Consider the following 72,089-nt stretch of genomic DNA (forward strand, 5'->3'; position numbering starts at 1 on the left):
ATATATCGATGTGGATGTGTTTATAATTTGGAGTCTGGAGTCAACAGAGACCCATCCATGAATTCTAGAAGTAAAAAAGCAGGTTATATGATGGGTTGTTTACATTTTCGATTTAGTTTGGAATCTTGTTATCTCGCATGGGGTTGTATTGGAACTCTCTGGCACGGATTTTAATATATATCGTATTCATGGATGTATGTGTTTATTGGTTGTCTTATTCAATATGTTTAATGGTCATTAAGAACCATGGTTCCTTGGGTAAGGTACATGTCATTTTAACTTTGTTTTTGGTCTTAAGAGGGCCCTGGGAGCCTTGGTTTGATGCTCCCAACCTCCTGCATTTGCCCCAAATCATTCTTAGGCTAATTTTTGGGTTTAGGCCTAATGCTCAATTTTATATGGCTTTATTATGTGATACCCTTATAGGTTTTTATTTCCAGTGTGAACTTTAGGACCTTAAGCTTATGATCTGCATCGAACCCCAAGTCTGGGCTTCTTGTCACAGGGTTTTATATTATTATGGGGGTTTTTTGAGTAGAAATGTGGTACATCCTTCTTCTGGAAAAGGTTCCTTAGCCTATGGAGGTCATGTGTGTGTTAGAAATGCAGGATAACATTGTGATAGCATCCAGGCCCAACCTCTTCAAGTAAGGGGTAGAGGTTGCAAATCCACCTCAAAACTTATCTGCGATTTGACCTAGTCATACCAAACATGCACTTTGATGTAGGTCTATCAGCTTATATCTAACTGGGAGGTAGAATTAAACTAACAGGAAGTTAAGGCAGAGTTAGATATGGAATAATGGTGAAACTTGGTGCCAGACCTCAGCCACTCAAGTGTTCGGATCTCTAAATATAAGAAAACTATATACCTCTACTGGTTAATGAAGAATGTCGTGGACAAAACTTTGATGAACCGTCTAGCTAGCTCCTCCAAGTCTGATCCCTGTCTTCAGGAAATTCATAATAAATTTAAACTTATTCAGTTTCAAATCCAACAATAGAATTCCCACCTCAGCTGCATTAAGAAACATATTCCTTGTCTCCCTCATACATAATTACTTGGTTCAAGTGAAAAATCTGATGATTAGAAGTTTGCTCATATGATGATTAGAAGTATTCCCTCGTGGACTCATTTGATGATTAGAAGTATGCTTAGAGTAGTATTTTCTTTAAATTTTGTTATATTTAGATGAAGAATCTGCAGACTATGAAATTTTGTTTAAGTTATCTAGATTTTATAAGGCTTCAAGATACTCAAACATATATAACTCTCCTAGACAATATTAAACTTTTCTTTTCTTGGATGGCATATAATGTTGTTAGGTTTCTAGCAGACCTGGCTTCCCTATGGGAAGGTTGAGGCCACCTAACCATTTGAATCATGGATGTAACCTACCTTTTGAAGAAAAATGAATGAAAATTTCATTCCAAGCTTATAAAAAAATGGAGAAATATTGACAAGTCTTGGATTCATGGGCGAAGACCCTAAATGAGATTCAGGTACTCGACAGTTACACATTCTATCTCCTTATATATAAAACATCTCAGTGGGAAAATAATGTCAAGGATTGTAATAAGAAAAGATGGAGACATCTAGAAAGAGAGAATGAAATCAAAATTTGAGGTAGGATGTTGGCATTAAGGTACTCTTGAGTTGCATTATGAGTTAATGGAGACCTTAAATTAGACTTGAGTCTATAATTTCCTGGCTGGACAGGGAGCGTGATGCCAAAGAAAATAGCTTTTAGGTCACTATATATCTACCATTTTGTAGGCTGAAAGGCTCGGGGGAGATTTTGGCGTAATCACCATTCTCATGGTTGGGAGGAGAGGTTTTCTCCCGGGTGAATTCCTTGGCTATCTGAATTTAATCAGATGGGTATATTCTACTCCCTCTATGTAATATTAAGAGCTAAACGTTTTTAATGCTTGGTATCTTGAATGAACAATGAACATAATGAGATTCTACAGTAATGATAAAGACATTTTTTCTAAACAGTTGGTTACAATTTTGTTTTCATATTAGCAGTTTGTATTTAGTTCTGTATAGAAAAACCTTAATACTGAAATAATTTTTTTCTTGGAAAGGAAATTTTTTCATAACCCTAATGGAACTATTACTATATTGAGATGGGACAAGGGTCTTTGTAAGTCTACTACCATAGAGGAACCAACCTTGAGATTTGAGAGTACAGATGGAATTAGCCCTATCTATGCTCAGGTGGTACGTGGAAGTCCCTAACTTGGTTGGCTTTTTCATATGGTTAATAAGAGATAAATATCTCTTCTCTTTGATGAGTAAGTGTATTGTGGCTTAATGGTTATTCTATTGTTGTTATCTACAAGGTTATATGTTGGCTATAAGCATGGTTATATGACATATTTTAGTATGGATCAAATTTTAACTAATGAATGTCTGGTTAATGAATACATGACCTAATTGGTGTTATGACAACTATTTTTTGAAGGCATCGGTCCTTCTTGTTAAACCTCAAAAAAGTTTTAGATCCCTATGTTCAGATACGGATTCATGACCTATAGGTTGCATGTTTATCATGTGTTTGACGAAATGCATGTCTTGGTTGGGAGGGGTCAAGTCAAGTCCTTTATCAAGTTGTGGTTTAGAAACTTTGTTTCTATTTTATTCATCATATCTAGAGGTTTCATTGAGTTATTGGCAGAGGCTTGAGTCCTAGCCTTGAAAAAGTGGCTCATAATTCAGATATTTGGCACAGAATTGACTAGAAAATTCCATGGTCGTTGGGAAGGAGGCCTATTGGAGTGATGGAAGGGTTACAGTCACTTGGAGGGCTTTACAAGGGAGTGAGTGAGATCTTAAGTTAGTGAAAAAAGAGTTAGCTCAGGGGTTGGAGACTTGGAGGGGTTGGGTAGCTCCTGGAGGTCCAGTAGCACATGAGGGAAGTCATATAAGTATTAATTTGTCGAATATATTTCCTTAAGGTCATATAGGAGGTTGAGCATTATCATAGTGATCCTCAGCTCATGTTTACCCCGGGAAAACCAGTTAAAGTTGGTAAATGTGGGAGCAGGCAGTTACAGGGTGGTATCAGAGCAGGTTGCACTCTCTTTGGATAAAATATGATGTTTTTAAGGTTATGGTTTTCATGGATGGGGCCATGGTTAGAGTGTATGGTCAAGAATGATGTTGTTATATTGATATGATTATGATTATACAGATATCATGCTAATGTGAACTGATTTTGCAGATGAGATAAGCCTCCCTTGAACGCCAATGAGGTATAGTTTTGATTTTGGTATCTATTTGGTTTATTTGAAATGGCCTACTTGCAGGAATAAGATAGTTAGAGATGACAAGCAAAATGGTAGACTACAATTCCCATGACTCTCCCTGCAGATCAATTGGGAAGCAAGGGGATGGGTATTCCCATGGTATAGAATATACATTAAGGAGTTTGAGGGCGGAGATCAGAAGTTGAAAAGAAAACATTGGCAGGTGGGATGTCTTAGGAAAGACTTGTAAGGGCTCAGGAAAAGCAGAAAGAATTCAATGCAGTGATTCTTCAGAGCTTGTTAGGTTTGCAAAGACATGGAAATTTGAATATTAGTCAAGAGTAGAAAGAGAAAACTAATGGAGCCTATGGTAGTAGGTCTTAGACCGAGTATAGGTTGGATAAAGGGGATACAACCATAGGCGGAAGATCATTGAATACACTTGACAGGAGGAATGGTATGTATGGGTATCATTCTAGTTCCTCATCTAGGAGACATTATCAATATCATCACCATCATCATCCTTAAAGTAGGAGTGAGTACTTTCCTGAGGATTTCAAGAAAGCCAATCCTCCTACATTCAATGGAGAGATGAAGAAGTTAGAAGATGCAGAGGCATGGTTTCTTGGGCTGAAGAAATTATTCAGATTGCATAACTACTCAGAGAAGAAGAAAGCCAAAATAGCTACCTTAAGTCTTAAATGGAAATCATACATTTGGTGGGAAGATGTGAAGAATTGTTCAGTCAATTTAGTGTCCTAAATTTCTACATAAATTATCAATCCGGGTATCGTAAACTGATGAAGTGTAGTGCACTATATGTGCTAGATGACCCTTTCTTACCTCACTATTTTTGAGTTTATGTTTGTTTTGGGGTTTTGTTCTTTTGATTCCTAATGTTCTAAAATGTAATCAAAATCTTAATCTACTGCTGCTAAGAACCTAGAGAAATGAAGTGAAAGCTTAAAAGTGCTTTTAGGCCAAATTTGGAAGTAAAGTTTTTAAACAAGAAAGTGAAAACAGAGCTTCTCTTCTTGCTATTATGATTGTTTCCAAAATATGAACTGAAAGGACTTTAAAACTACTATCTACTCAATTACAAAACAAAATCTTAAATTAGAAAATGAGATTGCAGCTATCTATGATAAACCAAAAATGAAATACTGGAAATAAGATTACTTTTACTGTCTAATCTACTTGCAAAATTAAAGCTTAATGAACAATTGAAGATAGAACTGTAGCTAAACTAAGTGAAGAACTAAAAATGAAATTGCAGATATTCTATTATGAAAGCAAGGCTAAATGAAGTATTGTTGTCAATCTGCTACATAACTTAGGGAGAACTACCTCCTTATGATAGCAATCTTGAGAGATTTCATTCTTCATCATTCTAAGAAAAGTAAACATGAATATGCAAAGCAAATCTCATTCATAAATAAAACATTTCACCACTTAGTTTTACGATTAACCTTCAACTGAAAGGGTTCTTGGAAATATCCATTTATATCATGAGTTACTAAACTGATAAGAAAATGGCATTGAGCTGCTTAACTCAAAAACTAATGAACAACAATTGTAATGAAAGACTCATTCATAAATGCAACATTTCACCATTTAGTTTGAGCATTAACCATCAACGAAAGGCTTTTGGAAACATTCATTTATATCATGAGTAACTACACTAATAAGAAAAAGGCATTGAATAGCTTTAATTTAAAATCTAGAAACTAAGGAACAAGAGATGAAATAAATCAAATTATGCTACTGACATCTACTTAAAACTACAGTTAAGAGACTAGAAAGCAATGAAAATCAAAGGACTATAACTACCTTGAGTTAGTGAAAAATGACATAAGCTGCATGATACACAGAGTTAGAAAACGATTATGAACATGATGTAAAACACACAGTGAATGTACAGCTAAACTAAGAAAAAGGCAAACAGAAATAAAGACATGCTACTAACATCAACTTAAAACTACAATTAAGAGACTAGAAAGCAATGAAAATCAAAGGACTATAACTATCCTGAGTTAGTGAAAAATGACATAAGTTGCATGATACACAAAGTTAGAAAACGATTATGAACATGATGAAAAACACACAGTGAATGTACAGCTAAACTAAGAAAAAGGAAAACAGAAATAAAAACATCTACCCTTGACCACACAGGGGCCCTCTGCAAGGTCTCAAATTATCAACATGGAATCAACACTTCACACGCTTTAGGTATCCATTGAAAATAGGGTTGTTATATTAAAACAGAGCATTGAGTTTCTCACACTACAAAGCGGAAATTGCACTATTACATAAGCAAAAACTTGAACTTGTTCTATGTTATAAACGTTGGTATTTATAGGAAAAAATACAACTGCTTTGAAGAGAGAAGTCATCTACAACAAGACACGTAGACAGGTAATGTACGCGGAATTATTGTCTTCGATTGCCTTGAAACATAAATCTTCTAATAGAGGCTGTTGGATTCTCTTTGTGCAGGTGGCAGATGAGGTCCTCGGCTTCAGGAGACTGCCTCAGATCCATTACTGAGAATCGTGCAAAAGCAAAGTTCTACTAGCCATAGGTTTCTTTCGTTGACTTCCCTTTGACCTAGGTCCTCCTCATTAATCTTGGCCAAATGGATAGGATACCATCCATGCTCTGACGTTTCCCAGCTACCCATGTGGTCCGTTTCCTCTCTTGACACCTGTAACCTACAAAAGCGTGGAGATGGCTGTGGAATAGCCGGTTAGCTGCAGAATGTGGCTGCGTTCCGTAGCTGAAAAACAAAAACCTATTCAAATAACAAACATAACAATATAACTTGTAAATCACTGAAATATACTCCTTGAGGCAATGTGTAATGGATTTTGATGATTGAGGATGCATTTTTCATGGAAAATCAAAGGAAGAAGGATGAGAAAGTTGCTTAAGAGAGAGGCAGTTTTGGAACTCAACATACCCCCACTGCAAGACTATTGCATGTCCCTATGCAATCAAAATTGTAAACACCCTCCTTCTAGTACATCTGCTCTGGGACTTCAGCCAAAACATCCAACCTTTTCTTGCTTCTCTTTGCTGCAACTGCCATCCTAGGATTCCACATGAGGAATTTATATTTGAGGTTAATGAGAGCCTGATTTAGCTTCTTGTTTTTCCTCTTTAATTTTCTGTTCTTCTTATGCCATAGACCCAAATGAAGCATGGTGTTATCATGAATGATCTTATCTAACTTGTTTTGTTCTTTTAAAGCTTCATTTTCCTTCTGAATATGCCTATTTAAGACCTCTAGCTCATAGATTTCCTACTTAAGTGAGCTAATCAAAGTCTCTTGTGATGTAGCTGGCTGCTCAGGGTTGGATGAAGTCCCTTGATCTACTAATGTATTCTTTTGCTCCAGTGACTCAATATAATCATAAATCTGTTGTTGGATTGGGTCAATCCCTAGAGAGACTCTCTTTGGGCTGCTTTCAAAGTTTTGTTGAGGAGAGCGTTGTGGTCTCTGCTCAAATGAGATGTTATCTTTGGACTGAGTTGGAGTTTCTTCTCCCAAGTCTATGAACTGAGCCTCTGTTGATTTTTCTTTATTCATTCTACCCTTGAGTCTAGAACTTCTCCTCACACTTTGTGAGCCTATGATTTCTTCCTCTACAACCTGTCTTCTTTTCCCCTTATCCTTCTCTTTCTTGAACTATTCCTCGATGTTGACTAATCTCTCAGAAAGTAATTGCTCATCTTTTGATGAAGGTTCAGGAGTATTTTTATGGATTTCTTCAATTTTTCTTTTCATATTTCTCCTCTGTTTTGTATGCTTTATGATCTCTGTTAATCTTTCAGAGAGAGGCTCTTCTTCACTATTTTCTTTTTCTGATGTTGTAAGAGTGTTTTGAATTGTAAGGCTGGTTTTCCTTCTCCTACTCTTTTTCACTGAACTTCCTTCAGGTAATTCTGGTGGATCTTGGAAAACTTTTCTGATCAAAAAGTTCTCCCATGTGTCTCCTGCACTCTTTAAGTGATATTCAACTAGAATTTTTATGAGACCATGGTGATAAAGATGAGGTTCTATGTCTTCCATTTTCTTCTGAACAGTAGTGGCCATTCTCCTTAGACTATTCAACAGAAAGAATGAGAGATTGATGGTTACGTTTTCAAGAAAATTCATCAACAATCTTATGTGATATACATACATGGAACCAAATCTTCCCTCACATGTGATAAATTTTTGCAAAATCAATAACATGCTACTCCATTTACCCTTAAGTGCAAAGATTGGAATTGCTCTCTTAAAAATTGAAGTGTCCATACCTGGGTTTTTGAGAATGACTTTCCAACTTTCATCATGGAATTTTTTATTCTTGAACCACCTCTCTCCAACCTTTGGTAGCTCGGTTGCTGCAGCAATGAAAGACTCGGTCACTGTAAACTTTATGTCACCAATATCCACATCCATCCCATCAAACGATCTAGCAAATGACTTGGTGATTTCTTTATGATGACCATCGAATTTCTCAATGAAACTTAGCCAACCAGCTTTCTTCAACATCCCTTTCAACTGAGCATAACCTTGCATATATTTCACTCCTATAGGTTATGTTCTTACGATGAGACCCATCACTCATTTTCTTTGCTTTTCTTCAAATTTCCTTCACTGTCTGCGTGTAGAAGACTGTGTAACAACAGTGGTATATGGAAACAAAAATCGTTATAGATACGGGAATGGAATAATAGAGTATGTGGAAGGAAAAGGATAGATGTGGGGATGAAACATATAGGGTATATGAAACAGGGAAACCGTATGCGTGAAATAGTGTAGAGGATGTATGGAATGGAGTGGCTACACACGTAGACTATATGGAAAACGGAGTAGTTGCTTATGCACAGAGAGGATCGAAAACAGAATGGATGATTGTGTGCTCAACGTATCCGAGTGCTTGTATACATAAGAAGGTTGTGGAAGTAAAATCAAGGAACTCGGTGTATTAAAGGAACAGTAGGGTTGTGAAGAGCCGTATCCAATTGGGTTACGTTATGTAATTATCCATTAAACAGGTGTGATGGAGAAGTACAGTGAAGTTCGAGTTAAAATCGGAGATCAAATCATGAGACCGTTAGGCATTAAAGTCGAAAGGAATGGTGGAATAATCACGGAAATAAAATCGCATGATGACAAGTCAAGGAGTAGTGTGATTATACAAATTATACAACTTGTGTTTTATATTGCTATTTTAAATAGGTTTTTATTCTTACCTCTAGAACCATACCTTTCTGCTTGCTAACCTTTTGTTGTTTGCTTTTTCAGGTGCTTAGATGTTGATGTGTCTTCAAAAATTGTTTTTCCTCCTCCAATACCTGCATATAAAATTTATTATGAACTAGCCTTTTCATTTTTTTTTGGAGCTAATGATCAAAATGTTACTACGGAGTCAAATTGGCTACAAAACACGATCAGTTGTGGAACTAGGACAACTGCGGAACGAGAACATCTGTGGAATGTAAAACGGGGAATGTGACTTTATGTATGAATGAAATGGAGATGACTGTGTAGATGAAAATATGACAAAATGGAAATGAAAAATGGAGGTGGAAGAAATGCTGAAGAAGAAAAATTTATTGGTGGAATATGGTGGTGGAGTGGAGTGAAACTTGCAGAAGTAAAACAGAATGAAATGAAGTAAAACAATGAATTTTCAAAATGCACAATGAGTCACCATTTTTTTTGGAAAATATAGGATGTCAGAACCTTCTGATTTTCACCCTATATTTTCTGTATAAGCATGCCAATCAGTGATTGGTTTTCAACCTTATACAATTATTATTATTATTATTATTTAAGATATGATGAAAATAACAAAGACTAAGTTGGTGGAGAAGAAGGATTCTTCTTCACCAACTTCATTTCAGAATTATTTTGAAAGATCTTGATGAACTCCTCCTTTGAGATTGGCTTTTGATAAATTTTCAAACTATGACCATTCACAGGGAGAGGATTTTGATGCTCATCTATTGTTCTGATTCTTACTACTCCATTACTGAAAACTTTTTCAATCTCATATGGCCCAAGCCAATGAGTTTGAAACTTTCCTTGAAAATCCTTAAACTTTGAATGAAATAATAGTGCCCAATCTCCCTCTTGAAACCTTTTATCCTTGATGTACTTTTCATGCCACTTAGCTCTCTATTGTTGAACTAGGCTAGTCCTTTGAACAACTTCTTGTCTGATTTCATCAAGTTCATTTAACTGCTCCAGTCTATGCTTTTGAGCTTCTAATAAATCCATCCCCAACTGGACTGCCATCTTGAAAGTTTTAACTTGGAACTCTATGGGGAACAGGACTTGCTTTCCATAAACAAGTTCATAATATGTATATGTTGTTGTGTTCCTCCATGTAGTTCTATAGGCCACAAGGCTTCAGGAAGCCTTTCTGCCTAATCTCTTCTATGTAGATGCACAATCTTGGTGAGGATTCCTTCAATCACTTTATTTGTAGACTCCACTTGACCATTTTCTTGTGGATGATAGGGAGTGGATTTCCTATGCTTGATCTTGTACTCTTCCATAAGCGTCTCCATCATGTTGGATGTGAATGTAGTTCCCTGATCTATCACAATTTCTCTTGGAACACCAAAGCGAATAAAAATATCATCAAAAAGAAAACTAACTACATATTTTTCGTTAGCAAAAAGTAATGCTTTGGCTTCTACCCATTTGGTGACATAATTAGTGCATACTAATATATACTTTTTCTGCTTGGATGGAGGATTAATAGGTCCAATAAAGTCTAAAGCCCATTTTTCAAAGGGTTCAATAAGTACCTAAGGTTGTAATGGCATTTCATTTGAGGGAGCAAGTTTCCCTACCCTTTGGCAGTTGTCGCACCTTCTGACATATTCTTTAGCATCTCTGAAGATGGATGGCCAATAATATCCTAAAGAAAGGATTTTATAGGCTATCCTCTTGTCAACAAAGTGTCCACCACATGGCTCGTCATGACATGCTTTGAGAATATCAGGCATTTCATCTTCCCTGACACACCTTCTGATCATAAGATCTGGCCCTGTTTTATACAATTCGTTAGTGATCCATGAATATCTTGCACTATTTTGAATAATCTTTCTTTTCTCTCTAGGAAATAAATGTGAAGGTAACTTCCTTGTAACCAAGTAGTTAGCAACATCTGCAAACCAAGGAGTTTGAGTAGTTACTGTAAATAGATATTCATCAGGAAACTTATCCTCAATCGGAGAGTCTTCTTTGATATTCTGAATCCTGGACAAGAAATCAGAAACTATCTTTTGTTTTCCAGGTCTATCTAGCACAGTAATGTTGAATTCTTGCAAAAGTAAAAGCCATCTTGTAACTCTGCCATTAGAAATAGGTTTATTCATCAAATATCTAATTGTAGAGTGATCTGTATAAACAAAAGTTTCATAGCATGTTATATAGTGTCTAAACTTGTTAATTGCATGAACAATAGCTAAGAACTCTTTTTCAGTCACAATATAATTCAACTCAGTGGGAGTCAAATTTTTACTTGTGTAGTAAATGGCATAAGGAATCAAATATTTTTATCCCCGTACAACTCCTAGAGTTGTATCTGAAGCATCTGCAGAAATATGGAAAGGAAGTTTCCAATTTGGTCCTCTTAAGATAGGTGCTTCAAATATTTTTTCTTTCAAGGTTTCAAATGCTAGTTGGCAATCGGGATTCCACTTGAATTCACAATATTTTGTAAGCAATTTGAAGAGTGGAGATGCTACTTTGGTAAAGTTTTCTATAAACCTTCTATAATATCCTGTAAATCCTAGAAAACTTCTAACATCTTTTTGGCAATTTGGAATAGGTAACTTAGAGACGACTTCAACTTTTGATTTCTCTACTTTAATCCCATCTCTTGAAGTGTGAAGTCCTAAAACAATACCTTTTGTAAACATCATAAAGCATTTTTCATGGCTTAGTGAAAGGTTTGTTTCTTTACATCTTTTAAGGAATTTTTCCAAATTTTCCAAAGCTTCTTCAAATGTGTTACCATAGACTGTAAAATCATCCATATATACCTCTACACAATCATGTATTAGATTAGAAAAAATTCCTAGTACTTCTCTTTGGAATGTTGTTGGTGCATTACATAATCCAAAAGGAAGCACTCGGTAGGAAAAATTTCCCCATGGACAAGTAAATGTGGTTTTATCCTGATCCTGAGGTGCTACTTGAATTTGATTATAACCACTAAAACCATCCAAGAATGAGAAATAATTTTTACCTGCTAATGTATTTAATACCTTATCTATAAAAGGCAAAGGAAAGTTATCTTTCAAGGTTGATTTATTCAATTATTTGTAATCAATGCACACCCTCCATTTCCCATTATTTTTAGGCACAATGACCAAAGGAGAAACCCATTGGCTACCTGAGATTGAGTAAATGAAGTTTACATTGAGTAGTTTTTGGAGCTCTTCTTTCACAATCTCCCTAAGCTTTGGATTCATTCTTCTTTGAAGTTGTCTAATTGGTCTACTATTTTCCTCAATATAGATATGATGGATACAAGTCTTAGGATCAATACCTTTCATGTCAGTATACTCCCATGCAAATGCAACAAAATGTTTTTATAATATCTTGGTTAGCTCTTCTTGTTGTAGTTTCTCCAAGTTTTTGTTTATGTTCAATGTTCTATCTGGAAAGATTTCAATTGTAGAGCTACCAAACTCTTCCATAGAGTAGAGAGACATCTACCTAGATAACAAGTATTCAACATTAGATTTTTCCTGGAATTGTGCATGATCATATTCTGAAGATGTTTCAAAATTTTCCAATGTGTTCAAAATTTGACTATCTTCACTAATTTCTGATATAGTAAAGATAGGTTGAATAACATCTTCATCATCGATCCATTCCTTGTCATCTATTTTTGTGATTGCTTTTGCTAGAGGATACAAAGTAAATTTCTTTGTTGAATTACCATCAGAAATGTACATGTCACCAGATCTATAACTAATAAAAGCATCAGCTGTGGCCAGCCAAGGTCTCCCTAATATGAGTGGGTGTCCTCCTAGATTATTCTTGTGAGTTAGAATCATGAAGTCAACAAGATATTCCCAAGAATCTAAGGAGACTAAAATGTCTTCTAGCACACCATCTGGTTTGATTACTAATCTATCTGCAAGTTGCAATAAGGTAGGTGTGTAAAGAAGGTTAGGAAGTTTAAGCTGCTCCATAGTCTGTCTACTCATAATGTTTATCGCTACCCCTAAGTCAATCAATGTGTTTGGAATTTCAATCCCATTTATGTGTATCTTGACAATTCGATTTCTTGGATCCACATATTTCTGCATGGCAATCTTTCCCATCATGATATCTGCTATTTTTCCTACTAGGTGAATTCTTTTTGTTTCTCTTGGTTTTCTTCCTGGTCTTTTGATGCTCAACCCCTTTATTGTCTTTGCTAGAATTGGAATTTCTCTAATGGCTTGTAACAAAGGAATATTGATACAAACATTCTTCAATTCATTTAGGAAGTCATAATTAGGCAGCAAGATCTGTTTTTCTACTCCTATATCAATTTGTAATCTCTCAGGAAAAGGAGGTGTAGAAGTAGATGTTGGTTGCTCAATTATAGGAGTTGTGTTTATTGACTCTTTTTGTTTTTCTTTTTGAATGTCTTGGTTTTGGAGGGATGTTCCCTCAAAGCTTTTATTGACCTTTAGAGAGTCCTCCTCAGAAGCATCTTGTTCTTGAATATCTATAGAAGGTTTTTCCTTTTCTAATATCCTACCAGATCTAAGTTGAACATCATTAAGATCTAGAGGAGCAATCATGTAAGTAGGAAATTTTTGTCCTTCTACCATGTAAGCATTCTGAGGGTTTTTATTATTGGGGTTTGGCAATGGTTGGGCTGGTAGTTGATTTGGTTTTTGTTGAAATGGAAGTAAGAGTTGAGGATTTTGACTTTGTTGTGGAAATGGCAATGAAAGGTGAGGGCTTTGATTTGGAAGTTGTGGTTGCTGATTTTGCTGTTGATTTTGTGGGGGAGGATAGCTCTGATAAGATGGAGGATATTGATAATATTGAGCAAATCTCCCATAAGGATTGTGTACCTATTCTGCCCATGGTTGAGATTGATACTGAGTTTGAGGTTGAGGCCAAGGTTGCTGCCAAGAATTCCAATTTGGTGGGGGCTGAAAATACATTGGATTGTTAAATCCTTGATTTTTTTTCCCCTGCCAAGTTCTTCTTCCAACAAAACAAAGAGCTTCTACAGAATTTGGGATTGTTTAATCTTGAAAGATGACCTTAATACCTGGGATTGAAGGACAACCTTTGGTCTCATGACTTTCTGAACAAATCATAAAAGTTTATACAATTTTTGCATCTAGAGGGCATTCCCTTAGAGCATGTTTCTTTTTGCATTTTGGACAAAAGATGGCTAAAGCATCAACCTTTGTTTTCTGCTTGTTTTAGATTTTGAGGGTGTTTAGTTGCTCACTAAGGCTCCCTAAAATATCAGTTTTAAACTCATCAAGCATATTGCCAATTTCTACCCTACTTACAGATCCGGTTGCAGATTTGTTTGCTCTAATAAGAGAAGGATCTCTTTGTCCTTTCCAAGTTTTAGATTTCCCTCTTTAGAGATGGACACATAGTTCTGCTATGTCACTCAATGGAAGTTGAGAGATGTCTCCCTTCCCCATCATGTTAAGAATATCTATCCATTCATTTCTAATGGCCTTTAACAAAAGAGCTTTCAAAGTTTCTTCTTCTAAATTGTTCATTTTTTCTCTTTTCAAATTGTAGTTGAATCTCTCAAGCAAATCCTCTAAGTTTTCATCTTCCTTTTGTATCATTTTGAACACTTCATCTTTATGATTGGTAGGCATACAATAATCCAAATATCTATCCAAAAATGCTTGTTTCATGTCATTCCAAGTTCTAATGGATTGAGTGACTAACCCCATAAACCATTTTGAAGCAGCCCCTTTTAGTGTTGAAGGGAACAATTTGAGTTTTTGAGAGTCTTCTAGATAGACATAGGTTTTGCACAAGACTTCAAACTCAAACAAAAATGTTTCAGGGTCCTCACTTCTCAACCCATAAAATTTTGGGAGGACAGATGGTGAGATGTTTTTCATTGTTGTAAGTGTTTCCTCATCTACTATAGGGAATCCAAATGAGTTATCTATTTCCTATTTCCTCTGCCTCCTCCATTGTTTCCTCTACCTCCTCCATTGTTTCCTCTACCTCTCGCTCTACCCCCTCCTCCAAACAGTGAGAACTCTCCATCTTGTTCTTCTTCTGCCATTATAGCTTCTTCAGAGTCCTCTAGTTCTTCTATTAATGGATTATAGAAGAGAGTTTATACTTCTTCCTCTTCACTAGGTATTCCTATTTCCTTAATTACACTAGGCTCCCCTGTAGAGGTGAAAATGGTCTTCTCTCCTAAGTCTGTTTTAGTATATGAAGTGGGAGAATCTTCTAATTGAGTTGCTTCCCCTTGAATTTAGGAATCCTAAGGCTGGGAGTATGAGTCTGGGATGGAGATGTGTCCTTTCTAACTCTTGGTGGAGTAGGTGGAGTTGTGAAAATCGAACTTCTGCCCCTAGCTATAAATCTACCCCTAGAATCTCTTTCTCTATGCATGTCATTGTTTTGTTTTGTTGTTTTTTATTTTTATTTTTTGAATGTAAGAGATAGGCTACCTAGTTACACTTCCCCAACAATGGCGCCAAAATGTTCAGTCAATTTAGTGTCCTAAATTGCTACATAAATTATCAATCCGGGTATCGTAAACTGATGAAGTGTAGTGCACTATATGTACTAGATGACCCTTTCTTACCACATTATTTTTAAGTTTATGTTTTTTTTGGGGTTTTGTTTTTTTGATTCCTAATGTTCTGCAATGTAATCAAAATCTTAATTTACTGCTGCTAAGAACCTAGAGAAATGAAGTGAAAGGTTAAAAGTGATTTTAGGCCATATTTGGAAGTAAAGTTTTTAAACAAGAAAGTGAAAATAGAGCTTCTCTTATTGCTATTATGATTGTTTCCAAAATATGAACTGAAAGGAATTTAAAACTACTATATACTCAATTACAAAACCAAAGCTTAAATGAGAAAATGAGATTGCAGCTATCTATGATAAACCAAAAATGAAATACTGGAAATAAGATTACTTTTACTATCTAATCTACTTGCAAAATTAAAGCTTAATGAACAACTGAAGATAGAACTGTAGCTAAACTAAGTGAAGAACTAAAAATGAAATTGCAATTATTCTATTATGAAAGCAAAGCTAAATGAAGTATTGATATCACTCTGCTACATAACCTAGGGAGAACTACCTCCTTATGATAGCAATCTTGAGAGATTTCATTCTTCATCATTCTAAGAAAAGTAAACATGAAAATGCAAAGCAAGTCTTAGTCATAAATAAAACATTTCATCACTTAGTTTTAGGATTAACCTTCAACTAAAAGGGTTCTTGGAAATATCCATTTATATCATGAGTTACTAAACTGATAAGAAAAGGGCATTGAGCTGCTTAACTCAAAAACTAATGAACAACAATTGTAATGAAAGACTCATTCATAAATGCAACATTTCACCATTTAGTTTGAGGATTAACCATCAACGAAAGGCTTTTGGAAACATTCATTTATATCGTGAGTAACTAAACTAATAAGCAAAAGGCATTGAACAAATTTAATTTAAAATCTAGAAACTAAGGAACAACAGATGAAATAAATCAAATTATGCTACTAACATCAACTTAAAACTACAATTAAGAGACTAGAAAGAAATGAAAATCAAAGGACTATAACTACTCTGAGTTAGTGAAAAATGACATAAGTTGCATGATACACAGAGTTAGAAAACGATTATGAACATGATGAAAAACACACAGTGAATGTACAGCTAAACTAAGAAAAAGGCAAACAGAAATAAAAACATGTACCCTTGACCATGCAGGGGCCCTCTGCAAAGTCTCGGATTATCAACATGGAATCAACACTTCACACACTTCAGGTATCCATTGAAAATATGGTTGTTATATTAAAACAGAGCACTAAGTTTCTCACATTACAAAGTGGACATTGCACTATTACATAAGCAAAAACTTGAACTTGTTCTGTGTTCTAAACGCTGGTATTTATAGGAAAAAATACAACTGCTTTGAAGAGAGAATTCATCTACAGCAAAACACGTAGACAGGTAATGTATGCAAAATTCTTGTCTTCGGTTGCCTTGAAACATAAATCTTCTAATAGTGGCTGTTGGATTCTGTTTGTGCAGGTGGAAGATGAGGTCCTCGGCTTCAGGAGACTGCCTCGGATCCATTACTGAGAATTGTGCAAAAACAGAGTTCTACTAGCCATAGGTTTCTTTCGTTGACTTCCCTTTGACCGGGGTCCTCTTCATCGATCTTGGCCAAATGGATAGGATACCATCCATGCTCTGACATTTTCCCAGCTACCCATGTGGTCCGTTTCCTCTCTTGACACCTATAACCTAGAAATGCATGGAGATGGTTGTGGGATAGTCGATTAGCTGCGAAATGTGGCTGCGTTCCGTAGCTGAAAAACAAAAACCTATTCAAATAACAAACGTAACAATATAACATGTAAATCATTGAAATATACTCCTTTGAGGCAATGTGTAATGGATTTTGATGATTGAGGATGCATTTTTCATGGAAAAGCAAAGGAAGAAGGATGAGAAAGTTGCTTAAGAGAGAGGCAGTTTTGAAACTCAACAAGAATGTTAGAGGAATTCATGAAGGAGTGTTGATTTGGGATGAGTATGAGAGACTCTTAAAGAAGAAGTACCTATTTGAGATATATTATGATGATAGAGCTAAGGAGTTTTATAAGTTGAAAATGGGTCCTATGATAGATTATGAGTACACTGGGCTTAGGTTCTTGGAGTTGTTGAGGTATGTGCCTTATCTCAAGGATGAGAAGGCTAAGATCCAAAGGTTCGTTAGTGGGTTCCCAGCAACGTTCAGAGACCAGATTCGATTTGATGAGCCTAGAACATTGGAGGAGGATATCTAGAAGTTGGAGCATTGTTATGAGAAGTCAAAGCGCAAAGTTGAGCCTAACTATGATTTAAGGGGAATGAGAAAGTTAAAGGGAAGTGGCCATCGAAGTGGGGAAGACCTCAAGATGCAGGTGAGAAGGAAAATGTTTCTCCTTATAATAAGTTCAATGCAATTGATAAGGGACATGTGTCGCAGCCTAGAGTGCAGCAGAACATAGGTGATGGTAGAGGACAGTTGCAGTGTTGGATATGTGGCAAAGATCATCACAAGAAGTATTGTCCATTGTACCAGGGTGGCAGGCCTCAGATATATAGTGCTTAGGAGGTGCAAACAATTAAGGATGTTGGTCATAGAATTCCTCGGATTTATGCAATTGTGAAAAACAAGCAGGCATATCACTAGGCATCCATTATTGATATGGAAGGTAAGCTCTATGGTTGAGTTGTTTCTATTTTGATTGCTCTTAGATATAATTATAGTAATGTTAATCCTAACCTAGTGGATAAGTGTGGCTTGAGAAAAAATGTGAATTCAAAGTCTTTGTTGGTGTAGTTGGATACAGGTACTAAGAAGAGATTTCATCACTGGGTAATATTTTGTGCATTCGAGCTTAATGCTATGCCTTTAACAACAGATTTGAATGTACTGCCACTGGGATCATATAGTATGCTTTTGGAAATGGATTGGCTATATATTCACAAGACCAAAGTAGATTGTTATGAAAATACCATTGAGTGCTTGGATGATAATGGGTAAAAGAGAATTTTGTAGGGAAAGAGGAAGCCTACATTAGCAAGGATGGTAACATCTATGCAGGCTAAGCACAGTTGCAGGAAAGGTTGTGTGATATTTGCAGTTCATATTTGTAGTGACAACGGTAAGGATGTTGAGGATGAATAAATATTCAAGAGTTACCCTATATTACACCAATTTCAAGATTTGTTTCTAGCAGAGGTTCTAGAATTTTCTCCCCACAGGGAAGTGGACTTTTCTATTGAGTTGGTACCAGGATCAACACCAACATCAAAGACATTGTACGGGATGAGCACTCGAGAGTTAATAGAGTTGAATTTTCAGTTCAAGCAAATGCTTGATAAAGGATATATTAGGCCAAGTGCATCACCTTGGAGTGCACCAATATTGTTCATGAAGTAGATGGATGGTAATATCAGGTTGTGCATTGATTACAAGCAGTTGAACAAGGTGATGATCAAGAATAGGTACCCATTGCCAAGGATTGACAACTTGTTTGATTAGTTGAAGGGAGCAGCAGTTTCCTTGAAAATTGATCTGCGATCAGGATGTCATCAGGTACACATCAAAGAAGAGAACATATACAAGACTTCTTTTAGGACTAGGTATGGGCATTATGAGTTTGTTGTGGTTTGTGAAAATTCCATGTAAAAATATATAAATACCACGGATGATGGGACACGTATTCCGAGCTGAATGGTGGGCAAGACATCCTAGGGGGTGTTCATTTGGTTGTTTATGGCTAAGGCATTAAAGAGGCAAAAATGTATTTTGGCACATTTATTTATGAAAATAATGGAAATTAGGAGAAAAAGGAGGTGAAAGGTCACACGTTGCATGTGAGGAGGAAAATGAAGGAAAATAATGAAAATTAGGAGAAAAATGAGGTGAAAGGTCATAGGTTGCATGTGAGGAGGAAATTGAAGGAAAATAATGGAAAATGAAGAAAATAGAGGCCGCAATAATAAAAAGGCTTATGAAGATCAGTGGGCAAGACTTGGTCAGTTTAGCTTTGGAGATCTCTCATTATTATCTCTCTCTCTCATACTCTTGGACACTTAGAGTTTTCTTGGAGCACTTTGGCATTGGAGAAAGAAAGGCAAAGAAGGCAAGAGGAAGTAAGGATCAAGCAACTACAATAGGCTTCATTGTAGGTATCAACTTGCATATGTATTTTCCTTGCTAGGTTTGGAATGCATGGGATTGCATGTGTATTTTCCTTGCTAGATTTGTTATGCATGGGATTGCATGTGTTTCTTTTCTACCATGGCATGGGTTTTTCTAGGTGTGACAACATTTTCAGCCTAGCCTTGCCATTTCTTGATAGCTTTGATGAGATGGGTTCTCTCATGTGTTTTGTGGGGGATGGACGGATTGGATTCGAAGCTAAGTGGGGTGGATCTCTGAATTGACAAACACATGGTGGTAGTGGTCCCTGAACCAAACTGAGGATGCATGAAGCCACTGGCCTAGTAACCCCTGAACTGGACTGTGGGTTGCGGTAAAGCCAGATTGTGTGCCTCGGTGGGCCTAGGAATCCTTGCCAGTGAATGGCGGGATATACAGTAAAGCCAAGAGGTGGATTTTCTCTCCGTTAGGCCTAGTGATTCTAGGATGGAATGCACAGTAAATCCTGGAGAGTATGTCTCAGTGTAGGGCCTAGTGATCCCTGGATCAGACTGCGGATGCACGGTAAAGCCTGAGAGACTAGGAGGCACTCAAATTCCTCACAGTGTAGGCAAAGAAATCCGGTGGCATCCACATTGATTGGTGTTTTTCATGTGTTCTATGAGTCCCACATTCATTCTTGGAATATGGCACCGGGGTGATTAACTGAAGAGATACTTGGCTCAGCCAATCTATGGTCGGGTGGAACATGGTAGTCCCATCATCAGTTGGTTCATTGCATTTAATAATGAGAAATTCATTCCCTTGATTTTCATGTGCATATATATATATATATATATATATATATATATAGAGATATATATATATATATATATATATATATATATATATATATATATATATATATATATATCTGTGTGTGTGTGTGTGGATTTTGATGGTTGATATGTCCATTGTATTTATGTTCCTATTATGTTTTTTTTAATATGCACATTTACCCCGGAGGGTGTTAGGAAGTGGTATCAGAGCATGGTTCAAACACTTGGACTGGATAGGCTCTATCATAGGTAAAATGAAGAACAAAGGTTAAATTTTAGACCTTTTTGTCATATCTATTATAACTTTTCCTCTGTGGAATATTAGAAGTCAAAAATTTGAATTTCATATATTGGTTCACAATACTTTAGGAATTATGATCTAAGGAATATGGCCTTCCTGAATGCACCTTCAAACAGGTCATGTTGGTATTTCTGCAATAACTTTTCTTTTGTAGGCTTTCAGAATCTGAAAAATTTTCCACATTGAGGGGAAATACCAATGATTATGTGGTATAAATTTCAGATATTGGGTCGCAATATTTTAGGATATATGAGCAGAGGGAGTCGAGCCTTCTGAATGCTCCTAAAATTAGGTCTCAAACAGGTCACGTTGACATGTTTGTTATAACTTTTATTCTGGGCTCTCTCAGGAGCTGAAATTTTTTCCAAAATGAGAGGAAATCTCACTTATATTGTGATAAAAATTTCAAACATTTATTCGCTATATTTTAGGATATATTACTAGTGGAAGCCGAGCTTTCTAGATACTCCTAGAATTGTGCACCAAATATGATTATGTTGGTATTTTTGTTATAACTTTTCCTCTATGAAATCTCAGAAGTTGAAACTTGAACCATAGTGAGGGATAATTCCACTAATCATATGGTTCAGTTTCCTTAACATGTACTACTACATTTTAGGATATATGCATTTAATCATTCGCTATATTAGTTTGCATACAAAGTGTTTGATGAAATGCTTAAATGGTTCAATGATTAATTGCATACAAACTGTTTGATAAAATGCCCCAATGAGTATGGTGTTTGTGGGTGGGGATAGTACTAATGTGTAATATTATTTATGTAGTGATATATGCTTAATTTCATGCAAATACTTTGCTATATTTTGCATGTAAAGTGTTTGAAGAAATGCTTACATGCAAATGTAATAGTATAGTAGTTGTTTGAAGAAAATGTAAAAGTATGGTAATTGTTTGAAGAAAATGTTATTTTTTAAATGTAATAGTATTGTAGTATGATAATATGGATGTAGTTGATCTATGCCTATTTGCATGCAAAGAATTTGAAGAGTTGCATGTAGGGAAATTGAAAGGTTGCATGCAAGGAATTTGAAAAGTTGCATGTAAAGAAATGGAAAAGTGGCATGTTTTTAGTTATTATGTTACAAGTGGAATAAGTGAAATGTTTTAACTTAATCTCATACAAATGTAGGAGAAATAAAAATCAATTTATTTTCAAGTGTGGTTAAATTTAATAGAGCTTTGGAGATCCCATTTCCATAATTGGACATTGGAGATCGGGCCATTATAGTAGCTTCCTCCTCCTACCTTAGTGTGGACCATGGATAGTAAGGGGTATGTTTATAGGTTGTTAGTATTTGTGAATGCTGATTTTAAATTAATAGACATGATGCCTTGATTTTTGGAAGATTTATTTGACACTAGCTCTTTTGATGTAGATGTCGTGCTTGAATAAATCCAATTATTTAATTAAATAGATAAAATCATGAGAATTCCTCAAACTAAGGAGTCTAGTTTGGATGAGATATTCTCTCCAACTAGCTCTCCTAAATTACTGTGTAAGTTGAGAAATTGTCTCAACCAAGTGAGTCTAAGATAGACGCACTATCTTAAGACCACTTACTCATGTATTTAAATGTATTATTAAATTTTTTGAATAATGTGAATTACATGAGAATGAGAGACCACATGATGGCTCTCTGCCTTTTCCGCCAGTTTAATTTTTGTTAATTTTTTGTGCATATGGTTATATGGCTTTGTGATTCTTCTTCATGTGGTATCAAAGCTAGAGAATCCTCTCCTGTGTGTAGAGAAAAATAGCAATATGTTTTAGTGGAGTACCCTCCTGCCGTGATATACGATATAAACCTGGGAGATGTTTTGACTACAAATCTATAATGTTGGATGCTTAGGACTATGTATTTTTTGTTCCTCTTAATATGAATTCAGCCATCTCCCACTAAAGGACACCATCGACAACATCAAACAGGTATGGACCGTCCATGCCAAGTTTTATGGTATTCTTGAATCCTTTATCCGAGTTTGCATTACTTCTTGTTCTGTTTGTCTCCTTTCTTTTAGCATGGAATGCAGTTGCATTTGGTAGAGCAGAGGGTGAAAGCTTTGAAGAAGTATGGTACTGTAGTCCTTTGGTTGAAATCTCAAACGAAAACTAGGCTTATTAGCAGCACTTCATGGGCTAGTTATTGTCACAATTATAAATGCTTGCGGTTCCAGGCAGGGATGGTTCCCATCGAGAGTATAACCAGTTTTTTCGGCATCGGAATGGTGTATGTTGTGAAAATGACATTGGAGATCTGCGTTGAAAAACTAACTTGTGAACGCTGCAAGTGCATCGATGGATAGCATTGTTCTTCAAGGATAAGATGCAAGGGAGAAAAAGGAGATTGTTTTGAGCTTCTTTGTTGTTGGCTTGTGTAAAAATCAAGCGTTGTCGTCGAGTTGTGTGCATAAGGAACTGCTTGTGGCTATTGTGAAATGAATTGAAAGTGTGGCTAGATGGCCCCAAAAAATTGTTCAGACTGGAATTTCCCTTGTGTTTTGAAGGCTCATAATGAAAGGGAGCTCTGGCTAACGCACGAGATGATATAATAACTCTCTGTAGATCAAGATTTCTTTGAATTAGTAACATAGCCATTTTAATTAAATCAATCCATGCGACATTATCATCATTAAAGGTCTGCAAATCATAGAAATTGCCTCCTACAGGTTCCAGGTTCGATACACGCAGTGTTCCAAAGATTGTTGGGAGTTGTGGATGAGACTAGGCGAGAAAACATCGCGATACCATGCAATCGCTATGACTGTGACAGTTCAAGCAAGTAAGGTGTGTTTTTAATGTAAAAAAAATTTGAGCATACTGCCTCACCTTCTTCTTCACTAACTTGTAGTTTATGTAATATTTTTTCCATTATGGATATTGCCAATCCTTCATTTTTTTCCCAAATGCAACCATTTTTTCTAGAAAAATTCCAAGCAGAAAAGCTTTTCAAATGTCAGGCTATCTATTCTTTGCGTGATTAAAGTTTATGCTCCAAAGAATCCCTGAAGCTGGCCAGAAATACAACTCGCTAAAATTTAAAGTCCTGTGAATATTTTAACCCCTAGCAGTGGACTGCAATAAAAGAAAATACCATTGTGTCGATTGTCGAATTCTTTCTACAAAAGAGTTTGCAGTACTCAAATCTTTGATGTCATCTTCACTTACAACCTCTAACTTCCTAGTTGCATGTGTCATCATATTAGTAATATTTCAAGATAAGGGGTGTAATAATAAGGTCTTTTTTTGGAGATATAAGGAGTGCTTTAAATTTTTGAAATCAATTTAGTGATTTCATAAAATTGTTTTTGGAAGTCAAGTCAATTTTTTTTTGTAATGGAGTGAAGTGTATTTTTTTTGGAGTGATAAGAGAATTCTTTTTTAGAGAAAGTCATTGTTGCACTCCAAAGTAATATTTTACTTTGAGAAAGATCAAGTCATTACAGGTAGTTTTTGAAGACAATTTGCAAGTGTGACATTCTCATTGAGGAGTTTCCACGACAAAGTTGTGACATTGAGAATGATGTACTCCAGTGATTAATAAAATGATCATTTTTGTGGTGCTTGTGTCCTAGATCCTTCCGAAATTGAATAAGGGGATCTTAGGTACACCGTATGTAATGATTGCATGTGCATGACTTGTGTTCAGATTATCAAAACATTCTCTTTGCATTATGCTTAAAAAACTACATGCACATAAGCAAGCTTAAGTATAAGAACGCTTAATCAAGCTCCTGTAATCAAGCTCAAGTACACAAGCACAAAGCGTCACATCATCAATTTGATAAGATGATCTTCCAAGCAAGCACATTTCACATTATGTAATCAAAGAAATCAAGTTAAGGATGCTACAAAATCAAGCACTTCAAGTCAAGACATTTCTGCATCAACATCCAATCAAGTTGTCATCTACATCAACAAATTTTTTGCAGCAATTCAACAACAATTTTTTGGCAATTGCACTTGCACCATTTTTTAATACAAATTTGTAACTTGCAAATCATAATTTGTAAGTTGAATTGTAATAAAATTCAATTTCAATTGAATTGTAAGGGTGCATTCTTGGTTGTAACTGACACCCTAATTTTAATTGTTAAGGTGAATACATTAAGTCAAGTAAGTCTTCAACTGAGTCATCAAGATTGAACTTGTCATTTGTCTCTTGGGTGCATTTTCGACAGTGTTCGACACCCTTTCTTTTTTAAAATCAACACATTCAGTGAGTACATTCAAGAAAGCACAAAGTGTCAGTAATCAATCAAGTAAGTGCAAGCAAAGCAAGCGAGCGTGTCATTCAAACAATCAAAGCAAGCGAGCATGTCAATCAAACAACCAAGCAAGCGAGCATGTCAAAATCAAGTGCGAAAGTTCAAAGCACGACATCTACAACAAATGAGCCAGTGTGAAGTTGATTGAAGCATTCACAAAGTGTGAGTGAAGCATTCAAGCAAAGTGATCGTTATCAAGCGAGCTTGACCTCAAGAGTTAAAACAACCAAGTTATAAAACTCTAGCAAGTAAAGAATCAGCAATAAACAACAGTACAAGCGAGCCTAAATTCAAAGCAAGCCTAAATTAAAAGTGAGCAAGCTAACATGGCGACACACACTAAACTGTCCCAAATTCTTACCAATTTGATGTTATCATTAGCCGGTGACATGGTGCACATCAGCAAAACCACTCTTGCTGACATTCAAGTGCATATTCAACATGCACATGAAACAATTGAGTTCCTTCAACTAGAGTTGCAACTGCAGAGAAATGAGTTGCAAGAGAAGCGTATTGCTTCCAAGTCTTTGACAAATCCAGAGACAGTTGATCATTCGACTTCATTCATCCAACCAGCTTTAAGTGTTGAGGTTGTTCCAGTTCAACTTTCTTCCAAACCCACCATCAAGCCATGGGAAGAAATTCAAAGTAATCGAAATTGATGCGGCTTAGGATATGTCAAAGATAACAACAACTTACATATCCCTAATTATTCAAAGCCCATTCAGTTTTTCAGTGCCGCATTACTTGAACAAATCACCTCAGCAACTCGCAGACTGACATCAATGCACACAAACTCAAGTTGCAGACAAACCTAAATGTTCTCACTGTCAAAGAACTGGTCATCTGGAAAATCAATGTTTTGATCTCCATCCTTGTAGCCATTGTGGCAAGTCAACTCATACATCAGAGAAATGTTGCAACCAACAACAGTCAACCAGATTGAAGATAAATTATTTATGGATTGATCCTTGGGAATGGTCATCCACGGTCAGAAGATTGTATAAGTTTTACAATCGAATTCACTCACACATATTGTAGCCAATAGTAAAAATGAAGATGGTTCTCTCGTGCAGTTGAACAAGGGAGTACAAGAGTGAAACTCTCCTACACCTGAAGGGGGGGAGTTGAGAAATAAAATGTAGATGATTGTCTCTCCTTTTAGCAGACAAAGGGGGGGAAATGTCAATGAAATTGATAGTGGTTGTCAGATTGAAAGTCTCGACAACATTAGCAATGCAGCCAATGGCCATTTTCATCAGCGAGTGAGCATAAACAAAATTCGCCAGTGGGCAATCGACAGCAAAGTTAGTAGTGAGAAGTTTTCAAACACAGCAAAAGCAACAATGAGTTGCTTTTCAACGTCATCAGCTAGTGGGTGATCATCATCAGCAAATACGAGAGTGGGAGTTCATCAAATTGTGTCAGCGGACACTGGATGTTGTTTTTAAGAAAAGGACAGTTGGATCCTTTTGTGGCTTGGCACATGATGAGATGAATCAGTCATGCAGCTGACTCATGGCCTCTTCATATTGTAGTTTCTTCAACATCCATCTTTGGCGGTTTTTCAGGCAAATTTTTTTTAGGATCAACTTGAGAACTTGGAAGATGGTTCCTTGTTCGTTTTGGATTTATCATTGGGGGGGATGTTAGCCTCACTCTCTTAAAAATCAATAATAAATCCAATTATTAAATTAAATAAATAAAGTCATGAAAATTCCTCAAACTAAGGAGTCTAGTTTGGATGAGAGATTCTCTCCAACTAGCTCTCCTAAATTAGTGTGTAAGTTGAGAAATTGTCTCAACCAAGTGAGTCTAAGATAGACACACTATCTTAAGATGACTTACTCATGTATTTAAATGTATTATTAAATTTTTTGAATAATGTGAATTACATGAGCATGAAAGACCACATGATGGCTCTCTTCCTTTTCCGTCAGTTTAATTCTTGTTAATTTTTTGTGCATATGGTTATATGGCTTTGTGATTCTTCTTCAGTGTGGTTAAATTTAATAGAGCTTTGGAGATCCCATTTCCATAATTGGACATTGGAGATCGGGCCATTATAGTAGCTTCCTCCTCCTACCTTAGTGTGGACCATGGATAGTAAGGGGTATGTTTATAGGTTGTTAGTATTTGTGAATGCTGATTTTAAATTAAAAGACATGATGTCTTGATTTTTGGAAGATTTGACTGACTGTGTATGAATTATATGTCGCTTACATGTTTATTTCATGATACCTACTTACATCCTTGTATGTTAGGTTAAATTTTTGAATATTTTTATTACATGTATCAGTCTTGTAGGTTGATTACAAGAATTGATCGCTTATGTTCAACTACATGCATTTATGCTTAGGTGTAGTTGATTTGGCATTGCTTATGCATATTGTTGGTTGCATGTGGCAATGTGTACAATGGAATAATGATTATTGTCATGCATGAGGTCATGGTTTGTGTACTTGATATGGTCATGCATTGATGAGTGGACTCTAGCTAGAATGGTGTGTGTATGGTTTTGCACTCATGTGTTATATGTCTATATGCAGTTGTTATGCATGTATGGTCTTGGTTATAGTTTGAATAGTAGGTCAAACATGCCTTGTGAAATCATGGTATGAAAGTTAGGTCATCATAGTGCTATTGGATGTTATGATGCTAATGTGTTGGCTGAGATAGAATAGGAGATGCAGATCATCATAATGAGGTTGCAGCATTGGACTTTAGGGTAAGAGTAGATCATCATACATGTATTGTATGTTCGACATGCAGGTATGTAAGTTAAGGATTTTTATATGCATTAGGTTTATACACATTAGATTTATGTACATGTCTTTTGATGTTATGGTTACATTCAAGATAGACATTGGTTAATTAGTGTAGTTATATGCACATGTGTTGGATCGTCAAGAATGATAGTAACCTATAGTTGTATGCTTTGCTATTGTTGTTTTATATTAGATAACCTCATGATTATGCTATATGTTGTTGATGAGTATGTTATAGGTTAACTTGTTGATTGTTATATGAAATTTAGTTTGATGATTCGGTTTTGTGTTGTTGATGAGCATGATATATAACTTATTGTTGTTATATGCTATTAACTTGATGATTAGGGTTATTTCATTGAGATATTGATGTTATAATTTGGATTGGTCATATGTGTGATGGTTATGTTCATTGCCTGGAAGATCTCGATGTTATATGTATTGTGTTAACCTGGTTTGACCTATGCAGATGGTTATGGTTGCGATACTCAGATATGAGCTGACATATTTGTGATATGGTGTCATACTAATCTCGACTGATCATACATATGTGATTATTATGCATGAATGACACATGCTTATGAGATTGTAATATGAACATGTTAGTTAGTTACTGTCATGGATATCATGATTTATGTTGACATGTTGTAAAGTTATATCTCACTAACTAGATTGATTATGCAGACAAGATAGCCTCCCCTAAGGTACACTAAGGTGTGAGTTTGCTTATGTATTATACTTCGTGTTTCATAGTTGAGTATGTCGTTTATTTGGTATTTGATTGTTTGGTGCCCATTATGTCATCTAATTGATTTATATAACATGGTATGTTTGCAAGTGGTTGAATGATTGATGAATTGATTAATATGAGTTTGTGTTCAAATGATTTGTTTTTATTGTACTAACATGTATGTGTTGAGACAGTTGATATGTACTTGAATGTAGTTGATAGTTGTAGCATTATGTCTAATGACTGTGAATTATAACATGATTGCTTGTAAAAGTTGATTTCAAATTGATAAATATGATTGCTTGATATTTTGAACATGTGGTTGACATTTGTGAGCATGATGCAGGGAGTTGCATGGCAAGAGAGGTTGCCATGACATCTTGAAGAAGGCTCGGGTTGAGTTTCCCTTGGATGCATTAGGAACCATAGGAATTGAGTCATGGTGTTTGTTGTTAGTCTTGTGCTTTTGGAATTTTTTGAATTGTTGAGCTTGATTTGCAGTTTTGTTTATGTCTGGTGCAAGGCCTTGCCACTTTGTTGTAGTGTCATATTTTTATGGGCTTTCATGGTATTCTTCTTGGTTTTTTCTTGTCTTCTTTTTTATTGTTTTGAGTCTTGGGAACTAGTTGGGAAAGAGGAAAGTTGATGGAAATCGGGGGAGATGTGTGGGACCCAACTGATGATATAAGACCCAGTTGAAGCTTTGTGTATGAGTAAGCGCAGCAGAAGGTAAGACTATGGCAGTCGGTTGGACTGGCTGGGTCCATTGTGGTAAATGGATGGTAGCGGTATAGTCATGAGAAGGTGACATGAAAAGGTAAAGTAAATGGATTTGAGGCATCATATGCCTTGGCTATGTTGGGAACTGTTTTTCTCAATGTTGTGCATGTGTTTCTTAAATAAGTAATTTCTCTTAACCTAGACCTTATGTTATCTGGTAATTATGTTATAATCATGATTTTGTTATGTTTATATACGTATACAGAATATATATGTATGTATGTATGTTGTTTTCTGACAGGATCATGATTATTTTATGCTAACGTTTATATATGCATGTATGTATCCATGTATCTATGTTACTATCTAACATGGTTGTTAGGGATCATTATTGTGGATGAATGATTGCTTATGCAGAAGAAAAACATGAAGAGGTTCCTGGTCTCACGAGGAATCAATTAGGAAGAATAGTCACGACAAATATATGAGCTCAGTATCATGTGGATATGATTTGATATTGTATACTTGTATTATGCCTATGTCTATGTTATAACAGGTAACGCTGAAGGATACATCAACAAAGTGAAAGCAGTGTGGTCTGCGGCATGCTAGGATAAGCATGGATGAGATACTAGAAGCAAGGTTTCTTGGTAAGAACAATGTGGTTTTGGATGTGTGGTACTATTGTTGTGCATACATTGTATATGTTGTATATGTTGCATCTATGATGGGTGCACTTGTGGTCTTGCGTATATATAGCATGTGTACTTTTTATTTATGTAATGTTATATACAGGATGGCACAAATAGGGTTGTGTGAATATTGCATATGGGGTGTTGTATACATATTGTATTGTCTTCATGATGTATATGTGGTGTGTGTGCATATGGTGCTCTATGCATGTTGGATATGTAGTGTTGTGTACAGATGATGCTATGTACATGTTGGATATGAAGTGCTAAGTACACTTAGTGTTGCGTGCATGTTGTACATATGGTGCTATGTACATATGGTGTTGTGCGCATGATTGTACAAGTGGTGTTGTCAGTATTTGGTGTCGTGTACATGTTGTACATAGGGTGCTATGATCATGCAGTGTTGTGTACATGTCGTGCATGTGATGCTATGTACATATGCTGTCGCGTACACATCGTGCGTGTGGTACTGTGTACACATTGTACAGTGGTGTAGTGTACATGTGGCATTGTGTACATGTTGTGCAGGTGGCGCCGTGTACATGTGATGTTGTGAACATGTTGTGCAGGTGGTGCAATGTATAGGTGGAACTGTGTACATGTTGTACATATGGTACTGGTGCACGTGTGGTATTGTGTGCATTTCATACATGTTGTGTTGAGGGCATGTGATATTATGTATGTGAATTACGTAGTCAGGGTATTACGGCGTGTGTACTCGTTGTGTTGTACTATGTGTAGGTACATGTATTGGGTGGTATTGCACATCGAGTATAGATGGATGCATTGTGTTATACACTGGCTATAGGTGTATGCGTTATACATCAGGTGTAGGTGCATCTATTGCATGGTGTTGTGTGTCAGGTGTGGTTGTATGTGTGTGATGCACATTATGTGTCTATGCAAATGGTTGAGGAGAAGGCACTGGGTGTTTTTCGGCTGTAGAAATCGAGCCAGAGTGTGTATGGAATAAATATGAAGGTAGAAGATAAGGATTGATGAAAGGATAAGTATCAGCATTTTATTTCAGTTTTATTATGCATGTGATTTATGATTATGGTATATGATGATTATATGGGATCTATAATTTTGGTTTATGATGGTTACATGTGATTTACAATTTTGATCTATGATGGTTTTGTTTGAGCTAATGTGATGTGATATCTTTATATATGTTGATTTGGTCAAGTATGCTAGTTTGAATTGTTGTGACAAGAAGCGAACATGATTGCAAATGTACCTTATTGACGAGCTACCAATGAGGTATGATGTGAATTTATTTCAATTTATTTTGAATCTAATGGAAGTTATGTTCTTGGTACAGGAAGCATGAACATGCCTAGTTGGGTGGTTGAAATCGACTACAAGAATTAGCAGTAGCAGCAAAGGAATTGAAACATGTAGCAGTATGTTGGTAAAGCACTTCAGGAGCAGGGCCATTGTGGGACACTGGTACCCAATAGTGTCCATTGATTTCCATGAGCATGATATGACTGGTATGATGTGTTGAGGCAGGTATATGCCTTGGTTTTTGTATCTTCCAATGTGAGGAAGCCTTTCCAAGGGATGGATTGCCCAGGATGGGGTGCCAGTGGAACTTGGAAGGTGAGTGACTGCACAGAAGGGGTGACCAGATTCCGAGGGACTGTGTAGCAGAGAAGGGAAGGTCACAGATGGATTTTTTTTGGTCATTAACATTTCCAGATGGAATCAGATGCACATTGGGAGTGCCCCCTAGAACAATGAGCCAGTAACTGTTTGGTGGACATTAGATGTAGATTTGACTGTGCAGTGGATTCTGGACTTCCTGGAAAGGAGGTGAATCCTGGTATTACTTGAGGGCGGAGGTGTGAACCTCTGGATTCCCTTGTTGCAGATATGGGCATCATATCCTTTATTTGTTGGTTAAGAAAATGTGTATATCATTGTAAATACCGTAATGAGTTGTGTTATAAAGCTCCCATATGTGGTATGGATTTTATCTGGTCATGTTGTCATGATGTTTTGCTTTTGAGCGGGTCAATCATTGTAAATACAGGAACAAGCTATGTTATAAATCTCCATGGGCAGTATGTTTTGTTTTCAGTAGTCATGTTGGTTATAGGTGTCATTGAACACCGAGGATGGTGTTCCCCCAAGGGGGAGGGTTCTGTAACAGCCCTTGTGAAAATTCCATGTAAAAATATATAAATACCACGGATGATGGGACACGTATTCCAAGCTGAATGGTGGGCAAGACATCCTATGGGGTGTTCATTTGGTTGTTTATGGCTAAGGAAATTGGAAAAGGCAATGGCTAAGGCATTAAAGAGGCAAAAAGGTATTTTGGCACATTTATTTATGAAAATAATGGAAATTAGGAGAAAAAGGAGGTGAAAGGTCACAGGTTGCATGTGAGGAGGAAAATGAAGGAAAATAATGAAAATTAGGAGAAAAATGAGGTGAAAGGTCATAGGTTGCATGTGAGGAGGAAATTGAAGGAAAATAATGGAAAATGAAGAAAATAGAGGCCTCAATAATAAAAAGGCTTATGAGGATCAGTGGGCAAGACTTGGTCAGTTTAGCTTTGGAGCTCTCTCATTATTATCTCTCTCTCTCATACTCTTGGACACTTAGAGTTTTCTTGGAGCACTTTGGCATTGGAGAAAGAAAGGCAAAGAAGGAAAGAGGAAGAAAGGATCAAGCAGCTACAATAGGCTTCATTGTAGGTATCAACTTGCATATGTATTTTCCTTGCTAGATTTGGCATGCATGGGATTGCATGTGTATTTTCCTTGATAGATTTGTTATGCATGGGATTGCATGTGTATTTTCCTTGATAGATTTGTTATGCATGGGATTGCATGTGTTTATTTTCTACCATGGCATGGGTTTTGTTAGGTGTGACAACATTTTCACCCTAGCCTTGCCATTTCCTGATAGATTTGATGAGATGGGTTCTCTCATGCATTTTATGGGATGCACAGTAAAGCCTGAGAGACTAGGAGGCACTCAAATTCCTCACGGTGTAGGCGGAGAACTCTGGTGGAATCCACATTGATTGGTGTTTTTGATGTGTTCTATGAGTCCCACATTCATGCTTGGAATATGGCACGGGGGTGATTGGCTGAAGAAAGACTTGGCTCAGCCAATCTATGGTCGAGTGGAACGTGGTAGTCCCATCATCGGTTGGTTCATTGCATTTAATAATGAGAAATTCATTCCCTTAATTTTCATGTGAAAATGTACTGATATATATATGGATTTTGATGGCTGATATGCCCATTGTATTTATGTTCCTATTATTTATTCTTTTATATGCACATTTGCCCAGAGGGTGTTACAAATTCTAGAATTTCCTCCCCACAGGGAAGTGGACTTTTCTATTGAGTTGGTACTAGGATCAACACCAACATCAAAGACATTGTATAGGATGAGCACTCGAGAGTTAGTAGAGTTGAAGTTGCAGTTGAAGCAAATGCTTGATAAGGGATATATTAGGCCAAGTTCATCACCTTGGAGTGCACCAATATTGTTAATGAAGTAGAATGATGGTAATATCAGGTTGTGCATTGGTTACAAGCAGTTGAACAAGGTGGTGATCAAGAATAGGTACCCATTGCCAAGGATTGACAACTTGTTTGATTAGTTGAAGAGAGCAACAGTTTTCTCGAAAATTGATCTGTGATCAGGATGTCATCAGGTAAACATCACAGAAGAGAACATATATAAGACTAATTTTAGGACTAGGTATGGGCATTATGTGTTTGTTGTGGTTCCTTTTGGTTTGACTAATGCCCCAACTACTTTTATGTGCTTGATGAATAGTGTATTGCATCCTTATCTGGACAAGTTTGTGATTGTATTCATTGATGATATATTGATATATTCTAAGAATAAGGAATAACATGTCGAACACTTACCAAAAATATTGAGATTTCTAAGAGAGCATCAGTTGTATGACAAACATAGAAAATGCAGTTTCTTTCAGATAGAGGTGCATTACTTGGGACATGTTGTTTCCAAGGAAGGAATAACAATGGATCTTGAAAAGGAAAAAGTTATCATCGAGTGGGAAACTCCTAAGAATGTGGATGAGGTCAAATCATTCATGTGGCTATAAGGTTACTATAGGAGGTTCATCAGGAACTTCTCATAGATTTAATATCCTATTACATTATTGCAAAGAAAAGGAAATAAATTTGAATGGACAAAGAAATGTGCAACCAGTTTTGAGCAGTTGAAGCAGTTGTTGACAAATTCTATGGTTCTTAAGATTTCATATCCAAGTAAAGAGTTCATTGTGTGTACAAATTCTTGCAAAAGAGGACTTGGTGGAGTCCTGATGCAGGAGGGACGTGTGGTGTGTTATGAGTCTAGGAAACTGAATGAGCATAATCAGAACTATGTGACTCATGATCTCGAGTTGGTAGTTATTATTCATGCCTTCAATATGTGGATTCATTATCTTCTTGGAAGGAGGTTTGTATTGATGAGCGATCACAATGGGTTGAGATATTTGTTTGACCAACTGAATTTGAATGGTAGGTAGGCTAGGTGGTTGGTCATGATCATTGAGTTTGACTTCGAGATAAGGTACATTAAGGGTAAGGGGAATAGGTTTGTAGATGCTCTCAGTAGGAGAGTGCATATGAAGCATGTTACAGTGGTGATCTCATATGGGACAGATTTACAAGATCATATATTATAGGAAGGACAACATGATGATAGGTACAGGGAGCTTAGGCACAGGTCACAACATGGTCACGACATATGGTTTGGTTAGATTCAGAGACATGATCTATGTGACAGATGACAGTGGGATCAAGAAGCTTATATTGAGGGAGTTTCATGTCAAGCCATATTAAAGTCACCCAGGATATCAAAAGACATTGATAGCAATGAAGAAGTTCTATTATTGGCCAAATTTGAAGAAGGACGTGGCAGAGTTTGTGGCTAGATGCTTGGATTTTCAATAAGTAAAAGTAGAGTGTAAGCATCCAAGTGGGTTACTACAACTAATTTTGATCCTAGAGTAGAAATTGGATGTAATTTCCATGGATTTCAGTATAGCTTTGTTGAGGAAATCTAGACATCATGATTCCATCATGGTTGTGGTTTACAAGTTGACAAAGGTAGTGTACTTCATTCTAGTGAAGTCTACTTATTCAGGTGATGATGTAGCATAGGTATTTATCAGAGATATAGTGAGGTTGCACGATGTTCTGAAGAATATTGTGTCAGACAAAGATGCTAAATTCAGTTCTAGGTTCTGGAAAGATTTATTTGCAGGATTGGGTACAGAGTTGGCCTTCAATACATCTTATCATCTGCAGACATATGGATAGATAGATAGGGTCTAATGATTTTGGAGGACATGTTGAGGATGTATTTCATGCATCAGTAGCTAAAATGGGAAGAGTATCTTCCACTGGTAGAGTTTTCTTACAACAATGGCTATTAGGAGTCTCTAAGGATGAGTCTGTTTGAGGCACTGTATGGGTGGAGTTGCAATACTCCCATCAGTTGGAGTGATCCAATGAACATGGTAATTATTGGACTAGATATGTCAGTGGAAATGGAATAAGAAATGCAGGTTATAAAGAAGAATCTAAAGGTAGCACAAGACCAGAAGAAGAGTTATGCAGATTAGCACGGGGAATTTAATGTATTTTAGGTTGGGGAGCATGTGTATTTGTGCAACAAACCCAAGAATAGTTCCTTGAGGATTGGATCATGTGCCAAGTTGGCACCTCGGTATTGCGAACCTTTTGAGATCCTTGAGAGGATTGGACCAGTGGCCTATCAACTTGCACTGCCTTCGACGGTGAAAGTACATGATTTTTTCCATGTTCCATTACTTAAAATATATGTAAAGGATGTTGATCATGTTATTGATTGGTTTATATTGCAGGTGGAGCCAGAAGGAGAATTCCAGCCGAAACCTCAGTGCATATTGTAATAGAAACAACTCATGCTCTAGAACCGAGAAATCGAGCAAGTTAAAGTGTAGTGGAAGCACTTTGGGTCTGATCAAGCTACATGGGAGATAGTTGATCATATGTGAGCTATGTGTCCTTCATTGTTTTCCGGTGGAGGAAAACATGCTTCTTCTTTTTTAAATATGTATGTATGGTTTCTATTGTAAATGACGCAATGATTTGTGTTATAAAGCTCCAACAATGGTATGGTTGTCATGATCGTTATGATGGTTTTATATTTTAGCAATTTTTTCATTGTAAATATAGTATCGATCTAAGTTATAAAGCTCCATAGGCAATATGATTTTGGTTTTCAATGGTTTTTCTGGTTGTAGGTGTTATAAAACATCGAAGATAGTGTTCCCCTAATGGGGATGGATTTGTAACTTCCTCAGGTTAAAATTTCATGTAATAAAGTTAATAAAGGCAAAATAAGACCAAGGTGATGGGACAGATATTCCAAGCTGGATGTTAGGAAAAATATCCTAGTGGGCGTCACTTGTTGTGTATTATGGTTAAAGGGAAATTGAAAAAGGCAATGTAAAAGGCTTTCAAAAGGAAAAAGGGAATTATTGGCAATTTATTTACGAAAATAAAGGAAATTAGGAGAAAAGGAAGATGAAAGGTCACAGGTTGCATGTGAGGATGAAATTGAAGGAAAATGGAGCAAAAATCAAGAAATTAGAGGCATCAAAAATAAAAAGACATTAGAGCATCAGTTTGGGGCCTTTTCTCAGTTTTGTTTTTGAATTAGTCTCAAAGAGGAGAAGAGCACCAAGAGGAGAAGAAAATAAAGCAAGCAAAGGAAGGACAAGGAAAGCAAATGAAAACAAGAATCAAGCAAGGAAAGGTTGGATCAAGTAGCTTCAGCGGGAATACTTGTAGGTAACAAGTTGCATGTATGATTTCCTAGCTGGTTTTGGCATGCATGGTATGTGCATGTGTGTATTTGGTTTATTTTTTTTATTGACATGGGTTTTTCTGAGTTTTGACAGTGATTTTAGCCTTGCCTTGTCATTTCCAGATAGCCATGGTGTGATGGGATTCCTTCTTGGTTGAGCTTCAGATTGCTGGAAGGTTTTGGATCTAAGTGAGGTGGTCTTAGGAAAATGCCAAGGGTTGGGGTTGGAGATGGTTTTCTCCCGGAAGCCCTCAACAGGTAGGTGGAGACAGGAAAATTCCTCAAGGGATGGTGAAGGAATTCTAAGGCATCTAAGCTTAGTTTGGTTTTGTGATCTCGGGACCAATTTAGGTGAGATCATAGTATAGTGAGGGTGTAGGTTGTTTAACCTCTTGATTCCATTGCTTGCTTATGGATTAGTTTATCCCATGATATCCCATATTCAAGCTTGGTGTTGTACCTCAGGAGATAGTTCCTGGTTGTGGGGGAACCAGTGCTCGAGACATTTTGGGATTGGATAAAAATATTAAAATTAGTGGCTGTAAGTACATGCCATGAAGGCTTGTAACCAAAATATCTATTTTTTAAACCCTACTCTTCCAAAGAAGAATGGCTATAGAGGCTATGAGAGTTACAGGATGGAGGTGTAAAGCAGAAAATGGAAGAGACAAAGTTTTGGCATAGGAAATTAAGAATCTGTGCTTTAACTCTGTAGAAAGAATAATGTAAGACTGGGAAAATATGATGAAATTCCTAGATGTGGAGCACTTCATTAAGGGATTCAAGATTAATTTTAATGAGTACAATTAAGTAAAGTCATCAAAAACTAAACCAAAGTACCAACTGCATCTTACACTATCCAAAAGAGGAAAATACATAAATTTGAATGTTGAAACTCGAGAAAAACAATCATCTATTTTTAGTCTCATCATCAATGTTATGAGGCAAATCTCTTTCTATTTACATTTCAAAATATTTTTCAGATTAGTTCATCAAATAAAAATTAAATTTCATAATAGACTATTAAATTTTAAATATCATTTACAATATGTACATTCACATACTTGGTTCAACTTCTTATTGAGATTGATTTTTCGTTTCAATATTTAAACATTCTTCCTTCTTTCTTCTGTTATAGTTTCTCGAGTGTTCTCTATAAACCTCAATGTCTCTAATTCAATCATATTTTCTCTTGCAATTTCTTTGATTCCCCATGATAATTCAATCTCTATATATTTTAAAAAAATTAATGAAAAATCTATACTAAGAAATATAAGTTCAAAGAAAAAAAATTGTACTTTAAAAAGAAATTAAAAAATATTACAATCACGGAGAAGAAAGTGTGAAATAGACATTTTCATTAAAAGAAAAGTTTGAAAAGGACTTTAATACTAAAAATTTAAAAAATATTACTTATGCTATGCACAATCTTATTTACACATTCAATAAATTTGTTACTCACTATCCAAAAGCTAGCCCAAAAAAGTTCACTATCCAAAAGGTAGATCCAAAAAAGTTTGCTATCCATTTAGCATATAAATGAAAACCCTATCTTTTGCTTCAACCTTATCAACCCTCAAAAATAAGTCAACAATCAACCATACTCAACAAAAATCATCAAGCCAAACCCTAACTGTACAATCCAATAGCGCTCAACACTCTAGTTGTAGTACAACAACTATTAAACCCTAGTTCGTGTATATCAACAATATAATCTCTAGCACATCAACTAAATATATAATGAAATATTCTTAACACTATCAAACTTAGTAGCTTCAGTAGTAAACCCTTATGATCGAAAACATTAATAGCCCTAAATAATAATTTGATCTAACAATATAATGACACACTAGCACTGATAATACATCATAAATATCCATATAGCCAAACCTTAAATCGAAAGCTTTGACAAGTGTAACATAAACCAACAATTCAACATTCTTCAATAAGAAACTTAATGAAAGATATGATAAAAATTTTGTTGTAAAGAGTGTTGAATATGGAAATATGCTATCAACAATCTTATTTATCTATTCAAGAAATTTGTTATTGAAAAATTTCATTATTCAAAATCTAGCCCAAAAATTTTACTATCCAAATGTTAGATCCAAAAACGTTCACTATCCAAAAGTTGCATATGAAAAATGTGGGATGAGAATGAGAAAATGACGTTTCAGATGAGTTTATTTATAGGTTTCGGTCGAAACGGTCACATCCTTTCATTTTTCACGATCACACCATGTTATTTTGCGGTAGATGGAAATAAAAAATGTTTTCGGACGAAAGTATGAAATTTTCGGTCGAAAACCTTTTTTTAATTAAATTTAAGTTTCGGTCTAAAACTTGCAACCCTGTAGACAACTAGAGTTGGCTCACATCTAATCACCCTTTTCCAATTTTGGAATCGTTAAGCGCCATCAAATATACTGAATATACTTTCAGAACCAACACTAGCATTTGTAGAATTGAATCTAATTTCATTAGATATAGATTTTATGGAATTTCATATGTATTGGTTAATTTTTACTAATTTTCTGTAAAATGCATGCAAAAAAATTCTGAAGGTCATTATGATTTATTGAAATCAAAAGTTTGTATCTTCCAAAATAAATTATGCACAAATATGGAAAATTTATGGCGCATTATGTTGATCCATCCTCTTTAATGGGTAGTTTTTAGATTTTTTAGTTTTTAACTAATATGATGAGAAACATGGTGTTTTGTTAAACATCTTCAAAATTTAAAGTTTTTTCACATTGATTCAATTCAAAATAATTTAGTAATTATGATATGGATCTTTTGGCTTCGTAAATATAGCCATGTCAAAGTAGAGCCTGTCTAGATTGTTACAAGACATTTTTTTTTTCAAAAACACAAGGTTAACAAGGAATACATTGGTGCACAAAGCATGAATTTTTATTGATCCCTTGATTTTTAAAGAATACACAATCAAACGATTTCTAAGTTGACATATCAAATGTGAATAAAACAATTCTAAAAAATAAGCAATAGAAAGCTAATAAAATTTCTGACAAGTTTTCTTTTTACTGTAAAATGAAATTCTAAACAAAAAAAATTACTTTTGCTTACCAAAAGTTGAAAAACTTCTAAAAATGATTTTTTTTTCCCAAGAAAGGGTCAAAAGTGTAACCCAACTTCACATTTGACTTAGACTTAGATGGGTACCCACTAAAGAGGGTAGATGAAAACACTTCCTCAGCCAAAGACTCCTTCTCCTTGACCACAGGGGCTTCACTAGGGGAGCAATATCATGCCACGTGCATTCATATTGGGGGATATATATTGAGTAAAAAATGACATAATATATTAGGGGGTATATAGGGGGTAAAGGGTTTTTATATTAGAAGGTATAAAAATTGGAGCTCAAAGTTAATGAAAAAATATAAAAGGGTACAAAAAATGTTAATGAAAAATGGATGTGAAAGTAGGGGTTTTTTAAATTGGGAAGGTATATTGGGTTCATATTGGTAGGGGGTTAAAAAATATGATTTTTAGAGGTATTTTCTAATATGCAGTGAAATTAAGGGTATTTTTTAATATGCCATGAACACATGTGATATGTCATATGTTCATTGAGTAAAGACCCCATGTGCTTTACCAATGAGAAAAAAAGGGGCCAACCAAGGACCAAGAGGATTTTGCACCCAAAATATCAAAAATAATAATGCAAACCTAGCCCACTGCAATTGCCTTACCACACGACTAGACCTTTCGAGACCAACCCTCACAGACAATTCCAACTGCCTAAACCAAATAAAAGAGGCTGACCCAAAACTCGATGCCAAGCCACCCCCGAAAACTTGTCAATTTCCTCAGACCACAAGAAACAAACAACCCCTAGAGATAGAGACTCTAGGCCCAGAAGACCAAAATTACCTGAGCAACTAAACAAGGAACCCAAATATAACCAAGACGAAACCCGAATAAGCATAGAGAGATTACAAATTGAAAACACCAATAATACATTTGATATGACATCCTTCGCCTTCTAACAATACCATGCTAAGCAGACAACCCTCTCAACCAACCTCCAAATGAGAGAAAAACCATGAATTCTTTCACTCTCAATCCATACCATCACTTCCCACTACACCAGAGCCTTCGCATAGGAAACTTTGCATCCAATTTACTGCCAGATGTTGAGGACCTCACCTCGACCCATTCCCTTCCAAGACAAATGATTTTGTCGACCATCCACACCCTTACATAACAGCTTCACCAACGACAAGATAGCATGCTCATGCATGCAAGACGCCACATGTGTCCTTCCATCTTAAATGCATAATAACAAAATAAAAAATAGTAGGAACAATACCTGAGTCCATATCCCATTATTCATAACACCCTATTGAGAGTATTTTTTAATATTAATAAATATTTCTCAAAACCTATAAATTAATATCCCATCATTATTGTTTTTTTTTTAATTCTTAACAACAAAAATTAATATATATAATTTTTAAATTTTAAGAGTACTATAATTATTATTAAAATCATTATATTATTTAATCTATAATTTTTTAAATTTACACAATATTATAATTTAATCTATAATTTTTTAAATTTACACAATATTATAAATATTATTATAATAATATTATTGTTAAATTTATATTTTTCAAAATATAATTTATTTCATTAATTTATAATTTATAATTTAAATTTATAATATCAATATAATTTTTTAAATTTACACAATATTATAAATATTATTATAATAATATTATTGTTAAATTTATATTTTTCAAAATATAACTTAATTCATTAATTTATAATATCAATTCAAATTTGAATTTGTTACTAGATTTAGAAGGAGATTGTCCATCTCATAATTTTTTTCAATATATTTTTCAAAATTTAATTTATCTGATTAATTTATAATTGAAGAAGATTATAATCTAATATAATAGAATCATTATTTGTTTAATATTTTTTTGAATTTTAAATTTTAAGATTTAATTAATTTGATTGATTTTAATTTACTTATTAATTTATAATCGAAGAACAAATTATTATTTGTTTAATATATTTTTGAATTTTAAATTTCAAAATTTGATTTATTTGATTGCTTTATAATTGAAGAAGATTATAATTTAATGTAATACAATTATTTGTTTACTGTTTTTATTTTTATTAATTTTTATTTAAAATTTAAAAATTTATTTTAATTTCTTTAATAATTTATCAATATAATTTCAATGTAATAAAATTGTTTATCTATTTATTTTTATTATATCGATATTGTATTTTTATTTTTAATAAATAAATAAATAATATATTAAACAAAGTCTTTTGATAGAAATCACATGAGAGAATTTTAAAATTCTTATTTAAAAGTTTACAAGATTTAAAAAATAAAATTTCAATTTGAAATAAAATATTTCAATTATAATATAAACTATTATATCTAATTTATTAATAAACATAAAAATATTTTTTTAATAAAAATTGTTTTTATAATAAACAAGCCTAGATTCATCTTAACGCCAGATCTATCAAGCACTGAGAGGGATCATATCTCGAGGTGCAAACCTATTTTTTGAGTGCAAAACTTGAGGAAAGGTTTGCACCTCTAGAGATTTGATCCCTCTCGATGCTTGATAGATCGGGTGTTAAGATGGATCTAGGCTCGTTTCAGTTGTGTGCGGTCATACAAAATTTGTTGAACATCTAATTATTTTGATAATTTTAAATATGCTAAATATGTCTAAGGTTAATTTGGTCAATTTAATTTAAATTTTTCTTAGTTACCTCAATTTGTTGAGATGAGAGAGACTGTTAGTAACTTGAATGATGAAATACAAATTTTGAGTGCAAAGTGTCAATGTAACAATTTTGATAGATAGAAAATGTGAATACTAAGAATATAGTCCATTACAAACAATCTTCATTTCAATAAATCTGAAACTATTTTTTTCCATTTGCTCATATAGATCAGATGAAAAGAGTAGTTGGAATCATAGACCATTCAAATATTTAACTACTGTAGAAAACAACATAGCTTGTCTACTTATGAAGTGTTAAACCACAAATAATTTTCAATGGTAATTAATTTGAATAAAAAGTAATTAACAATGTTGAATGATGGAAAATGGGAATAATAAGAATGTACCCAATTATAAATTCAAGTAAGAAAACATTTTTTTTAGGATGAAAATTCAAGTATTGTATTTATGGTTGAATAATTTTTATGTGCTTACATTGAGAGAGGCAAAGATAGGGAGGTAAGAAGAGAGAGGCAAAGATAGGGAGGGAGGAAGAGATATGGATATGGAGAGAGAAATGGATCTAGTGTAATGTATTAAATATGATTAGAAATCAACATCTACACTAAAATCAATGCATCTAGTACAAGCAATCAAATAGGATTAGAGATCAATATCTACACTGGAACCAATGCATCTTGTGCAAGCAATCAAATAGGAGTAGAAATGAACATCGACACTGAAATCAATGCATCTAGTGTAAGGTATTAAATAGAATTATAAATCGACATCTACACTAAAATCAATGCATATAGTGCATGTGATCAAATAGGATTAGAAATCAACAACTACATTGAAATCAATACATCTATTTTAGTGAAAATCTAAAATATTCATGACTTTCTAGATCTAACTTCTACGTATCTATTTGTCTTTGTGAGACTCTTTCTTCTTCCCTCTCTCTCCACCTTCCATTATGTTTCTATCTCCTTCCTCCTCTCCTTCTCTCTCTTCCCCTCCCTCTCTCCCCCGTCTCACTCTATCTACCTCTCCCTAACTTTCTCTATCTTTCTCTTCTTTCCTCTCTCCCCTGCCATCTATATTTATACCTCCCTCCATCTCTCCTTATTTGTCTCTCTATCTCAACCCCCTAAACATATTCCACGCTCTCTCTCTCTCCCCATATCTATCTATCTCTCCCGCTGCATTTCCCTCTCTATCTCTTCCCCTTCTCTCCATCTCTCCCTTGCCTCCTATCCACCTTTCTCTCACTATGTCTTTCTTGCCCTTCCAACTCCATCTCTCTCTCCCCCTCTCTCTCTCCTCTCTCTCAATTCCTCTCTTTTTCCTTCCTCTATCTCCCCTTCTCTCCCACCTCTCTTTGTCTCTGCCCCCATCATACACACACACTCTCTCCACCCTCCAACTCTGTCACTATCTCCCTCCCTCTCTCTTTCTCTCTCTCCCCCTCTATCCCCCCTCCATATATATGTATCCCTATCTCTCTCTTCCCCTTCTTTCCCTATCTTTATCCTCTCAGTTTTTCTCTCTTCCCTTGTCTCCTCTCTCCCTCATTCCATGTTCATTTCTCCCTTGTCACTCCCTCTCTTTCCCCCTTCAAATCCAACTCTCTCCCTCCCTCTCTCTTCCTTTCCTCTCTCTCTTCCTTTCTCTCTCTCGCTGTATCTCTCACCTCTATGTATCTCTCCCACATTTTATTCCCCCTTCCATCTCACTCTCTTTCTTAAATATGATCCCATTGTATTGTATTTAAGAAAGTATTTAAATTAATAAAAAAACATAATTGGTTGTAAAATATTAAACCTATATTTTGGATCAATCATGTTAAAGAAAATACAATAATAAAAAGATTAAAAGAATCACCCACTATCTTTCCTCTATCATTGTTAATCACTTTGCTTTCTCACTTCACTTGGATCCTTGGTTAAGATGCATCTATCCTAGTTCTTTATAATATTATTTATATTATATAAATTTCACAAGAAATCGGGCAAGAAAGAAACAACTCTCAAGACAAGTAGGGAGAAAGCCCCGCTCAGCAAAAAAAAGTGAACTCGACAACCCCTCAAGCATCAACAGTTATGAGGATTCAAATACCGCACAAAATAAATTTTCATTTAACAACAAAGAAGATCTCCTAGACCAAACTTCTTCTCCGTTTATCTTCAAGAGGACGAACACAATAGATCACGAAGCTAAGACACCAATGTCCAAAGAACCAGAAGAGATGAAGGAGATGCAAGATTAAGGAAGTTGGAAGACGATAGAGAAAAAAAAGAAAGCTACAGCATCAATCTCGCCAAGAAAGACGAGGAGCCAGACAATTAAAAACTAAGAAAATTATAGGTCCGATAGACCAATTTGGTCTCAGTGGACATTAACCACTATCATCATCATCATCATAAAAGTATTCTCATGTTTTAATTTATTAAAACCTCCATTTAATCTCTATGAAAATATTGTTAGTAGTCGTGAGGATGGAGGGTTTAGATATGCCTCAGAAGTAATTATAACCTTTTTTCTCTTATATTTAATTAAAAAATGTTATAAACTTAAATTAAAATAAAATATTTGTAAAATATTTTTATTTTGAAATAAGTTATTGTTTTTGGGCATGTGGTATTGATAATCCATGGTATTGGCCCATGGTATTGTAACAATTAAAAGCCTAGATCCATAACATAATAATCAAAAGTCTAGATGACCCATGGTATTGATAAACCATGGTAGTAGCCCATGGTATTATAATTTTCTTCCCTCCTCTCCCTCTCTATCTTTCTCTTGTGGGTATTGGCCCACGGTATTGTAAAAAACCTACTTAGAAGTTAATAATATCCATGGTAAATATTCATGATTAAAAATCTTGTCATATTGTAAATATTAAGTTTTTATCTGCTTATTAATTAAATTTATAGATGGAACACATCTATATTAAGTGTTACAAATATATTGATTACATAAAATATAATATTACAGTATCATATATTACCCAATATTTATAACCACCCCCACTTAATAAATAGTGGCTAGGGGTGGGGAGAAATACTAATTAAAATGTAATATTATTAAATTTACCCTAAATATTACATTCTACTCAATATTTCCCCTCACTCCTACTAATTTTATTGAGCAACTTCCATTATATTGATTTTTCCTTCTTACAACTGAAAACCTGAATGCAACAAAATAGAAATTTACCTCATTATTTTTCTTACACAAATCGCACAACCAAAACCTCAACGCCACGAAATATAAATTTACTGGGTTATTATTATTACAGAAACAAGACAACGGAAAACCTAAATGTTAGGAAATTTACCTCGTTATTATTACAGAAATTGCACAATGAAAAACCTAAATGCCAGGTAATTTACCTCATTATTATTACATGATATTCCCAATTGAATCGCTTAATGAAAAACCTAAATGCGAGGTAATTTACCTCGTTCTTATTACATGATATGCCGAATTGAATCCTCTGCTTCCTTTACCTAATTTTCTTTGTTATTCAATGAATAAGCTAATCGATATCTTTTATCCAATATATATTAGCCGACACATATATAGTAACCTTACACATATCTTCATCATATACAATACATATAGTAACCTTACACATATCTTCAGCATATACAATATATATTAGACACATATATTTTTTTTAATGTAACCTTACGTGACAGCATCTCCTTCATATTTTTTAATTTTTTTTAATGTAACGTCACATTACGTGACAACATCTCCCTCATATTTTTGTTTTAATGTAACTTATGACAACATCTCTCTCATATTTTTTTAAAAATAAGGTTACGTGACAACAACTCCCTCTTAATGCAACGTTATGTTACGTCACAACATCTCCCTCATATTTTTTTAATATTTTTTAATGTGACGTTACATAACGTGACAACATCTCCCTCATATACTAGGTTGTAGAGCGCCTCATATTATTTTAATATTCAACATCTCCCATCTCCCTCATATTTTTTTAATATTTTTTAATGTAACGTTACATAATGTGACATCTCCCTCATATACTGGGCTATAGATTGCCTCTCGGCTTAAAAATACTAAATTCAGTGTGAAAAGGTAGAGTTAACTAATTTAACAGAATAATTTAAATTGGCTTTTAAAGGTATTCAAAATTAATTGTGAAGGAGCCCCAAGGGTTAGCTCAATCGGTCAAGTCGGGGCCTCGCCAATGGGAGGTCACAGGGTCGAAACTCAAAAGCTCTTGGGGTTAGGTCTGTGGTGACCGAGGGGTGGACCCCCTTCGGGTGGGGTCCACCCAGATTTATCGAACCTGGAGTAGCGGATCAACTGACCAGGGTCCGTGAACCAGCTGGAAAAAAAAAAAAATTTAATTGTGAAGGCAAATATTATCTATAAAAATAGTTAAAGAAATTAAAAAAAATCATATTATCTTAACTTCCCAAATTTAATAAAATTAAAAATAGTAAAAAGATATAATTGTTAGTTCAAAAAATTCTCATAAATATTTTATAAATAAGATAATCAATATACATTTTCCGATGGGGTGTACTTCACGATGGCCACTTGGAAGTTGAATTGCCACAAGACCCCGTCTGGCCTTCACGTCCTCCTTTACCTCACTATGAGGAATTAGACCAGCTCTAAATGCCCGTGAGTGGAGACCTTGCTAGCACGCTTATTTTCTAAATAGAGGACCTGCAGTGGTATTTCCTTCATTTTTTTGTTTTGGGAGATGAATTTGGGTTGCGTGGAGAACAATGGAGTTGAATCACAGGATGCCTTGTTGGCATCAAGACCTTGGGTGCGAAAAGAAGCAGTCGCCTGGGATTGTTGGGGGTGGTGTGATACTGTAGTCTAGGATTGCCCATGGGACCCTGGAACGCGAATCGTTGGGGTTCCTTTTTACCTTCTTGCTACGATTTCTACTCAAGGAATGAAAAGTCTTGGGAGGCATCAGAGCTTATGTATGTTGTTCGGGGTAAGTTCGTTCCCATATACTTCTATTTTTTCTTTCAGAATTAGGGTGCCCAACTGACTTATAATTGGGGTCGCCTTGGTTTAAGGTTCCTTCTCCATGATTTTTAATGCAATTGGAGGGAGGGGGTTGTCCTAGGATGCAATACTCTCATAGAAAATCTTGTAGATTCACAGACTCATGCAATTTACTAAAGCACAGGACAGGAATCTACTTCTACTTTCAACCAACGGAAGCGAATAGATCGATGAAAACAATAATTGACAAGAGGAAGATAATCAAGAACACATAACACAATAAATATATGGGGAAAGCCACAACTCAAAACCCCACTATCTATATTGCATATATCAGAAATCCAAGATGATAATACAATACTTTTTCTCAGAGGAGAAATCCCAGCACTCAGTATAATCAATCCTCAATTCACAAGCAAGATCTTTGCCAACACTTAGCCAATTTAACAGCTCTACCAGCCCCTATTTCCTTTCGCAATTCCTATGGCTGAATAGCCCATATTAATGGGAATCTAGTGCATCCAAAACATCGCAATCCCTTCTAGGTTCAGTTCCTAATTTCATGAATGATCTATACAACTCAGTAAAACATACAATTGATAGTACATTGTCCCTAAACTCTAGTCTCAACTCGGTCTTTCTCATAATCAACATGCGCGAGTTTTTTATGAGGGAATCTTTAGTTAACTGGAGTAGCACTAGTGGATGCATTAGTGCACTAACTGACTATTAACTCACTATTAGTTCCTCAAACAGTTTGGAATTAATTTAACTTAACTTAACTCAGTAAACTGAGTTGTCTAATCACAACTCACAATTAACTCATCCTGGACCCCTATAATATAGGGAGAACATATACATGACTTCAAAAAGACTTCCAACTCATAATTCCTAAGATAATTAAGTTAATTAAACTTAATTAATTATTTACAAGTTTCTATGAGAATAGAATTCAATTTTAATTATCACTTTAATTCAAGGACAAATTAAATTGGAATTTATTGTTGCCATTTCTCAACACTCCCTCTCAACAAGAAAGGGATTATTAGCTACCTCAATCCTGTCTTTGTGAAACTAGAATTTACATCTTGACAATGTCTTTGTCAAAATGTCAGCATCTTGCTCCTCTGTGGGAATTTACTCTAACAACATAATTTTCCTCAATACACAATCACTGAGATGATGATATCAGATATCAATATTCTTGGACCGATCATGAAACTGGATTTTCAAAGAGTTTGATACAACTCTGATTATTGTAGTAAATCACACTTGGATCCATCTATTGACCAAACAAACAAACCAAGATCTTCCTCATCCATATGGCCTCACTTGTTGCCTGACTTGCAACCATGTACCAAGAAACTGCTGCTAACCCAATACTGAAGATCCTCCTAATGTTATCTTCCTGTCATATGGACTCCCTACCCAATCTGCATTGGTGAAGCCTTGAAGCTTCACTCCCTCTATCTGTCTGTACCATAATCCATACTGAGAAGTGCCCCTGAGGTATCTCAACACATGCTTTGTCGCCTTCCAATATAGCTTGGTAGGCCTAACCATCGCTTGACTAAGTTGGTTAACTGCATATCACATATCTGGTTGTGTGTTCACCAAGTACATGAGTGAACCCACAAGCTTCATGTAAACAGTAGCTTCCACTACTTCCCCTGAAGTAGCATCCTCCTTCCTCCAGTTACTTGCTAGAGGAGTCTCCATGGGTTTGTTGCTCTCCATGCAGAATCTCTTGAGTATATCATTGGCATACTTACCTGGAGACACAAACAACTCCCCATCTCCCTGCCATACCTCCATGCCAAGAAAGTAATGCATGAGCCCTATGGCCTTCATCTCAAACTCTCTTGCAAGGTCCTCCTTGCAAGATTTGATTAGTTGATCATCACCTGTCAGTATGAGATCATCAACATAGAGTACAATGATCAAAAATTCACCTTCCACCACTATGTGGTACAGGTTCGCATATGCTTCACTCATCATGAAGCCCAACCCAGTGAAGTAGATATCTATCTTGGTGTACCAAGCACAGGGTGCTTCCTTCAGCCCATACACCGCTCTCTTGAGTGGCACACATGTGACTCATGGTCAAAGGTTTCAAAACCTTCAGGTTACTCTGTGTACACCTCTTCCTCAATCATGCCATTAAGGAAGGCTGCTTCACATCCATTTGATGTATCTTCCAACCCATCTGTGTTGAAAGTGCCAATATAGATCTGATTGATGAGTACCTTGCAACAGGTACAAAGGTCTCATCATAGTCAATCCCCTCTACCTGTGAAAAGCCACGGGTCACAAATCTAGCCTTATGCTTCTCCACACTACCATCTATAGCTTTGTTTACCTTGTAAAGCCAACGAAAGCTCACCACTTACTTGTCCTCCGGTCTCGAGACCACATCCCAAACATTGTTACGAACTATGGATTCATACTCCTGCATCATGGCATCATCCCAAACCGGCTACTGCATGGATTCCTTAAATGAAGATGGCTTTGTCACAACACATTCGCCCATAAGAGCCATGTATCCAGTGTACCTCTCAAGTGACCTCCTCTGCCTGCGCTGAGAAGTGGGTTCTCCCACATTCTCCTGTGCATCATCCAACAATCTGTCATCCTCTCTGGTGCACTCTCTTACCTCTCTAGAAGACTCTGCTTGAGTGGATGTCTCCACTCCCGGATCCTCTACATGTGGCTGCTCCACAGCAATTTGAGGCTCCTCAACCTTAGGAGCTAAATTCTCCTCATCCGCATGTAGTTTAAGCTCCCTCTCAAGGGAAACTCGCATGGCTTTCTCCTCATCGAATCTAACATCCCTGCGAACCATTGTCATCCTACTGGTCGAAAATTACACCCAATAGTTGTGAGGTGTATCAGTGTACCCCACAAATATCTCTAACTTTGCTATCGGCTCAAGATTCTTCCATGCATCTCTAGTCACATGGAAATATACCGATGACCCAAAAATCCTGAAGTGACTAACATCCGGCCTCTTATCGGAATAAACCTTCTCTGGTGTCTTCATCTCAAGTATCTGATGTGAGCTACAGTTCTAAACGTAAACCGTTGTGTTGCATGCCTTAAACCACAAGTGTAGTGATAGGCCCTGATCATGCAACATTACCCTTGCTGCCCCTACTATGCTTTTGTTCTTCCTCTCAGCCACCCCATTCTACTGAGGGTTATGGAGTGTCGTCAACTCCCGTTTAATCCCTTCCACTGCACAAAAGTTCTTAAACTCTTTTGTGACATACTCACCACTGTATCACTCCGTAGATATTTAACCTTCTTTCCTAACTCTTTCTCCACCAATGCTTTATACTCATAAAACTTTGTGAAAGTTTGATCCTTTTTCTGCATGAAAAATATCCAGAATTTGAGAGAATAGTCATCAAAAAATATAACATAATACCTGTGTTTGGTCATGGATGTTGTCGAGAATGGTCCACACACATATGAATGGACTCTCTTTAGAATAGCCTCTACTCGACTGTCTCTATCGTGAAAAGAAGACTTGGTGTATTTTCCCAAAGTACACCCGTTGCATGTATCAACTTTCTGTAGCATACCTTTGGGAAGATCAATAGAGATCTACTGCAATATCTTCAAAGCTCCATGATGCAAGTGGCCCAATCACCTTTTCCACAACTCACTAACATCTCGGCTCTACACCCTTTCTGCTTTTGTGCTCAAAGCATCACACTCCTCTACCTCCAACTTATAGAGATTCTTCACTTGAATCCCTATCTTCTTTACCTGACCCGTGGCTATGTGTCGAAGGAACGCCTTTCCTTTCGAGAAGATCACATCATAGCCTCTATCCTTAAGCATGGCAATGGATACCAAGTTCTTCTTCAGCCTGGGCAAGTACATAACATTCTTCAAGGTGAGTGGAGCCCCATGCTCCCTATGAAAAGTAATCGTGCCCAATCTAGTAACACTATACTTCCCGTCGTCACCCATCTCGATATGCATCTGGAGATCTTTCTCCTCTAGGTCACTGAATAACTCTTCTTTGCCAGTCATGTGGAATGAAGCTCCACTATCTAAGTACCATACACTTACCATCATTGATGACACCACGCATGAAATGAGGGAAAAGTCCAATTTGAATAGGGAGGCCAAACCCTCACCCACTGCTCCTCTTGAAGACTTCTTCTTGGACTTCTTGAGTGAAAAGTTTGTAGCAAAATGGCCTAGCTCATGACAATGAAAACACTTAACTTTTGTCATGTCTTTCTTCTTACTTCCGTGATAAGAATCCGATTTCGAATGGGAAGCTTTCCCTTTCCCCTTGTTTGCCTTAATCGCTAAGGCACAATTCTCTTCATCATCAATCTTTGATGAAGAGCCATCCCTGGTGTTCCTCCGCATGTCCACCTGCATCAAATCTAACCACAGTCATTCCCAATTTGGCAGCTTCTCCTGACCATTGACAAAGTCCTGATAACTATGCCAACTCTTTGGGAGCCATAGAAGAGCAAGACTCACCATATCTTCTTCGACAACCGTGATTCCAACACTTCCAAGTTCATCATGACATCGAGTGAACTTGGTCAAATATTTTGAAATAGCCTCACCTTTCTCCATTTTTATTTTTCGAAGTTTGTCCTTCAATGCCAATTTCTTTGGTCACTATTGTTCTGATACAAGTCCATCAATGATTTCCACATAGCATACGGAGTTTCCTTGCCATGGAGACCCGAGACAATGTGGTCTCGAACTCCCTCAAGGATTATCCACCTTTCCTTCGCCAAACACTTCTTCTATTCAGCCAAATTTTATGCATTTGATGTTGCTGGCTTAGGAATTTCTTGATCAACAAATTCCTTCAAGCCATTATCCTCTAGCATAGCCTCCATTCTGTCCCTCCAGGCTATAAAATTTGAGCTTCCTTCCCAGGCATACTTAAGCGGCAAACCATAGAACGCCATCTATCGATTCTAAAGTATGTATTGCAATTTCGAATTACACCTATAACCCAAAATTCAAAACTTCAAAATATCCTCTAGTATATTGTTCTCATCTCTGATACCAGGTAGAAAATCATGTAGATTCACAAGCTAATGCAATTTACGAAAGCATAGGACAAGAATCTACTTCTACTTTCAACCAGCGGAAGCCAATAGATCGATGAAAACAATAATTTACAAGAGGAAGATAATCAAGAACACATAACACAATAAATATTCGGGGAAAGCCACAGCTCAAAACCCCACTATTTGTATTCCATATATTAGAAATCCAAGATGATAATACAATGTTTTCTCACAAGAACAATCCCAGCACTCAATATAATCAATCCTCGGCTCACAAGCAAGCTCTTGACCAACACTTAGCCAATTCTACAACTCTCCAAACCCATATTCTTTGTGCAATTCCTATGGTTGAATAGCCCATATTAATGGGAATCCAGTGCATCTAAAACTGTGCAATCCCTTCTACGTTCAGTTCCTCATTGCATGCATGATCTATACAACTCAGTAAATCATAAAACTGAAAATACATTGTCCCTACACTCTAGTCTTAACTAGGTCTTTCTCAAAATTGACATGCATGAGTTTAACTAATTAGTATTTCCTCAAACAACTTAGAACTAATTTAACTTAACTTAACTCAATACACTGATTTATCTCATTACAACTCACAAATAACATATACATGACTTCAGAAACACTTCCAACTCTAAATTCCTAAGCTAATTAAGTTAATTAAATTCAATTAACTATTTACAAGTTGCTATGAGAATAGAATTCGATTTTAATTCTCAGTTTAATTCAAGGACAAATTAAATTGAAATTTCTTGTTGTCATTTCTCAACATACAAGGCCTATTAGAAATAATGTATGTTATGTTTTTTTATGGAATAATGTATGTTATGTGTTTTTTATGGTTTCCTCCACATCCCGATCTAAGCGAGTCTAATGAGAATGAGAGAAAGGAGCATGTTGAGATGAATTTTGTACTCAATGTTTTTTTTGAAAATCTAATGAAAATACTTTGACCGACAAAAAAAAAATCAATATAAATAAACATTATTTTGTCATAATATTAATTATTATGATTAAAGTACAATTTAATCAAAGCATGAGGATTGCTGGAAATCATGTCAAATTTATTATTTTGAAAAAGTTGTGTAGATTTTAGGAAACGTTTTTAAATTGGGGTAGAGGCTCTATCCATGATTGGGTGATGGGCAACAAAGTGTGACATTTTTTTAAATCTAGAACTTTTTGCCATAAAGATAAATTCAGTACAATTTAATCAATTAGAAAATTTTAATTTTGAAAAAAAAAATATCTGTTAAGGTTTCATATATGAAAATTGATTATTAAAAAAATGGATTTAATTCAATTTGGATGCTTGATAAATTCAAAATTAAGATAAATCTATAATAATAATAATAGAATTTGCATATATGATAATTTTGGTAAATGATTATTAAATAATTTATATTTATATTTAAATGATTATATTTTATTATTTTTAATTAATAAATTAGTATATAATTAAATTAATAATATTTTATTTTATATTCAAAATATTCTTATATTTATTTTTATATGGCTTTATTATATGAATTATTATTATTATTATTTTTTAAATTTATATAATTTCATTATATAATTTTTTTTTTAATTTATAATGAGTACAATGAGTGGTCATTGTATTATAGAGAAATAAATAAATCAAAAAATTTAATATTCAAATCTTTATAAATAAATGAAAAATTTCAATATTCAAATTCTTATAAATCAATCTAACAAAAAAATATATATAATTTTCTAATTTTCTTTTACATAGTCATTTGGTGTTCTTGTTTCCTTTACATGACCATCATTACGTAGACTCAATGTAAACTGATGGCACTATTAATTTTACCACTTTTACTAGTATAAGAAAAAACAACCAATGATAAAAGAGATATATCAGAATATTGTAAAATCAAACTAAAGTTACTCAAGTTGTAAATGGCTCAATATTGCTTGGAAGCAGCGAATACTTCCTAAACTCATATGTTTTGGGTGGCTGGCCATCCATGGCCATATCTTCACATGGGATCCCTACAACATAGGGGATTCAACCGACCCAATATTTGTCACATGTGTAGAATGGAAGCTAACTATGCAAATCATCTACTAATATTTGTCATGTGTGCATAATGGATGTTGAGTATGCAAATCATCTACTAATATTTATCACATGTGTAGAATGGATAGTGAGTACGTAAATCATCTACTAATAAGATGTCCGTTTGCAACAACGATCACATGTGTAGAATGGATAGTGAGTACGTAAATCATCTACTAATAAGATGTCCTTTTGCAACAACGGTATGGGATGGAGTGTTGGACACACTAATCATTGGCACATTGAATGTACACATTACACGAAAAATATATGGGACATTGGATTAAAAAACCTTCAACACATTGCTACCTTTCATTCTTCATTATATGGACTGTCTGGAGGTTCAGAAACTCTAAAAATTTTTAGTCAAAAGAGCCCAGGAAGCCACTTTTCAATTAGTGGCATAGTACGAAGAATGTGGAACTAGGCCCAAAATAAAAACTATTAGACAGAAAATTGGCCTTATGTTTTTTTGATCTAGCCTGACAGAGAGGAAATGCGGTTGTGGATGTGGTTGTGGTGCATACATCATAATTGAAAGTGGCCATTTCGTTGTGGTGCATACATCATAATTGAAAATGGCCATTTCTACCATCACTAGTGGGAGGGGGTATAGCAGGGCAGAAATCATTGTACCATGGGGCATCCTTTTAATGGAAAAATGGTTGGATTTGGATCATCTACAAATTTATGGTGATGCAAAGGCCATTATAGATTGGGTAAAGGATTATACAGATTTTAACCCTCCAATTCTGTCAAATTAGATATCAATGCATCAAAGGCACTGGTAAGCACCTTCGAGGGCATCTCTTTCCAACACATATATAGAGAACAAAATAAGATGGCAAAGGCATAACAAATTTTTAAAATGATTAAAAAATTATATTAATTTTTTTTTTGTTACATTTAGAAATATAAATCTGTGTACTAAGTAGTTGTTAAACATACATATGTAAAATGGGAAAAATCACAAAAATAAAAAACAAGATAATAATTTCTAGTATTGGCGTGTACTATCTGATTAAACATGAACAAAATGACAAACAAAAAAAGCATCTTCAGGAGCACGATTAAGAATAACAACTTTCGTGAACAGCTCATTATTACCAAGCTGACTTGCCCCCTTGGCCGATAAAAGCAAAGGCGATACCTTTCGCTCCTCGCACGATGGAAAATATCATTACATACAATTGGGTTATGCTTTAACTCTCCCATAAACTTTTAAAATTTAACTCTTACATTCGCGTTAACTTTTCGTTTTTCTTCAGGCCCGTTCCTCCTCTCAGGATTCGTATAAATTTTATTTTTCTCTATCTTCACGTGATAACCAAGAAATTATTCCCTGTGAATGAATAAATAGTATGGATGCATCATTGTCCAAAGTTAGCCGTTAGAAAATATAGTCATCGGTTAATTTGTCACTAAGTTAAAAACTAGTCTTTATGTGATAATTAAATATTTTATTTTGATAGTATAAACAAATTATTTAATAATAAAGATAATTAATTATTATAATGTAATTTGTTAGGGTTTGACCTATTTAAGATAAATTTGCTAAGATAATTTGTTTGGCCTAAGAGCTCGTCTTCCGGCCCAAGACCCAGAGGCATCTGGCAGGAGTGATAGCCTGCTCCCTTACGGACCACCAGCGGGTTATTACAGGTGGTGTGGTTTTCCTTGATAACAGTGATGCCTCGAACCGACATTCGAGGATAGCAGCCAGAAATGGTTGTCCTCATTGTTAGTTTGACAACTGAGTTTGATAGGTTTTTCCACCTTTTGAAAAAAAAAAAATTAAGAAAAAGAAAAAAAAGATAAATTTACTAGTATTACAAATTAAAATATTATTAATTTCTATAATAAGAATATTATTGGTTAAAATATTTAATATTTAGTTAGGAACTAGTCATTACGTAATAATGAATTATTATTTTACTTTAGTATTATAAATTAAATTAATTTAATAATATTAATTTTTATAATTGTGTTATCTAAATAATTAATTTATATAATGTGATCTATTAGGGTTTGACTCATCCAAAATAAATTAGGTTTAGGCATAATTTATATCAAAGTATTTATATTCATTGTAAGTCAATAATTTTATTTCCATTAATAGGACTATTATTAATAATACCATAAATTGTTAGAGGAGAACTTGTAGAGGAGGAAGGCTGAAAATGAAAAATATTTTTTTTTAGGATAAGTTAGGCCAACCAATTAGAAAACGGTTTCTCATATTAAGCAAAGGACGGAAAAGGGGAGAAACAGAAAAACGAACAATGAATAGGGAAAAGGAGAGGGAGGGAAGAGTCAAGAGGAGAGAGTAGAATCCAGCTTTTAGATTTTACTTAATTTCCAACTATCATCATTATTAAGGTTTCTGTGTGCCTCTCAATTTCAATCACTTCCATGAGTTTCCTGTGGTGGAAATGATAAACCTGAGCAATGACTTTGGATTCTTCAATGCACGCATGATGTTTCAATTTATGTGCATGTTCGGCAAGGGCTGATGCGTTTCAATCACTTCCCTGAGTTTCCTGTGGTGGAAATGATCAACCTGAGCAATGACTTTGGATTCTTCAATGCAGACATGATGTTTCAATTTCTCTGCATGTTCGGCAAGGGCTGATGTGCAGGATCGATTGTGTCTAATGTCAACAACATGTTTGATGATTCTTTTCTTAATGGACCTTCCTGTTTCCCCAATGTATGGGATACCACAGGAGCAGGGAACAAGGTAGACCCCTTTTGTGTCTTTAGGGTCAATAGGGTCCTTTATGGATCTAAGGGAATTTTTAATGGTTTTGAGAGGTTTGAAAGAGGAAGAGACATTCATCTTCTTAAGAATATGGACAATCCTGTCCATAGTTCCTTGATATATTAATGGTTATTTTTTTCTAAATTTAGAAATGGTGAGGCTACATCATTGTCATTTGGAAAACAATACATCCATCACCCTCTATCCAAGATTCTATAAACTATTAATAGATATTTTTAAAAATACAAATTAATAGTTAAAAAAATTTAACATATTTTAGATTTTTTTTAAAATACAAGTTAATCGTTAAAAAAATTCAACATATTTTAGATTTTTTAATATTGGAAATTTATATATTTTAATTTGAAATTTTATATAGAATGATAATTAGTACACCATTTTTAACTCTTAATTTATTTCTTTTAAAATCCATAAAATTATTTTTAAAGGTTTTAAATCTAATCTAATTTTTTTCTTAATTTTTAAATTGAGGTTATTTATCTAATAAATATAAAATATAAGCCCGTAGAGCATAGAGAAGAAGGTGATAAGGTATTTATTAAGTGATGTAAAGATCATCAGTTCTACACTCAATGGGAAAAAAATCCAACCATGTTAAAGGCTAATGTGGTCCAAGCCAAGATGATTTTGATAGCTCAAGCCATAGAAAAAACTTGCCAATCATCTCAATACTCACATAAACTTGTAAACTCTCTCTCTTAATTACAAATCATTTTTTATATTGATATTGTCTTTAAAAACAAAAACAAAAAAACTCTACAAACATTTCTTTAAAAAAAAGACACACAAATTGCATTATAAATTTTATTATTATTATTATTATTATTTTAATATTTAAATATCATGTTAATAATTGTTAATTCAAATTAAACATTTAATTTAAAATATAAAGTTATAAATATAATATAAAATAGTATACTTAATTTATAACATTTCTTTCACATTAAATTTTTTTTTTTTAACATCAATTTATTTATTCTTATTTTTTCATTTAGATAAACATTTTATAAACTATTATATTAATGTGTTTTACTGTAAACTTATAATTTATTTGTTCCACATGTTTGTTAATTCAATGGAGAGTTTACTTTTCTTTGAACTTGTAACACCCCCATTACTGTAAATATTTGTTTAATTATTGTCATTTACTTTTATTGCACGAGACCTGATAACTTGTGGGCTTAGAGGGAAGCCTAATGAAACATTAATTGTTCAAAAGTTTATTTTATTATTTGTTTAAAAAAAAGGAGAAATCTTAATGAACATTGATGGAAAATGTGCCCTGTCAGGGTTTTGGTCTGTTGCTTCTAAAACTTCACTGCAATGTCAGTCTCTCAAACCCTAGACGTTTTTCCTCAAATTAACGAATTCTGACAGGTCAGATGAGCGACCTAGTAGGTAGGGGAGAGATCCCCACCTAACGAAATCTTGATAAATTTATTAAGTAACTTTCCATCACGGACAACACATTAGTCATAATGCCAACAACTTCAACCCACAAGTGCAATGCTAGGCCTTGGTCATGTAACATCACCCTTGCTTCTCCCACAATACTTTTGTTCTTCCTCTCATCCACCCCATTTTGTTATGGGTTTTCGGGTGCTGTCAACTCTCGTCGAATGCCTTCCTTTGCATAGAAATTTTTAAACTCATTTGACACATACTCACCTCCATTATCTCTCTTGAGAGCCTTCACTTTCTTGCCAATTTCTTTCTCAACAAGTGCTTTGAATTCAAAGAACTTAGAGAATGTATGGTCTTTCTTCTCCATGAAGAAGATCCAACACTTCCATGAGAAATCATCTACAAATATAACATAATACATGTCCTTGTTAGTGGAGGTTATCGAGAAATTTCCACAAACATCAAAGTGGATACTTTCAAGGATTACATTCACCTTGTTGTCCCAATCATTGAAGGTGGCTTTTGTGTACTTCCCCAAGGTACACCCTTTGCATGTATCTTGCTGCTCTAGTGCTCCTTTGGGGAGGCCTATGGTTATTTGTTGCATAATATTCTAAGCACCATGATGTAAATGGCCAAGTATTTTATTCCATAGTTCGTCAACATCATGACCTTGCACCTTCTCTGCCTTTGTGCTCAATGTAACACAATCTTCCACATCTAGATTGTAAAGGTTGTTCAATCAAACCCCAATCTTCTTCACTTTTCCCATGGCTATGTGTCTTAGGAAATCTTTCCCTTTGCTGAAGATCACATCATAACCATGGTCTTTTAACACTGCGATGGAAATTAGATTATTCTTTAGACCACCACAAACATCACATCCTTAAGCCTGAGAGGTGAGCTCATCTCCCTTTGAAAGGTGATTGTACTAATACTAGTCACGTTGTACCTTCCATCATCTCCCATCTATATGGGCATTTGGAGATATTTCTCCTCCAAATCACTGAAAAAATTATTTGTTCCCCATCATTTGGAACGAGGCACCACTATCAAAGTACCACACACTCCCCATCATTGTGCTTGCCATGCATGCAAAAAGGGTGAAGTCCAACTCAAATTGTGAAGTGAAATATTCACCTTTCACTCCTCTTGAGGACTTCTTGCTTGCCTTCTTATGTGGACACTTCATTACATAGGGTCCGAGTTCATGACAATGAAAGCACTTGATTTTGGATAAGTTTTTCATATTTCCCCCTTGACTAGATTCTGCTTTGGATTGGGATTTATTCCCATTCCCTTTCTCTTCATTTCCAACAAAGGCACAATTTTCCTCATCCTCACACTTGGATGAAATCTCGTCTCTGGTGTTCCACCTTATTCCTTATTGCACCAAATCAGACCATAAACATTCCTAACTTGGTAGCTTCTCCCTCTCATTCATAGAATCCTAGTAGTTGTGCCAGCTCTTGGGAAATCCTAGAAGGGCTAGGCTTACCAAATCATCTTCTACAGTTGTAACACCAACATTACCAAGTTCATCACAACATTGTGTGAGCCTACTCAGGTATTATGGTATTCTTTCATTTTCTGCATCTTGATATTTCGAAGCTTGTCCTTGAGAGCCAGCTTCCTATGGTCACTATTATTCTCGAACAAATCTGTCAATGCTTGCCACATTGTATACGAAGTCTCTTTCTCATGGATATTAGAGACAATATGGTCTCTTACTCCCTCCAATATGATCCTCATCGCCTTGGATACACACTTCTTCCATTCTGCTAGATTCTTAGCATCAGTTGTTGTCGATTTCAGGATATCATTATCAACGAATTCCTTCAACCCATTATCTTCCAACACTACCTTCATGTGGTCCTTCCAAGAAACATAATTTGAGATTCCCTCAAGGGCATACTCGAGTCTTAGTCCATACAAACCCATCCTACTAGATTTGAAGAATTGATCCAGGAAATTCGATCCTCCTGCAATAACAGCTTCGAATTCTCTTCTCTACTTGTGAATCTTGCTTTGATACCATGTAGAAAGTTAATGTGTAGATTCAAAACTGCTCTGGTAATATACTTAAACACAAGACTCAAATATACTCTACTCATCTGAGGAATTAAATTCACGATTGAGAACACAAATCATAAACATGGTGTAACACCCTCCTCCCAAATGTACCTAAGCTAACAGATCCACCTAGGTAAACATGTGACGAAGAGTTACCATGATATGATTCAACTCCCCAAATATAGTTAAGGAAGTGGAACTGACATGAAAAGACCAATATGAACTCCACATACGCTACAAAACCTTCAGGAGCTAACCAACCCTTCCAGGTGACCAACCCCTTAGGCAACTTACCATTTTCTGAACTAGAGCCCCAATCGCTCCTTTTCCAAGCCCTCCAAGCAATTGAGAGCCTCCAGTCACTTCCATGAGCCTGATTAAGTGCAACTGTAGCCTTTTTCCACCAGTGTTATCCCAATGACTATGATTTTAAGTCTATTTTCCAGGGCTATGACCGAGTCACTACCCAAAACTCCATGAAACTTCCAAGACTCATAAAAGACATGAAGACAATGCTTTTGATAAAAAACTTGATCAATGACTTAACTGGACCCCTATTAACCATGATAGACATTTCGTCAAACATGTCACAAATATGCAATCTACAGGTCATAACAACAGATCTAAGCATAGGGGTATCATACTTATCTGATAATCCCTTAGAAGCATTGATGTGTTATCACAATAGTTGCATTATCATCTATTAGGTCATATATTCATTATACATTCATGTATTAATTAAAACATGATGAGAGCCAAAAATCATCAATGTCATAAAACTTACTCATTACCAGCATATAACCAACATAAATAACAAGGATATGACAAACGTAAAAAGCACGTATGAACCAATACATCTGCACATAAAATACTAAGGAGAAGGAGCTCTTATTAATGAATGCATAGGCCGACCAGGTATGGGACTTCCAGGAACCACCTCAACATAGATTGGGCTAAACCAAATCTCTCTTTCAGCCAATCACCCCCATTCTATATTCCAAGCATGAATGTGGGATCTCATGAAACAAATCCAACAAAATTGAACCGGGGCTTCCAAAGGCCAAACCACCTCAACCCTCTACAAGTGATTCCACATCATGGTTGGACATCACTAACCATCACCAAATTGGGCTCCGGAGAATTTGTTCTAACCAGGGCTTCCAAGACTAGTAACTCAACCCATAGTTGTTGCGAGCTCTAGAGTGTTTTTCCAACCAAGGCCCTAGGATGTTAAAAATAGCAACAAGAAATGTTAAAAATAGCATGAAGAAAGAAAAATCCTAATTTAATTTTTCCTTGAATTAAATTGGGAATTAAATTGTAATTCCACATCTCATGACAACTTGTAATAGTTAACTAAGTTAATTTTACTTCGTTAGCTTAGTTAAATTCGAGTTGGGGGTCTAACTAGAGTCTTGTAGAGTGTCTCCTACAATTAGGAGCACTAGTTGAGTTTATTTTGAAATGTAATTATTTAATTCATAACAACTGAGTTAAATTCAGATAAACTAGTTCCAATTTATGGAGGAATTAATGGGAGATATCATAGTGAGGTGTAACCAACAACAATGCGGTGTAACTAGCAGTAGTGGGGTGTAACCAACAGCAATTGGGTATAACCAACAGTAGTGGGGTGTAACCAGCAACAATGCAGTGTAATCTACAGTAGTGTGGTGTAACTCACTGTAGTGAGGTGTAACCTACTGTAGTGGGGTTTACCCTATTGTAGTGGGGTGTAACTTACTATAGTGGGGTGTAACCCGCGGTAGTGGTGTGTAACCTGCAGTAGAGGGTATAACCTGCAGGGGTGGGGTGTAACCTGCAGTGGTCAACCAGTAAACTGAAGATTCACTAATAATTAACTCATGCATGTCAAATCAGAGAAAGACCCAGTTGAGATTAGAGTTCAAGGATAGTGTACTATTACTTGTAAAATAATCTAAATTAAACTGATGGTGCATGCATTTAGAGGAAGGCCTGTGAGGATTGCGCAATTCATAATTGAGGAATTTCCGCATTAAATAGAGGTTAATTCCCAAGGGAACAACGTAAGGAATTAGGAGCTTGGAGGCTTGGAAATTTGACTAAGCATTGGCCAAAGGTAGTCAGTCAGACAGAGGATAGAAAATGCTTGTGTAGGTTGAGCTCAAGGTTGAGAAGAGCATATTTTATTCATCCATATTCTTTGACTAATGAAATATATAGATAGAAGGGGTTTTTAGCTGTGGCTTTCCCTAGGAAATCATTTTGTTACGTGTGATTGAATTCTTTCTCTTATATGCTTCGTGATTTCATCAATCGTTTAATTATTTCCACCGACGAGTAGAGTAGATTCAAGTCAATTGTTTTAGTATATTACAATCTGCAGTTTGAATATAGAATAAATTTCTACATGGTATCAGAGCTAGATTTGTAGAAATTTCTACATGGTATCAAAGCTAGATTTGTATGAATTTCTACATGGTATTAGAGCTAGATTTGTAGAAATTTCTACATGGTATCAGAGCTATATTTGTAGAAATTTCTACATGGCATCAGAGTTTAAATCACGATAGAAGAAAAGAATTTGAATTCTTCTTAATGGAGCTAAGAATTCAAACTCTTATGGATCAACTATTTGTAGACCCTATGTGTAGACTTCTTAATGGAGCTAGAAGGGTGCTAGCGGGAAGATCAGTGAGCCAATGTTTAGTGACACAAAAAGGAGTTATGATCATTGATATTGGTGATCGAGGAGAAGTGAGATTTCTCATAGGGAGATCGCAATTCAAAAGGAGTCTAGTTTCAGAGGGAGCAACCTTATGGAAGCTAGTACTTTAGGATATGGGGAGATCAAACTCATTATTGCAGAAGTTGCAGCAGTAGTGCAGAAGAACTAGCAGAGCAGTAGCAGCAACAGTATGAGTAGATCACATTTAGCTCATGCATGAAAATCCTTGGGGAGCAAGGCATATACTAGAAATTTGGTGGTTGAGAGGGAGCATGAATTACCTCTCAACATGCAGCCTAAAAAGAAGCCTCAACAACTTGTGGAGAAACCTCAATTGGAGAAGCAAAGAGGATATTGAGTGGAGACATCCACTCAAGAAGAGACCTCCAATAGGGGGAAATTTCAAGCCAAGTGGGCAGAAGTAGCACATGCAGGCATACCTCCAAGTGTGAGGTGGGGTGATATGAAACCTTAATCCAAGAGTTTCGAGAATTGGACGAGATCCATTGGGATGTTTTTTGTCTCATGGATCATTACCTTGCTATGGGGGGCTACAGTATTCAGTATCAAGAGGATCATTGTCAGTCAGATATTGAGGAGTGCAGAGCAGTGTTGAAAGCAAAGAAGGAGGCTTAGTAGCATAAATGCACATCACTACAATCAAATGTGTTGATGTAGGCATACCATTTATCTCAAATGCACAAGCTCTTACCCAATGATGAACTCGCTTCTTTGTACCTATAACCAACTACACTAACCAAGATTTTTCATGCACTTATTTAATCAAACCATACTTATCCACCAAGTTAGGATGAGCATAACTATAATTAGATACAGGTTCAATCAAAATACAAACAACTTGATCACAAAGCTTAATGTCCATCTCAATAATAGATGTATGGTGATATGCCTACCTGTTATCCAACATTGCATAGATCCGAGGAATACTCTGTCAAACATCCCCCACTGTCCGCACCTCTTAAGCAATGTAGATATGCATTCTACCACCCTCATGTTGTGGACAATCGCTCATGCAATGCTCTGCTCCATAAGTCCAACATTGTAAGGGCTTCTTATCGTCGCCCTTGTTCTTCTAAGACTTCAATCACTGTCCTTTGTTAGATGCATTAAACTTAGTATGTGGTGCTACATTATCTTTATTACTTGTATCTTGAGGTCTTTTTCACTTTTTGTCCCATTTTCATTTATTCTTATCATTACCTTTCTAGTCTCACTTAGTCTCAGATCTTTGCTTTGATTGCTCATAACAATTTTTAGCTTCTAGATGGCCTTCTCTAATGATCTTGGTTCATCAAATTCAATAATGTCCTTGAATGCTACTTGTAAACCACTGATGAATCTTTGAATCTTAGCCTTCTCCTCCTTGATCAGGTAAGGAACATATCTTAATAACTCCAAAAATATGCTAGTGTACTCCTCATCAGTCATAGTTCCCATTTTCATCTCATACTATTCTTTTTCTCTGTCAACATAGTATCCCTCTGATAGATACTTCTTCCTGAATAGTATCCTGAACTCATTCCAATTCAACTCCTCTTTGTGAATGCCTTTGACATTATTTACGTCTTCCCACTAAATTTTTCCTTTATCTTTAAGACTGAATGTGGCTATTCTGGCCTTCATGTTCACTGAGTGATCATGCAACCTGAAGAACTTATTCATCCCAAACAACCATGTTTTGGCATCCTGTGACTTCTTCATTTCCCCATAAAATGTAGGAAGATTTTCTTTCTTTAACTCATTCAGAAAATATCCCTTGACACTCCTCCTATAATGATGATAACAGTGATGATCATGATACCTGTTAGAACCAGAACTAGAAGAGAACCTATGTCCATTGTCTCTCCTATCTGGAGTGTCCAAAAACCTGCCATCTCTAATCCTCTCATCTCTATCTAACCTATTCCTGCTATGATATCTACTACCATATGCCCCATTCGTCCTATCCTTTTGTCCATGGTTGATTCAAAGTGGTCCCTGTCTCTGCAATTTTGACAAACTCTAAAGAATTATTGTATTGACTTCTTCTTATTTCTCCTGTTCCTGCATGATTCTGTCATTATCTACTTTGCAACTCCTTAGTTCTTCCTTCAAACTTCTCAATGTGTCTATTATTTCAGAAGATTTCCCAACACGATGTTTCTCATATGATGCATAAGGAGAGTCTCGTGAATTGCAGTCTACCATATTTCCAATCTTTTTTCTCTTCTTCCTGCGAGGTATATTATGTCAGCTAAACCAAATCATAAACAAACCAATGTACGTTAGTATAGTTCAGGGAGGATATCTCATTTGCAAGACCAACCAAATTAGAAATATACATAGATAAACATAATCAAGTCAACATATAATCATCATTTCAACCATTATCCAGTTATCAATGCATGACTATACTGACCACAAACCATGACGTCATGCACAACAACCATCCCCATGTCAATGTATACATAAAAACATATAAACACTAACATGCATAACCAGTGCATAACCGACATATATTCACAACAAATACAATCAGTAATGACATCATCAACTTTCACATGGCGACATAAATGCAACCACGACCACCACCATGCATACACAACAAGTACATAAACCACAAGCATAAGGAACACACATGTAATTTTCATGTATGCATGACTGACACACGCCCATTCAGTCCAACAGTTGAACCATGCTCTAATATGACTCTATAACACCCTCTTCCCACATTTACCCAAGCTAACCGATCCACTAAGGTAAACATGTGACAAATAGTTACCATGATATGTTTCAACTCCCCAAGTATAGTTAAGGAAGTGGAACCGACATGAAAAGACCAATATGACCTTCCACACATGCTATAAAACCTCCAGGAGCTAACCAATCCTTCCAGGTGACCAACTCCTAAGGAAACTTACCTATTTTTGAACTAGAGCCCCAGTCGCTCCCTTGCCAAGCCCTCCAAGCGATAAAGATCCTCCAGTTGATCCCATGAGCCTGCTTGAGTGCAAATGTAGCCTTTTTATGCCAGTGTTATGCCAACGACTGTGAGATTTAAGGTTATTTCCAAAGGCTAGGACCCAGTCACTACCCAAAACTCCATGAAACTTCCATAACTCATAAAAGAAATGAAGACAACGTTTTTGATAAAAAAAATTGATCAAGAAATTAAATGGAACCCTACTAGCCATGACAGGCATTTTGTCAAATATGTCACAAATATGCAATCTACAAGTCATAACAACATATCTGAGCATAGGGGTCTCATACTTATTTGATAATCGCTAAGAAGCATTAATATTGTAATTCCCTCCTCCCACATCTACCCAAGTAACCGGCCAATAGGGGTAAACATGTGATGAGAAGTTACTATGATATGATTTGACTCCCTATGGGTCAGTTAAGGAAGTGTAACTGACGGAACACGCCTCACAAACCTTCCACATCAACAACAAAACTCCTAGGACCCGTCCCGACCACTTAGGTAACCAGCCCTTGAGACCAAATGAAATTTTAGTTCATCAAACGCCTGGATGCTCCCTTGATATGTGTAAGGGTGCATTTGGGAGGCTTTAGACAGTCCCACAGCAAGGGAAAGGGAGCTTTCAGTGACGTTTTTCCTCAGTGTTGTGCATGTGACTCTAGGATTTATGCCACTTTTTCAAGCCCAGAGCCCAGATCACTGCCCATAAATCAATGACACCTTCATAGATGAATTTACACAACAAAACAATGATACATTTGCAAAAACATTGACATGGAATAGCCATGATAGGTATTTCGTCAAACATATCACAAATATGAAATCTACAGGTCTTAACAATATAGTTGAGAATAGGGGTCTCATACTTACCTGAGATTCACTATGAGGCATTGTTTCCTTATCACATTAGTGGCATTATCATATATCAAGCCATAGATACATTGTTCATTCATTTACAAGTAAAAACGTGATGAAGCCATACATAGCCACTGTCATAATACATGTTCATAACCAACATAATAACAATATAAATTCCAAGGAAAAAATAGCCATATAATCCACATATAAACCAGTATAATACTCCTAACATACCAAGGATAAAGAGATCTCTTATTAATGATTGCATAGGTCGACCAGGTATGGGACTTCCATGAACCACCGAAGTGTAGACTAAGCTAGAATAAATCTTTCTTTCAGCTAGTCACCGTCATGCCATATTCCAAGCATGAATGTGGGATCTCATAAACCACATCTATAAAAACCATCAAGGGTTTCCAAAGGCCAAACCGCCTCAACCCTCAACTAGTGATTCCACCTCATGATCAAACATCACTAACCATCACCAAATCGATCTCTACCTAAGTTGTCCAAGGCTTCAAAGTGTTTGTTCCAACCCACCTTCTAGGACAAGCATCTCGACCCACGAATGCTACCATGCTTCAGATCGTTTTTCCAACCAAGGCTCCAGGACTAGTAACTCAACCCACAGTTGCTATCGAAATCCAGAGTGTTTGTCCAAGCAAGGCTCCATGACTGGTAAATCAACCCACCAAGGGCTCTAGAGCATTTCTCCAGCCAAGGCTCCAGGACTAATAACTCAACCCAAGTTGTTATAGGGCTCCAAATATTTTGACCAACCAAGGTTCCAGGACTAGTAACTCAACCCAAGCCATTACATGGTTTCCAGAGTGTTTGTCCAACCAAGGCTCTAGGAACTGATAACTCAACCCAAGCTAGAGGAAGCATGTGAACCAACCAGAAAAACAAAAAAATTAACCCACAACACCATGGCTATCCCATAAATGGAAAGGCTAGGCAAATCTAATGTCAATCCAAGAAATCGTCCATGCCAATGACACATCATGACCAATAAACCACATGCATATGTCATGCATCCCAAAACTAGTGAGGAAAACATAGATGCAACTCGGTAATATCTGCAAGGAAAACCTATTGTTGATGTTGATCTTGATGCCCTCTTGCACTTTCTTGCTCTTCCTTTTCCTTCTTGCTCCAAGCATCCAAGTATTCCACACTCTCCAAGAATTCTCCAAGAAAAATTTAAGTGTCTAAGAGTATGAGAGAGAGAGGGAATAGAATTAGAGCTCCAAAACTGAACTGACAAAAAGCTACATTGACCAAGCCTGACCACTGATCCTCAAAAGCCTTTTTATCAATGAGGCCTTTATTTTCTTCAATTTCCATTATTTTCCTTCAATTTCCTCTTTTTTTTTTAAACATAACATTATCATTCACTTCCACACATTCACACACTTCGTCGGCATCTTCAACAACTTTTCTTCAAAAATCCATAACTTCTTCATCTGGAAATCATTTTCAAAGCCGTTTTTTTTTTAATCAGCCTAATTTTTGAGATATTTCCATTGGAACACTTAGTTTTAGCATCTACAGCTTCAGTTTCTATCAAAATGGAAAGTCTATGCCAAGTTATTCTTGACAACACCAACTACTTCCAATGGTGGTCCTACATTGTGGATTTACTTAGAAGTAAATATCTTTATAGAATAGTCTCAGGCCAAGAAACCAAACCTAAAGATGAAGATAAGGCAACCAAATGGGAAAATAGGCAAGATAAAGCACGTGGGTTGATAGGGTTGTCTATTTCTCTAGACCTTATATTTCATATCACAGAACTTGATACTCCTAATGAAGCAATGAAACAACTCACTAAAGTTTTTGGAATTAAAAATGAAATTAGAGCCCATCAACTAGAAAATGAGTTGCTTACGTTGGATCCCAATAATTTTTCTTCCATTGAAGATTATTTGTCCAATTTCAAGACCCTTAGACTTCTCTTGGAAGGTGTTAAGGTTAAGAAAGAAGATGGTAGCCTTATCTATTCCATTCTTACTAAGTTGGGACCAGCCTACACTGTGTTCGTTTCCACCTTCCATTTTACAAGAGAACCCTTTATTTCTCAAGGACAAGACTACAAGCCCCCTTCCTTTGATGCCTTTTGTGATTCTTTAATAAGAGAACTAGAAAAACTCTTACATCTTGGTCTTCTTAATCTTGGAAACTCTTCTAAGAAAGCCTTAGCTGCTCAGCAACAACTGAATTCAAAGAATCCTAAGAAGTAGTATCCTAAAAATAATGGTCCTAAACCAAACAAGGGTCCTAAGCAATTTAAGTCTCAAAATGAAAAATAATTTCAACAAAATGATAAGGCAAATAAAAACAAAGGGAAGAAGACTAATAGACATTGCAACTTTTGCAATCGAGATGGCCACTTAGAATCCAAATGCTTTAAGGAGATGGAAGCCTTGGAAGTAGCAATGAAGAAGCATAACATCCATTTGGATCACTCTTCAACTTCAACTTCATCTTCAGGAATATCACTTTCTACATGTGGTTTTCAAGCATCTCGGTCTGGTTATGCACTAAATGTATCTTCTTCTTCTCATCCTCATGAGTGGCTCATTGATTTTGGAGCTTCTTATCACATGGCCAAAAACAAAGCCATGTTGTCTTCTTTAAATGATTGTAACACCAGAAATATATATGTTGGTGATGATAGATCTCTTAGTGTTGTAGGGACTATAACTGTTCATCTAGACAATGGTCAATTTAATGATGTATTATGTGTTCCAACCTTATCCTGCAACCTTCTATCTGTATATCAAATAACTCACTCTGGTGAAGGTAAAACCGTTGAATTTTCACCTAACGATGTTGTAATTAAGGATCTAAGAGATCCTAGACAGATTTTAGCTACTGGAACTGTTGATGATTCTACAAGGTTGTATAAGTTTAACAACTTTGGGTCATCAACTCTTCCCTCAGTATATGTTGCTCATAATGATGAAGTGAGCAAGCTTTGGCATGAGTGATTTGGTCACTTAAACTATCGCTCCCTTCAAAATCTGTGTAAAGAAAATATGGTGATAGTTCTTCCTATGGTATCTTGCAGAGATGGTGTTTGTTCCAGATGTGTAATCGAAAAACATCATCGGGATAGTTTTGAAAAACGTGCCTCTTGGCACGCCTCAACGCCTTTACAACTTGTGCATAGTGATTTATGTGGTCCACTTCTAGTTGTTTCATTCTCTCGCTACAAGTATTTCTTAACTTTCATTGATGATTTCTCCAGATGCGCTTGGGTATACTTCTTAAAACTCAAGAGTGAAGTATTTAACATGTACTTGGCCTTTAAGGCCTTTGTTGAGAAACAATCTGGACATCAATTTCTTAAGCTAAGATCTGATAATGGCGGAGAATATGTTAACAACAAATTCATAAAGTTTTGCACTGAGCATGGAATTAAAATGCAACATATTGTTCCATATACTCCACAACAAAATGGTGTAGCTAAAAGGAAGAATCACACCTTAAAGGAAATGGCTAATTCTATGCTTCAATCTAAAGGACTTAGTCTTAATTTTTGGGCAGAAGCAATTGACTGTGCAAATTACATAGTAAATCGCACTCCTACTCAGGTTTTAAATAATATCACTCCAGAAGAAGCATGGACCTCAATTAAACCAGATGTAAGTAACTTTTGTGTTTTTGGAAGTGAAGCATGGGCCCATATTCCAGATGAGAAACATTAAGATTTAAAACCTAAGAGTGAAAAATGTATTTTTGTTGGATATTATGAAGCTGTCAAAGGATATAGACTTATTCCACTTAAGTCCAAAAATGTTATCATTAGAAGAGATGTAAAGTTTGCTGAAAATATATCGGCCTACAAGCCTAGTTCGGTGGATGTGCCACATCTCTCTATCCCTTTTACTTCTGAAAATATTTCTTCTTCATATGATGACAATGAGGATGACAATCCTCCCCCACCTTACTAGGATCCTCCTTCAGCTCCTCAGCTTCCAAAATGGGTATTTGCTACTCGAGATGTAGCAGGTGCTCTTGCAGGTGATCCTACAGATCAACGACATACATGTTCTCAGCTTGATAAAGCCTCTTCTTTACTGGCTCAAGCTTCAGCGAATTATGATCTTGACACCTTTGTAGAAGCTTCAGGCCATCTAGATTGGGACATAGCTATGAATGAAGAATATCATTCATTATTGGAAAATAATACATGGGATCGTTTTCCTCTTCCAAAGGGATGAAAACTTGTTAGATGCAAATGGGTTTATAGAACCAAGTATGGACCAGATCGAAAAGTTGATAAACATAAAGATCGTCTTGTTGCTAAGGGTTTTTCACAAGTTGAAGGCATTGACTATAATGAAACCTTCTCCCTTGTTGCCAAAATGAACTCTATCCACCTTATTCTTTCCCTTGCTGCCTCTTTCAAATGGGAAGTCCATCAGATGGATGTTAAATCTGCCTTCTTGCATGGGGACTTTCATAAAGAAATCTATATGGAACAACCTCCTGGCTATATAAAAATAGACTCTAGGCTTGTATGTCTACTTAAGAAATCCCTTTATGGTCTTAAGCAAGCCCCTCGGGCTTGGTATGCTAAAATGGATAGCTTTCTTTTGGATACTGGCTTTTCTAGGTGTGATTCTGACAATACTATCTACACCAAGAAAGTGGGTAAGTCTCTTATCATTCTTGTTCTTTATTGTGATGATCTTATCCTTACTGGTAGTGATCCCAACCTTATAAACCATGTGAAGTCCAACCTTAAAAATAAGTTTGAAATGACAGACTTCGGACACTTACATTATTTTCTTGGTCTTCAAGTCTTGCAATCCAAGGAACATATTTCCCTTTCCATGTCCAAGTATGCCTATGATCTTCTACGCCACTTTCACATGGAAGACTGTAAGCCAGCCCCTTCTCCCTTTCAGTATGGAGCCAAACTTTCAGTCACTTGTACTTCCCTTGAAGTTGATGCTACCTTATATCGTTAGCTTGTAGGAAAACTTTTGTATTTGACCCATACTCATCCTGACCTTTCCTTTTTTGTTGGCCTTATTG

Source organism: Pinus tabuliformis, chromosome Q (assembly GCF_031772625.1).
Source record: "Pinus tabuliformis cultivar Carrire ecotype Pingquan chromosome Q, CPIR1, whole genome shotgun sequence".
Classification (NCBI taxonomy): domain Eukaryota; kingdom Viridiplantae; phylum Streptophyta; class Pinopsida; order Pinales; family Pinaceae; genus Pinus; species Pinus tabuliformis.